The following is a 51,995-nucleotide window of genomic DNA, read 5'->3' on the forward strand; positions in this document are numbered from 1 at the left end:
GTCCTCTGTCCTCTGGGACAGCGTGTCTCAACTACGGGTCCCCAGCCCAGTAGATGGCAATGTGGAGAGTGTTTTGGCAGCTACAATTGGATCCGTTCAGAAAATTACAGCACAGTACAGCATTTTGAGGGAAAATACATTTATGGAAAGATACATTTCAGTAAGGACACATTCAGAAATACAGATACATTCACGGAAAAATACATTTCAGTAAAGATACATTCATGGAAAAATACGTTTCAGTGAGGATACATTCAGAAATGCAATTTTAAAGTCACCGAGAAAGGCACAGCAAAACGACACATTAGATACTGCGAAACAATACATTCTCAAATGATGCACAATTTACATTCTTGTGGGGTTCTAAGGCAGAATACTATAACTTGATATTTTATTGGTAGGGTCATTTTCCTTCCCCACCCCCTCTCTGACCCTGGCTCTCTTATGACAGGCAGCGGACGCAAAGAATGGAAGGGGGCAAATTCGGGGGGGGGGGGGGGTTAATCATAATATTCAGTATTCAGCCCAGTATTCCGGGGTATAGGTTAAAGAGGGCAAGGGCAGAGCTGGGATGGGGCAAAAAGGGAAAATGCAAAAAGGGGGCATATGATGGGAACCTTTCAGGGAGGGAGGGGGCATATTCAGGGAGGGATTAAGGGGGGCTATATTTAGGGAGAGTTTCAGGGGTGGAGGGGACATATTCTGGGAGGGTATCAGGGGCAAGGGGGCATATTTTGGGAAAGTTTCAGGGGGGAAGGGGCATATTTAGGGGGCAGGGGGGCTGAAATATACTACTCAGTACATAACTGTTATGGAAATTACAGGGGGGGGGCACATCTTTAAAGTTAAATATTACAAATATTATGCCTGAATATATCATCCCAACTTGACAGCTCAGGGAAGTCACCTAGCTTTAAAAATAATATAAAATCATCTCCTTTCCCAGTTCTCCCCATTCCAAAGCTATTTTCCCCTTGCAAAAGGACTCCAGGAACTTCTCAGAGGTGACAATTGCTGGGCTCATTGTTAGCCAAAGGAAGCCAAATCTCACCTGACTCGCCTCAGGCTCCAGACATGCAAAGGAACTTCGATTGTACTTTTGGGTGGTGGGTACTTAAGACATATTTGTCTATGCTCATCGTATACCTGAGTCTTGCCCTGCCATGTCTGCTTATGTTAATCTTGTACCAAGGACTTGTCTGGACATGTTTGCCAAGGCTAACCCCTCCCCTTCGAACTGTATTCTGGGATGTGGTGGGAAAGTTTTAAAAGTCTTTGTCACCCTGAAATATACTCAGAGTCGCAAAGTGATTTCATGCTCTTTATTCAGCTCATAGTGGTGAGGAGGAATAAATGAAAGTCCCCTCAAAGTATCTGCTTTTTATACATTATTTACACAATGGGCTGCACATGATTGGCTAATTCCGGAATTCTACTGTAAGCCAATCAGGTTGTGGATTCACTTATATCTGGAGCATGATTGGATGGTTCCTGCCAACCAATCATACTGCTGCATTGTTCTAGGACCAATCAGACTGCTGCATTCTGAATCCTATTGTTCTAGGACCAATCAGACTGCTGCAATTTGGATCCTATTGTTCTAGGACCAATCAGACTGCTGCAGTTTGGATCCTATTCAACTCAGTACATAACACACCCCATCCTCGGGGTTCAAAATTTGCTCTTTGAACCTAATGCGCAATAAACTTTGGTCTACAGCTATTTGCTCTGGTTAGCTGGACTCCTTCCTTTATTCTGCAGGGACCCACGGGCTCTGCCCCACGAGCTGGGTGACTGAGCAGCCTCGCACCTAGATTTTCCCTTAACATAACAGGGGCATATTCCAGAGTGGGCTGAAGGGAGAGGGAGCATAAGAATGGAACAATTTCTGAGGGGGACTCGTGGGGGAGGGGGATATTTTTGGGGGAGAGCAGAAGGGAGGCGGATACAGTGTGGATCGAGGGAGAGGGGGACAAGGAGGAAGAAGGCAGGTTTTAGGGTGGGGTCAGAAGGGTAATGGTGGGTTTAAGTGGGAGAGAGGGCTTAATTATGAGGGATGGTCGTCGGGGGGGGGGCAGGGGGGTTCTTGAGAAGTGCGGAGGGTGGGAACTTGTGGGGTATGAATTATGGGTTTTTGCCGGGTGGGAAGGAATATTTTTGGGACGTGGGGGACAGGAACCCAAGAGATGGGGCGGGCAGGTGGTTTGGGGGATCATGGAGGGATGTTTTGGGTTGGGGGGATAGGGATAAGCGGAGGCTGGAGAAAGAGGGTGCTGACAGGTCCCGGCCATGCACTTTGCTCCTTGGTTCAATTTCCTGTGAAGAGCAGAAGGAACAAAGAAAAAAACACACACCTTTTGAGTACCATTTCTGTGGCTACAATCTCTGGAGCTAGAAGCATGCTTGGATCCTAACTTTGCCTGTGTCCGCTTCCTGCTTCCCAAATCCACTCCTGACAATCTCCTGGCATTTTATTGTTATTATCTGTACCCTGCCCATCTGGCTGGGTTTCCCCAGCCTCCTTTCTGCCTTGGCTGCTGGTGGGGCAGCAAGAGCAGCAGAACCTCCTGCTGCCTCTCAAGAGAGGATTCCCCACTTCTTCAGACATCCCTCTCTGTGGCTTGCAGGTGTGTCTACACCCAGGAAGAACAAGGATATAGTTTGAGTTCCTCACTTGCAGTGTTATAAATCATTTAATGTGTCAACACACAAATAGACCTTATTAATATTGCAGTTGTTGTATAAGGGGTTATTATTATGACCGGAATGTAATTGAAACGAATAAGATTTTGGAGTGCGGAAATTTGGAGTGCGGAAACATTAGGAAGAACTTCCTGACAGTAAGAGCTGTTCGACAGTGGAATTTGCTGCCAAGGAGTGTGGTGGAGTCTCCTTCTTTGGAGGTCTTTAAGCAGAGGCTTGACAACCATATGTCAGGAGTGCTCTGATGGTGTTTCCTGCTTGGCAGGGGGTTGGACTCGATGGCCCTTGTGGTCTCTTCCAACTCTATGATTCTATGATTCTATGAAATAAAGAAAACCATCAAAATATCAAATCTAGCGCACAGGGCCCCACTTTATCTAAATTATATAATTGGATATTTGAATGATTGGTATTAATAATTGTATTATATATTGGTATTGTCATCATGAGACTGTTATTGATCTGCAAATGAAAACTACCGGTAATAAAAAAAATTATTATTATTTTTTAAATCTCCAATGAAAATACGGACATCCTACCATACCCTCCAACATTTCTCCAGTACAAATAGGGACATCCTAGGGGGGAAATAGGACATTCAGAGATCAAATAAGAAACTGGGACGGCTTCTCTAAATCAGGGATGTCCTTATGATTTACTGTATATTTTGTTGTACAGCACCTTGATTTTTTTGTATGAGAGGAGTCTAAAACCATTTTTAATAAATAAATAGCAGCTACTAATTAAAGTGCAATGAGGCTATTCTCTCACCAGAGGAGCCTGGGGGGGGGGGTGTTGTCTTCGGTGCCCGCTGGCCAAACACTCTCGCCTGCAAAGGACCACAAAGAAGGAAGGTGTAGGTAGCAGGAGAAAAAGTGATAAACTTGCCATGGAAGCAGGATCTAGAGCCAAAGGATGCTAGAAAAGAGCTAAGTCCTTCCTTAGCGTTGGGGGGGATAATAATCATTTATTATTTATACCCCGCCCATCTGGCTGGGCTTCCCCAGCCACTCTGGGCAGCTTCCAACAGAACCCTAAAATACAATAACCTATTAAACAATAAAAGCTTCCCTACACAGATGTCTTCTAAAAGTTTGGTAGTTATTTTTCTCTAAAAATAATTGATTATTAATACTGTATGCTCTGTGGGGCAGGGACCTGCCTCTCTCTGCCCATCCCATTTTCTGCTAAACTCCCTTGGCTATAGCCAGCGCTCCATAAACCAGTAGTTCCAAGAAGATGACTAACAGGGGAGCACAAGGCAGCTTGTGAGATATAATGGGGTTGCCATATGCCATACATTGATTATTGATACGATCCGGATTTTCCCAGACACATCCAGCATCCCAGTGACAGAATTAGCATCCATGGGGAATTTTGAGAAAGCAGTAAAATGTCTGGGGTTTTCTTTGAAACTTTCCCCAGAAAAGCGCAACAACTTTTGTGTCCTGATTTTTACTTATTGAAGTATGGCGACCCTAGATGATATACCCGCTGGGATGTCACTGACAAAAAGGACTATGGGCTTCCTAGCCCTGCTGGCGTAACCAATGGGACACGGGTCCCATGGGACACCGTGGGACATGGGTGGCGCTGTGGGTTAAAGCCTCAGCGCCTAGGACTTGCCAATCAAAAGGTTGGCGGTTCGAATCCCCGCGGCGGGGTGCGCTCCCGTTGTTCGGTCCCAGCGCCTGCCAAGCTAGCAGTTCGAAAGCAGCCCTGGGTGCAAGTAGATAAATAGGGACCGCTTACTAGCGGGAAGGTAAACGGCGTTCCATGTGCGGCTCTGGCTCGCCAGATGCAGCTTGTCACGCTGGCCACGTGACCCGGAAGTGTCTGTGGACAGCGCTGGCACCCGGCCTATAGAGTGAGATGAGCGCACAACCCTAGAGTCTGTCAAGACTGGCCCGTACGGGCAGGGGTACCTTTACCTTTACCTTTTAGCCCTGCTGGCGTAACCAATTTCTCAGCACAGTGTGGAACGTTAAAACGATGGCTCCAAACTCCCCAACACTCCAGGACTGAGGGGAAAGATAACGGCACAGCAGTGGGGACTTGTTGCAAGTGGGGACCCGACTAGCTGCCTAAGGATCCTATGTGCTACCAGGTTTGTGAGCTTGTGGAGATGAAGGCTCAGAAGGGACCTGAGGAGAAGGATCAGGAGATAAACAGATAAAGGCAGGAAGAGATGGGCTATCCCTTTCTCAAATGCTAATTCTGGGGTGATGTATTTATGAGGCATACCATCGTCCTAGGGACGCGGGTGGTGCTGTGGGTTAAACCACAGAGCCTAGGACTTGCCGATCAGAAGGTTGGTGGTTCGAATCCCTGCGACGGGGTGAGCTCCCATTGCTGGGTCCCTGCTCCTGCCAACCTAGCAGTTCGAAAGCACACCAGTGCAAGTAGATAAATAGGTACCGCTCTGGCGGGAAAGTAAATGGCGTTTCCGTGTGCTGCTCTGGTTCGCCAGAAGCGGCTTAGTCATGCTGGCCACATGAGCCGGAAGCTGTACGCCGGCTCCCTCGGCCAATAAAGCGAGATGAGCGCCGCAACCCCAGAGTTGGTCACGACTGGACCTAATGGTCAGGGGTCCCTTTACTTTACCTTACCATCGTCCTAGTTCTCCTGAAGCTGCTTCTGAAGCTACTTTGGCTGAAGCTGCTTCAACTGAACCTGTTTCGTCTCAACTGCCATAACTGCTTTGCTTCTGAGGCATCGCATTTGAATTCTCTGGCGTCTCCAGGGATACCGGAACCCAGGTGTTGGGACACAAACGGCTGCAAATCCCAGGCAACCGAAAGGGGATCCTCCAATTTGTGGGTCAAAGTAAACCTCCCCAGTGGTCTGCTTAACTTTGGCCATTATCCCACTCACCTGGTCCATGGGAGATGATGAATCACTGTGTGCTTTTTCCAACTCCACCGATTCCCTCATAGATTTGGGGGCAGCACTCCACTGGTTTCTCTTCCTCGGCCTTCATTGGTTCATTGGCGGAAATGTCCATTTGCTCAGAGTCCCCCACTCTACCCCCTTTTAAATCCTTTCCCCCTTGGATACGAAAGGACAGTAAGGATGGGGCTATCTCAGCAAGAAGCAAAACAACCACCCCAATTTCAAGGCTTTCTGTGCCTACTGGGGGAACCAAAGCCTTTTGCCTTCCACCCCTGGCAATCCCCCAGAATAATAATAATAATAATAATAATAATAATAATAATAATAATAATTTATTCTTTATACCCTGCCCATCTGGCTGGGCTTCCCCAGCCACTCTGGGCGGCTTCCAACCAAATACAGTGGTACCTCAGGTTAAGTACTTAATTCGTTCTGGAGGTCCGTACTTAACCTGAAACTGTTCTTAACCCGAAGCACCACTTTAGCTAATGGGGCCTCCTGCTGCCGCCGTGCCACCAGAGCACGATTTTGTCCATTAAACTTTAATTAGTTTAATGTTAAGTAAATGTCCAGTGCGCTTCCAACGCCATAAATCTTATCTCAGCAGAGAATTTCGTGCAGCGGTAGAAGGGAGGCAGGAGAGTCAGTACCTTTCAATTAAGAATCCTGGAGCAAGCACTTTGGAACTCAGAAAAAAACTTTATTTACAAAAGAAAAAACCCTGGCGATAAAGCACACATGCTTTTATCTCCAGCATAAAGAAAATTTTACTCTAAACTTAACTCATATCAGCGAACACGCCCATGGCTACAAACTGAGTCTGCGAGTCAGGTCAAAAAGAGGGCGGCGGGGAAACACACAGGTGAACTCACTAGTTATACAAACTAACTCACATTCCTGGATGCTTAATGACTTCCAGCTGCTCAGTGATTAGAGCGACTTGTTACCTCTTAACCCTTTAGTACCAACAGATTTCTGTTCTCATCCTGAAGCAAAGTTCTTAACCTGAAGCACTATTTCTGGGTTAGCGGAGTCTGTAACCTGAAGCGTATGTAATCCGAGGTACCACTGCATGCATCAGTAATGCATCAAACATTCAAAGTAATGCATCAAATATTCGAAGCTTCCCTAAACAGGGCTGCCTTCAGATGTCTTCTAAAAGTCTGGTAGTTGTTGTTCTCTTTGACATCTGGTGGGAGGGCATTCCACACAGCGGGCGCCACCACTGAGAAGGCCCTCTGCCTGGTTCCCTGTAACTTGGCTTCTCGCAGCGAGGGAACCGCCAGAAGGCCCTTGGTGCTGGATCTCAGTGTCCGGGCAGAACAATGGGGGTGGAGATGCTCCTTCAGATATACTGGACCGAGGCCATGGCTCCGTTAAGCCCTCACTGCAAGCAGGGCAGCCAGAGCAAGAGGCCCTCTACCTTCAAGAGATGGTCTCCATAGCAGGTTCACTCTTTGCAGGTGAATGTCCCTCTCCTGATAGGCTGGAGGAACCAGATGCTACCTATTTTAAGGCCCGCCCTATTCTTCCGACTGTAAATTGTTCTAACTTATTTCAAGGTTGCATTTTTATATTGTTGTAACCTCCCTTCGGACCGCGTGGTGAAGGAAATCAATTTCACAAAGCTTGCCAAAATAGACAAGTCAAAATCCAATCTTTGTTGGAAATGTAAGGAGGTGGAGGGCACTGTGATGCACTCATGGTGGGGCTGCCGAAGAGTTAAAAATGCAGTGGGGGGGGGGTTTGCATTCATGGGGAATTTTAAAAGATGCTCAAAATGGATGCAATGCAGCTGCAAACTGCTAGCTTGAAAACATCACACATGACACAGTCATTGAGAGGAAATCTCACACAATAGCTAGACCTTCACAAGTGAAGGATGAACCACTGTTTACTATTGGAACTGGTTCTCCAAAGAGTTCTGAGACTGAACCAGTGAGCAGAGAGGATCAGCACCTCATACGCAGGTCTGAGAGGGTTACAAAGGACGTACCACCCAAGAGGTATTCTAAAGAGTTTGCTAACTCAGCTGTTGCCTGTGTTACTATTGTTGACAACTCAAGACAGGTTAAAGGTGTGTCCAAGTCAGAGACAAAGACACAACAAGGAGTTGCTAAGTGTAACACAACATTCCCTAGCCAAGGTAATGCAGATGCACTCATTCCTTGGAAGACAGACAACCAGAGAGGTACACTGGGGAAACCAGTAGCGGGTAGTTCCAAGGGTGGAACTGAAACAACAGGGGATTGTTATATGTATAACAACTGTTTGTTTTCTTCTCTGGATCAAGCTTTGTTCGCAGCTCACATTGATTCATATGGGGGAGTATGTTACGATATGGATGCAATGCAGCTGCAAACTGCTAGCTTGAAAACATCACATGTACAGGAAGTCTTTGTCACTTGTTTGCCGGAGTCTGAAGTGAGCAGACACGTTTTATGTGATGCTGAAGAGTCAGAACTAAAAGCCATGTAAAAACGTTTCTGACTATCTCTTTCCCCTGCCGGGGGAGCAGGAAAGAGTGGGTGTGCCCTTCCCACGCTGGGAAGGGTCGCCTATAGAGACCTAGCCTGAGTTTGCTGGGGAATGCAGCCAGGGAGGTCATCGGAACTCAAGCCGGGTGCCTGGCAGGATTGCCAGCTTTTCCCGAGAGAGGCTTGAATTCCAACAGAAACCTCTATAGGAAAAAACCCAGAGGCTTATGTATTGAGTATACAGTGGTGCCCCGCAAGACGAATGCCTCGCAAGACGGAAAACACGCTAGACGACAGGGTTTTCCGTTTTGGAGGTGCTTTGCAAAACGAATTTGCTATGGGCTTGCTTCGCAAGACGAAAATGTCTTGCGATTCCTGGGTTTTTTCCCCCCTCCCCCCCTTTTTCCCAAGCCCCTAAGCCGCTTAACAGCTGTTCGCTAAGCCGCTTAACAGCTGATCTAAGCCGCTAATAGCCTTTTAGCAGCTAATCCGCTAATCCCTTAAGCCTTTAATAGCCGCTAATAGCCTTTTAGCAGCTAATCCGCTAATCCCTTAAGCCTTTAATAGCCGCTAAGAGCCTTTTAGCAGCTAATCCGCTAATCCCTTAAGCCTTTAATAGCCGCTAAGAGCCGCTAAACCGCTAATAGCTATAATCCGCTAATGGGCTTGCTTCGCAAGACGAAAAAAACCGCAAGACGAAGAGACTCGCGGAACGGATTCTTTTCGTCTTGCGAGGCACCACTGTACTGGGCAAGGATATACCACAAGACAGGAAAACACTATTTTTATACGCTACTGCCGCAGCAAGGCTCCTACTGGAAAGGAAATCACATCCTCACAAAAGAAGATTGGCTAAACAAATTAACAGAATTCGTTGAGATGACAAAACTAACCGCAGCCATAATATATCATCAAACAAACCAGAATTTAAGGCAACAATGGAAATGGTTTGAACACTATATGAGCAAACACTGCACCAAAAACAACACGTTGATCTGTTTAGATTAAGTTTGTAAAGTTGATCTAGAAAAAACAAGAGTAAAACAAGAGGTTTAAGGATCAGAGATAAAAATTGCAATGTGAATAACAAAATTACAGCCTAAGGGAAGACACATGGGTCTAGGTAATTTTTGTATGTTTAAGTAGGTTGTTCAATGTCTCTATTATTCTTTTCTTGGTATGTAGCGTTTGTGTGTTTTTGTTTGTTTGTATGTAAATAAATGTTTAAACAGCAACAACAACAACTATGGGTCCCCAGTCCTTGTTTGACTACAACTCCCATCACCCCTGACCACTGATCCTGCTTGCTAGGGATGATGGGAGTTGTAGTCCAACAACAGCTGGGGACAAAAGTTTGAGAGTCCCTGATTTAGGCCCTCTCCCAACCTGCCCCACTGAGCTTCAGAGGGAGAAGGAACCCTCCTCTGCTGATCTTAACACACCAGAGCACGCCTGTGGGCAAAGGAGGCCATCTTCCAGATATTTGGGGCCCAAGTTGATTGGGGTTTTAAGAATGAAAGTTTTGGGAAGGAAAAAACTGAGGCTGTACCCAACCTGGCAGGTCTTTCAATAGTTACTTTATTTTAACATCTTTTGTTTAATTACAGACAGTAAAATAGCTCAAATAGGTAGGAGGGCGAGTGGAGAGGAAATCCTGGATGTATAAAAACCCTCCATGGTCAGCATGGAAATAAGAACATCCAAAGTGCTTCTGGAATATTCGCTGGTTTCTTTTCGGCCACGATAGGGGAAGAAAGCAGCCTCGTTTCAGTTTGGAAAAGCCGAAATGACGGTGCCTTGCCGGAGCGGGAGCAAGAAGGGGAGGTCCCAAGAAGGTGTGAGTGTTTTTGGGGGGGTGGGGAGTAGGAGCAACAAAAAACAAACAAACCACCAAATTTTTCCATTCCCCAGTTCTTCAGCCCTTTGGCAAAGCTGGTCCCCTCAGGCCTGATTCCCCCACCCCCATGCAGTTTTATCCTCCGGCGGCGAAAACTTAAAACGCTCAAGCTAGGGGAAGGAACTAAAACCATCCAGAAGGAACCAGGAACCACAAGGCAGATTCTGCTCATCTCCAATGAGATTGAGGTCTTTGTCTCTCTCTCTCAAGCTTGTGCGATATCAGAATTGGAAGGTCCCACCTAGAGAGAGGACCCTGAACTTCCCGAGATCCCACCAGCAGCGTATCCTGGACTAAAAGAGTGATCCCTCCAAATCAGTCACAGGGGAAAGGTTGAGAAAGATCTCGAGAGGATCAAAGCCCCAGAAGCGGTGTTAGGTCTCCCCCCACCCCCTGGACAAACGGGATCCCCGAAGCCTGCAGATCTCAAGACGGGAGGGTCGTCAAAATGCCCTGGCGAATTTCCCCCTCCCCGGAACGCGTAACAATCCCTGCGAGGCTGGAATGAAGGGGGCCCGAAAGCCAGGGGTCAGCCCTACACAATTCCCGAATCCCCTTCCCCGTTCCCCTTCCTGCCTCCACCCCATAATTACCAGAAGCCCCCCTCCCCTGCTCCGTACTGAGCTGGGGACGGTGGCCAGTAATAGACCAGAAGAGGCTAATCCACAGCTGGCATCAGGATGGAAGAATTCACACACACAAACATGCAAACAGGCTACACATTCCTCTGGGGTTTTCGGCTTAGGCTAGCTGGGAACGTGATGATAGGACCAGCAAAGTACCCAGGAAGAGTTTGGAGCTGGCGGGCAGCTAGGCTGAGAAGCCATCCTCGCCCAGAGATGGAAGACCCCTTGTCGCTACGACAAGGCGTCGCAAGAAAGAGGCAGAGGTAACGGAACAGCTCTTCCCCTTGAGCTTTGAGCGCCTGGGCAAACCAAACCGTTTCTCTGCGGCGGCGCAGAACCCACGGGAAAGGTGGAAGGGGCTGGGTGTGTTTGCACACGCCTAACGGAATCAAGCTCTGATCTTCCGGGACAACGGCCATCAGCTGGAGGAGGCGAAGAGGGGAGAGGCTGGCAAAGGCAGCCCTCAACCTCCGCCCCACTCCTCTAGGCTGGTGGGTTGCAGAATCGTGAGTGCTTTCAAGCTGGGAAAAGATGAAGGAGAGCCTAGGGGGCGGGCAGGAGGGAAAAAATCAGACTAGGTAAGGAATAAATACAGTCTTCCAATATATTAAAAAAAAAATGTTATCTAACGTTCTGGCTGCAGTTTTCTCGTGTTGCCTGTGCGCATTATACAACGCTAGCAAAGGAGAGGGTGGCCCCGGGACAGTATCTGCCTTCTGGGGGTGGGTGGGGGGCATTACAGACGCAGTCCTCAGCACACACACACCCTGCAGGAGATGCTCAGGCTTAACCACCACCCCACCTGCCAAAATATCCCTTGCTTTGTAGTGAAGGCTGATGTCGGAAGGAAATGTAACCGAAAAAAAAGGAAGGAAGGAAGGAAGGAAGGAAGGGGGATTTGTTGTTTGCCTAGCGCAGGGGTCTCCTGGCAAGAAGGTGTGTGGGGGGGGTGCGAGCTGGCAGAGCTGGAGGGCAGCTTACATCATCCCCATTTGCAGCAGCGAATTGGCATACATCATTGGCTTGACGTTCGGATGAGGCTGGGGAAGGAGGAAGAGAGGTTTGGTTAGCAAAGGTGCACCCCCTTCTAGAGCAGGGGTCCTCAAATCAGGTCCCCGTCCCCTTGGTTCCATAAACTCCCCGGTGCCCCCGTCCCATCAAAAACACCACTCAGAATTGTAGCAAATTGTTCCAATTGAAGCTTTTTGGTTTAACTGATTCAGCAAAACCGACGCACTTGATCCAGTGACACCTAAGTGAAACATATTTTTACACTTCTTACAAGAAGAATCATAGAATCATAGAGTTGGAAGAGACCAGAAGGGCCATCGAGTCCAACCCCCTGCAAAGCAGGAAACACCATCAGAGCACTCCTGACATATGGTTGTCAAGCCTCTGCTTAAAGACCTCCAAAGAAGGAGACTCCACCACACTCCTTGGCAGCAAATTCCACTGTCGAACGGCTCTAACTGTCAGGAAGTTCTTCCTAAGGTTTAGGTGGAATCTTCTTTCTTGTAGTTTGGATCCATTGCTCCGTGTCCGCTTCTCTGGAGCAGCAGAAAACAACCTTTCTCCCTCCTCTATATGACATCCTTTTATATATTTGAACATGGCTATCATATCACCCCTTAACCTCCTCTTCTCCAGGCTAAACATGCCCAGCTCCCTTAGCCGTTCCTCATAAGGCATCGTTTCCAGGCCTTTGACCATTTTGGTTGTCCTCCTCTGGACCCGTTCCAGTTTGTCAGTGTCCTTCTTGAACTGTGGTGCCCAGAACTGGACACAGTACTCCAGGTGAGGTCTGACCAGAGCAGAATACAGTGGCACTATTACTTCCCTTGATCTAGATGCTATACTCCTATTGATGCAGCCCAGAATTGCATTGGCTTTTTTAGCTGCCACGTCACACTGTTGGCTCATGTCAAGGGAGAAGGAAATTGATAGCATAAAATGTTTTTACATGACGGCTTCCTGAACATACACACATCTTCACCTACCACAGGTGTTCAGTAAGTACCATATTTTTCGCTCCGTAAGACGCACTTTTTCCCTCCTAAAAAGGGGAAATGTGTGTGCGTCTTATGGAGCGAATGCAGGGGGGAGGCAGGCAGGAAAAGCCCCCAAGAGCCGCACACAAGCTCCGCGCGGCTCTTGCGGGCTTTTCCCCAGGAGGGAGAAGGGACTGACGCGGCCAGTCAGTCCCTTCTCCCTCCTCGTAGAAAAGCCCGCAGGAGCCGCGCACTCCTTAAAGGGTGTGCGGCTCCTGTGGGCTTTTGCAGGAGGTGGGGGAATTGCCGGAGAGGCTGTGCAAGGCTAAAGAAGCCAAGATGGATCCCGCTCGCTGTTTTGGCTTCTTTGCTCTTTGGGGCTGGGGGGGAGGGGAACCCGGGCTTCCCCTGGCAGCCCCAAGAAGCTCTCTTTGGGGCTGGGGGGGGGGGGTTGAAAATAATATATTTTTTCTTGATTTCCCCCTCTAAAAACTAGGTGCACTTTATGGTCCGGTGCCCCTTATGGAGCAAAAAATACAGTAATTCATAGGAAAATCAACAGCTCTTGCCAATACGGCTGGCTACCTTGTGACTTCTGCCAACTCAGGATTGTGAATACAAACAGACTTGGCCAAATGCAACATCCAGGGTCATCCAGTCAAAACTTTCTGCAGTGCAGAAATCTTTTGCCCAATGTGGGACTTGAACCCACAGCCCTGAGATTAAAGGCCTCTTTGCGTGGCCAGATCCCAGGAAGGGGGCCGAGTGGGAGTTGGGGCATCGGTGGAGGCGCACTTGAGAGCTGCGTGCGACCGCTAAGCGCATCGTTCCAGTGCTGTGACTCACCACTGCTGTGAACTGGTGGAATTCCGGCCGCAAGTCTGAGCCTTGCAAGTGGATGTAGGAACCCTTATTGCCCATCTGGTCACTGGGAAGGAGAAGGTGGGGGGGGGATAGAAGAGGGTTAGGGCAGCAATTTCTCAGGGTTTTCAGAATCCTCCCCCCCCCCGTCCCCCAGAAAAGGCGGGGAGCGCCATCAAGGGAGGGCATGAACAGTTTTTGCACATTATGGGGGCTAACAGGCTGATAAAAGGCACAGCAGGAAGCAGAGCACCACCACGGCAGCGTGCCCCCTCGCACACTCACCAGTAGTTGGGGGCAGAGAAGACAGTGACGCACTTGCCATCGTGAGCCATCTCATACCCTTCCGGCTTGACTTCGTGGCTGCGGATGATGTAATCTAGGTGGTTGCGCTCAAGGAAGCTTTTGGTGACGTCGGGCCCGAACTGGCAGCTCACGCCACGCTTGCTGATGGACCGGCCATTCTGGGGGAAGGAGAGACAGACACCCTTGGGTGCAACGGCAGCCTTATAAACATGAGATTGTGGGGGGTTCGGGTGCCCAGTATGCAGGCGACACCAAGAAATCCACTGGCATCCATCTGTCTCGGGAGACAGAACCGGGCAAAAAGGAGAAGAGCTCTTGATATATACTCTACAGCAGAATTCCCCAAGCTTGGGTCTCCTGCTGTTGTTGAACTACAAGTCCCATCATCCCTAGCTAACAGGACCAGTGGTCAGGGATGATGGGAACTGTAGTCCAAAAGCAGCTGGACCCAAGTTTGGAGAACCCTGCTCTATAAGGCAGGAGGAGGAGGAGGAGGAGGAGGAGGAGGAGGAGAAGGAGAAGGAGAAGAAGAAGAAGAAGAAGAAGAGTTTGGATTTGATATCCCGCCTTTCACTCCCCTTCAGGAGTCTCAAAGCGGCTAACATTCTCCTTTCCCTTCCTCCCCCACAACAAACACTCAGTGAGGTGAGTGGGGCTGAGAGACTTCAGAGAAGTGTGACTGGCCCAAGGTCACCCAGCAGCTGCATGTGGAGGAGCGGAGACGCGAACCCGGTTCCCCAGATTACGAGTCCACCGCTCTTAAGCACTACACAACGCTGGCTCTCTATCTCACTGGATAGAGAAGGCCGTACTGGAGGTGGTGCCGCTATGTATATCGAAGACAGCACTCAGCCCAGCAAGGGACAGACTCCTCCACAGAATCATTGTGGGAGGGGATACCAGGTCCCAAGAGTAATTTAGTCCTGGAGAAATGCAACTGTCCCTCCCCACCCGGTCAAAATGCCCATGGAGATCTCGAGATGAAGAATGAAATCAAGGAAGCATCCGAAAGACGAGACGTTGTAGTCATGGAGCAATGGGCACACAGCTCATGAGTCTCACCAAAGCAAGACCTACCTGGGGTTGAGGGTCTGACCAGAGCAAGTCGCACATGGGACCTGCAAATGAAAAGGAGGCGAGTTCAATAAATGAGCGGGGAGGAACGCAGACACAGGAAGTGAGGCGTGTGGCTGGTAGGCACCAATGATGGCTGCCAGCTGACTGCCGATCAACCACCTCGGACTCTGCGATTGCCAGGTGAGGCCTTGCTGGTGGTGCCACCACTGGGGGATGCCTGGCTGGCACTGAGTCATAACAGGGCCTTTCCTGTGGCGGCCCCCCAGTTGTGGAACGACCTCCCTAGTGAGGTGCGCCAGACTCTCCATCACTGTTAACTTTCAGGAGGTATTTGAAAACATTCCTGTTTGCACCCAGGCACGTGGTGGCTGAAGACTACTGTTCTGGGCAACCCTAAGGTCACTGGGCGGAAGAATGGCTCTTAATTGTAACTGCTTTTAGTTGCAGTCGTTTTGAGAACGCTTTCACTGGTTTTCAAATGTCTGCTTTTGTTTTAAATGGTGCTTTTGCTTGCTATCCAGGGCTCTTTGGGGAGTTGAGGGCAGGATATAAAGTCAATCAATCCATTAATCACAGAATTAAACCTGCCTTTGCCAACCAACCTGGTGCCCTCTAGCGATGTTGGACTGGACTCTCCTTTATTGAAGGTTTTTAAGTACAGGTTGGGTGTCCGTCTGCCATGGATGCTTTAGTTGAGATTAGTGCATAGCAGGGGGTTGGACTAGATGACCCCGGGACCCCTTCCAACTCTACAATTCTATGAATCAACTCTCAGGCCTTCTGCCCTACCCCTAATCTGCTCAGATCTAGGGTTTACACCTCTTTTTTCTTCTCCTCCTCCAAGCATGGCTTCTCTTTCTTAACAGCAGCAGACTGGCAGCAGTCTTCCCCATCACTTTTGTCTCTGTGCCAGGGAAGCTTCAGCTGCCAAATTTCTGCTCCTCAAAAACAGGGGAAGCAGTGGCTCCCTGTCTGTGGAATGCTCTCCCCAGGGAAGTTTGCCTGGTGCCTTCACTATACATCTTTAGGCACCAGACAAAAATGTTCCTTTTTAACCAGGCCTTTGCCTGACTTGATCTACATCAAGGGTCAGCAAACTTTTTCAGCAGGGGGCCGCTCCACTGTCCCTCAGACCATGTGGGGGGCCGGACTATATTTTGTGGGGGGGTTAAATGAATTCCTATGCCCCACAAATAACCCAGAGATGCATTTTAAATAAAAGCACACATTCTACTCATGTAAAAACACGCCGATTCCCGGGCTGTCCATGGGCCAGATTAAGAAGGCGATTGGGCCGGCTCTGTCCCCCGGGCCTTACTTTGCCTAGCCATGATTCTACATCTTATACCCTTTTAAAAATTCTGGCTCTTTTTTTGGGTGGGGGGTTATTGGGTTGTTGTTTTTGTTTTGATTTTATGTATTTGATATTTTATGTGAAGCGCCCTGAAACCTTTGGGTATAGGGCGGTATAGAAATTAAATAAAGAAGAACAGCAGGACAGTAGGTGGGTGGGGAAAACAGAAAGACGGCTAAGCCTAAAACTTTTAGATGACTACATCGGTCAGATTCGCCAGTCAATCCCAAAAGGTTCAAGCTGACAAAAAGATGCCCCTAGTGAATTCAGGCAGGAAATTTGTATTTTCCCTCTCTAAGAAGGGCAACCACAACCTGCTAGGCAGGGAGGAAGTGAAGGGAGGCTAGGGCTGTCCTCCCACACGGGGCGGTAAGCGTGCCCTAATTTTCAGAAAGCACAGGTATGAAATTCACGGCATGTAATGCCCTAAGAGAGAATATTATGAAAATGATATACAGGTGGTACATGACACCAGTCAAGCTAGCAAAAATCTATCATTTGCCCGATAATAAATGTTGGAAATGTAAATAAATGGAAGGCACATTCTTTCACCTTTGGTGGACGTGCCCAAGGATTAAGACCTTCTGGGAAATGATCTATACTGAAATGAAAAAGGTGTTTAAATATACCTTTCCGAAGAAACCAGAGGCCTTTCTCCTGGGTATGGTCGGCCAATCAGTGTTAAAGAAGGATAGAACTTTCTTTATGTATGCTACAACAGCAGCAAGAATACTCATCGCAAAGTATTGGAAGACACAAGAACTACCCACTCTGGAAGAATGGCAGATGAAGGTGATGGACTATATGGAACTGGCAAAAATGACCAGCAGAATCAGAGACCAGGGAGAAGAGACGGTGGAGGAAGATTGGAAGAAATTTAAAGATTATTTACAGAAATATTATAAGATTAATGAATGTTAGAATGATGTTGGATGGAGGTTAAAGGGTTATTAGTAATAATGTGGTGAAGGAGTACGGAAAATTCGAAGGCTAAAAGGATGAAGAATTAAAGGTATAATACACTAAGATAAAGATAAAGATAAAGATAAGACAGAGGGAAGGGATGTGCTGATTAAATATTTGAATTGGAATACAGAGAGGGGAGGTGTGGGGAAATCTGGGAAACAAGCAAATGTAAGAAATACTATGAAAATGGAATTGTTTTTACTTGTTTTTCTTTTTATTTTTGTATTTTTCTTTTTCTTTTTTTATGTGAAAGTCTTAATAAAATATTATATTGAAAATAATAATAATAATAATTTTCAGAAAGTATCCCACTGGAGTTTGTGGGAGAGACAACCCATCCAAGATCCCCTTCTTCACGGCAGGGAAAAGCCACCCTCGTTCCCTCCCAATAATTAGCCATAAATTAAGCGCAAGGGGCAAGTGCCATCTTAAAAGAGGTGCTCTTGGAAGAGAAGGGGACGTCTCTTCTCAGATGGAGCATCCTCAAAAAAGAAAGAGCTGCTTTCGTTGCAGCTCAGAACAGTCCCCCCCCCCTTTAGATCTGCCAAAAAAGCTGAAAAACATCATCATGTATGCGACAACGGCCGCGAGAGTTTTAATAGCACAAGGATGGAAGACTGAAGAAACCCCAACTAAAGAATCATGGCAAGAAAAATTGACGGACTATGCAGAACTGGCAAAACTGACATACAAGCTATGGGACAAGGATAACTGTGACTTTAAAGGTGAATGGGAACCCTTTACAAAGTATTTGAAGATGCAGCAAAGCGAGCTGGACTCCTTGGCTGGGTTTGACTAAACATTCACAGACTTTTTATTGACAATAATCAGCTAAATAGTTTGAGGATCTATACAGCTGTGTAACATGCAGAAAACAGCCTTCTTAGAGAAATCAAAGACTGGAACTGAGGGAAGTCAGGGGGTGGGTGGATTTTGTGTGTGAGGGTGTGTGAGGAAAAATGGGGGGGGGAAATAAGGATGATATATTTCTGGATAATATATTTTGTTTTAATTTTGAATTTAAAAGTTTTGTTTTTTTAAAAAAAGAACAGTTTCCGCCCTCTTGTGCAAATTTATGCCTGTTTAAATCACTTAGTCCAGAGTTTCCTAAACGTGGGTCTCCGGCTGTTTTCCAGAATACAGTGGTGCCTCGTAAGACGAAAAGAATCCGTTCCGAGAGTCTCTTCGTCTAGCGGTTTTTTCGTCTTGCGAAGCAACCCTATTAGCGGATTAGCGCTATTAGTGGTTTAGCGGCTATTAGCGGCTATTAAAGGCTTAAGGGATTAGCGGATTAGCTGCTAAAAGGCTATTAGCAGCTTAGTGCCTTAGAAAAAGGGGGTGGGGAGCAAAAAAAAATTGCAAGAATCGCAAGACATTTTCGTTTTGCGAAGCAAGCCCATAGAGAAATTCGTCCTGCGAAGTGCATTGAAAAACGGAAAACCCTTTCGTCTAGCGGGTTTTCCGTCTTGCGAGGCATTCGTCTTGCGGGGCACCACTGTACAATTCCCATCACCCCTGACCACAGGTCCTGCTAGCTAGGGATGATGGGAGTTGTAGTCCCAAAACAGCTGGAGACCCAAGTTTGGGAAACCCTGGCTTGGTCGACCCAAACCTGATGCAATGAATCAACAAATATTTCCTTTCGTGACTATTCCCTTGCTCATAGCATTGATAGCCATACCGTCTGGGGCAGAGCACCAGGAAGGTCCCGGGTTCAGCATCTCCAGGTAGGAGAGCAGCTGCTGCCAGTCAGTGCAAACAATATGGAGCTATATGGACCGATCGTCTGGCTCATTGTAAGGCAACTTGCTTTGCTCCTACGGGTACACAAGGCTACCCAATCCCCCACCAGACAAATCATTCCACCCCAGTCCCCGCCACCGCTCACCCGAATCTGGAGGTTGCCGGTTCCTCTCGATCTTCCTGATATCGTCTAACGTTATGCCGTCTTCACTGAAGAGGCCGCCGTGCATTATCTACCCAGGGGGAGAAGAAGAAGAAGAAGAGTTTGGATTTGATATCCCGCCTTTCACTCCCTTTAAGGAGTCTCAAAGCGGCTAACATTCTCCTTTCCCTTCCTCCCCCACAACAAACACTCTGTGAGGTGAGTGGGGCTGAGAGACTTCAAAGAAGTGTGACTGGCCCAAGGTCACCCAGCAGCTGCATGTGGAGGAGCGGAGACGCGAACCCGGTTCACCAGATTACGTGACTACCGCTCTTAACCACTACAGAAAGAATAGCAAGGGTCACCAAGAGTGCTCAGCTAAGCTGCAGCCCCCCCCCCCCAAGCGGACGGCTGCTCACCAAGACTTTGCCGTTGATGCACTGCGCCAGAGGTAGCCACTCAAAGACCTCGCTGAAGAGCTCAAACATCTGGGCTGTGTATTTGGCTTTGACCTCTCCTTCAAACCCATAGATCTGGTTCATATTGTCCGTTTCGTGGTTCCCTAGAGAGGAGGAGGAGGAGTTAAAAGGCCAAAATGAAGGGGGATTTTGGTTCGAGTTTGCAGGAAAGGGCTTCTCCCTCCCACCCATCCCTAAACTTCCAGGGCTGGTGACATTACAGTCGTACATCGGAAGGCAAACGGAATCCGTTCCAGAAGTCCGTTTGAATTCCAAAACGTTCGAAAAATAAAGCACGGCTTCTGATTGGATACAGGAAGCTCCTGCAGCCAATCGGCAGCCGCGGAAGCCCCGTCGGACGTTTGGCTTCCAAAAATAGTTTGCAAACCAGAACAGTCACTTTCGGGTTTGCGGCATTTGGAGCCAAAACGTTCGAGAACTAAGCTGTTCGAAAACCAAGGTACGACTGTATCATCATCATCATCATCATGCCACTCATCGGACGGGGTTGCACCAGCCAACTCTGAGTAGCTTCCAACAAAATATTAGGGGGGGAAATTAAGGATGCTGAGAGTTGTTTGTGTTGTGATACTGCCGGGGAGACAGGGGCATCAGGCAATCCCCCAGCTGGCTCCAGCCACTGGCCGGCAGCCGGGCGATCACCAGTCTCACTTGGAACAGCATCAAACAGCGACACGAGCCTCAGATACGTTTAGAGACTCGGCACGCTCTATCAGCAGAGTAAATAAATCTTCTCACAACAGAAGTGGCAGACCGAGAAATGTGTAAGCATATTTACAGCATTTATTCAGCATAGTTCAGGAACAAAGGAAAAAACATGCCTGCTTCCCTTCGTGTCCGGCAAACAGCAACACTAGCAAAAGCAATATATAAAAGGGAAGTTCCCAGCAGACTGTGCTGGAAGTAAACAGGCATGTGACACACAACAGTCATGCCTATTTCCTTTTAAGGTGGAACGGAACCACCATATTTTTCACTCTATAAGACGTACCATATTTGTCGCTCCATAAGGCGCACCCGACCATAAGACGCACCTAGTTTTTAGAGGAGGAAAACAAGAAACAAGAAAGCAACGCAAAGCCTCTTGAGCAAAGAGGCAGGAGCGCTCCTGCTGCGCTCAAGAGGCTTTGCGTGGCTATCCCCGAAGCTAGAAGAGCAAGAGGGATCGGTGCGCACCAATCATGCTCTTCTGGCTTCTGGGATAGCTGCGCAGCCTCTTAAGGGCAGCGGGATGAAGGCTCCCCACTGCCCTGAAGAGGCTGTGTGTGGCTAAGCCAGAAGCTAGAACAGCAAGAGGGAGCACAGCGCAGCGATCCCTCTCGCTGTTCTGGCTTCTGGGATAGCTGCGCAGCCTGCATTAGCTACATAAGATGCACACACATTCCCCCTTACTTTTTAGGAGAGAAAAGGTGTGTCTTGTAGAGTATTCCCTGTCCTGTGTGACTAAGAATGTGGCCTTCCTGTATTCTCTTCCTGTGCTGCTTCCCTGTTGAATTCTTGGGAGTCCTGCGTAGGCGCTGTTCCGGCACATTGCCTCCTGAACAACCCTGACACGGAAAGCTCCAAGTCTCTAAGTGATGTCATGACCCTGCTATCTAACTATACACATCCCCCATTTATCACCACAGACTAGAGGAATGTTAAGTGCACTCTATATAATCTCTGCGTACCACCCTATCAATCATAGATTACCATGTTCCTGTACTCTCTCTATCTAGTGATGCATATGTCTGCATGTAAACCCCTCATATGTGTATGTAATAATGTAACGCTTCTACGTACCCCACGTGTAACCAATCAGCACCAAGCGCATATGCAGCAATGGGGGTAATATACAATAAAAGGGACTCTCTGAGACCTGGTCTCGGAGATGCCTTCCACATGAACACCCACGACTCGTCTGCCGGTTATTTCAACCCAACAGCGTCTTATAGAGTGAAAAATACCGTATATCCTAGCAGTTTGGAGACGCCCTGATTCCCCTCCAAGAACTAACATTCCCAGACTGGTTAACCGTCAATCCCTCTTCACAGGGAACTCTGGGAACTGTAGCTCTGGGAGGGGGGTCTCCTAACAACTCTCAGCACCCACAACAATTGACAGCTCCCAGGGGTTTTGGGGGAAGCCACAGCTGTCTAGAGCGCCAGGGAGCAAAGATGGTTGGTACAAAGTGACTCCTCTGCAACATCTCAGAAAATGGAGCCCGGTGCTTTTTGGGAATGTGTATGCTGCAGCAAACCGAAGACCCACCTGCTCTCACATTCTGCTTTCGCAGTGGCCCTCCCGATGCATGTGGGAAGCTCGCAAGCAGGTTGAATGAGGGCCATTGTCCTCTCCACCTTACCTGTGTTTCCCACAGATGGCATTCAGGGGCACGCTGCCTTCAAGAGGGAGCACAGCCACTGAGGCCCCCCAAGAACGAAACAAAGCTGGGAAGCTAGAGCCACCCCCTTGCCCCGGAGAGACACACAACCTCAAGAGGAAAGCGTCAGGGATGCACTCAGCAAGCAGCTCAGGAATGCGGGCTCGTTACACTAAAAGCTCGTCACGGAAAGCCGTAGGGTGGTAGGGGAGGAGTGCCAGGCTTTTAAAGTCATATACGTGGGGCAGGGCGAGTGGCAAGAGGTTTCTAATAGCATTTGATAAAGTCAAGGCAGGAGGAGGATTCAAATCACAAGAAACGAGATTCTGACTTCTGAATACCAGATGCCGGAAACCACAGCAGAGGAGAAGAGGAAGAGGAGTTTGGATTTGATATCCCGCTTTATCACTACCCGAAGGAGACTCAAAGCGGCTAGCATTCTCCTTTCCCTTCCTCCCCCACAACAAACACTCTGTGAGGTGAGTGGGGCTGAGAGACTTCAGAGAAGTGTGACTGGCCCAAGGTCACCCAGCAGCTGCATGTAGAGGAGCAGGGAAGCGAACCCGGTTCCCCAGATTACGAGACTACCACTCTTAACCACTACACCACACTGGCTCAAATCCTACTTGTGGCCGTCCGACAGGTATCTGGCTGGGCAGATGTTGGACTAGATGGGCCAAGGGCCTGATCCGGCAGGGCTCTTTTGATGTTCTTACCTCGAAGTAGGTGGAAATGATCTGGATATAGCAGCTTAAAACCGAAGAGCGTCAGGATCACCTCCACGGAGAAGGAGCCACGATCAACAAAGTCCCCATTGAATATCTGTAGTGGGGAAGCAGCTGTGCTCAAGGGAAAAAACCGTAAAATGCAGCCTTTCCATGGCGGGTCCATGTGGATTCCACGCCCAAGCCCCCCAATTCCTTCTTGTCATCTGATGCATCTCTTCCCCCCAAAAATGCCAGGCCTTGGCTAGAGCTCTTGGGAGGGCAAGAAAGGCAGGTAAACACAAACTCAAGGATAGATGGCTGTGATGGGGTAGAGGGTGACAATGAAAGCAGGTGCCAAACGTGGCTTCGGAAGAGCTCAGGGAGCAATGACAGAAGTAGGCAAACGTTGCTATGCAAGGATCCTGCCCTCAGAGCAAAAAGGCAAAATGAAAGGGAGGGAGGACAGAGGTTCACCTGGATGAACCTCCAGAACATTCCACCTCCCGTGGTTCTAGGGAGGTTCTGAAAACAAGCCACGAAAGCGTGACCCTAGGCATCTTTACACGGAAGTTAGTCCCATGATGGGACGCAGGTGGCGCTGTGGGTTAAACCACAGAGCCTAGGGCTTGCTGATCAGAAGGTCGGCGGTTCGAATCCCCGTGATGGGGTGAGCTCCCGTTGCTCTGCCCTGCTCCTGCCCACCTAGCACTTCGAAAGCACATCATAGTGCAAGAGGATAAATAGGTACTGCTCCGGCGGGAAGGTAAATGGCGTTTCTGTGCGCTGCTCTGGTTCGCCAGAAGCGGCTTAGTCATGCTGGCCACATGACCCGGAAGCTGTACGCCGGCTCCCTCGGCCAGTAAAGCGAGATGAGCGCCGCAACCCCAGAGTCGGCCATGACTGGACCTAATGGTCAGGGGTCCCTTTACCTTTACTAAAAGTGGCTTAAAGCAAGTAACAGCCACTGGAATCGGGTGGGCCCTGCAGAAACACATCTCAGGAGTCAGAGGTGTGTCTTCAGCATCTGCCCAAAGCTGTTTAGTGAAGATGCCAGACGCACTTCCCGGGTGTTTGTGTGGGTGGAAGTTCCACAACCTAGGGGCTGCCACAGAGAAGGCCCTCACTTGGGCCACTACACACACACACCCCTTGAAATTTTGGAGGTTTCTGAAAGTTACCAAGATGGCTCCCTCTGCTGATCTTAGCACCCAAGAAAAGGTCTGCAAGGAAGGTGGCAGCCTCCAAGATCTTTTCCCCAGGTAAATTCAGGTGCACACAGAAGTTCTACAAACCGGCCTACAATTTTCCTGGGTGGAAGGAAGCGCTTGCCCCCAGCAGGCCTGTCCTCTCACATCTGGGTGTGCGAAGGGGGAATTGCGGGAAGTCCTTGCTCCCCATGTCTCCTGCCGTTTCTCCCTTTCCGAAGTCCGTCTCTCTGCCCCCTGCCAGGAACCCACCAGCGCAGTTCCCTTTCTACCCAAGGAGGGGGAGAAACAGATGAACAAGGCCTACAGCGGCCCTAGAGGAGCGGCAAGAAAGGATACATATGGATTCGTTTCCGACGGCAGCCCGTTCAATTCAAATATATTCAGGAGGTCGTAATACTGTCCGTGGGTGTCTCCGCAGACAGTTATTTTCTCTGTCTGGAACAAAAAATAAGCGGGGGACGGGGGCGGGGAAGGCAGAATAAGACAACAGAGGGAAGAGGCGTGAATTCAGCCAGATAATGCTTATTTATAACCAGCCATTTTTGGATGCTTCTCCTCCTCCCACTCTTTGGATTTTCCCACACAAGACATCATGGTCTATCCCGCAAGAAGGAATCTACGCAGGGCACTATAGGGCTGGCATGGTGAACCTGCGCACAGGTGCCCTGCTCCAGAGGTTGCTGGACTCTGACCATTGGCCATGCTGGCCAGGGCTGAGGAGAGCTGGGAATCCAACAGTGCTTGGAAAGCCCAGGAGACTCCCTACCCCTGTTTTAAAGGGATGGGTTGCCCGCAGAATTTGCAGGCGGTGTACGCCAACCCAGACTCCTTTAACGGTTCTGGCCTCCTTTGCAAAACGACAGCGCTGCAAATCTGCTGGCAAACCCCCCAAAGAGCCCCAGGCTCTCATGATTATTCCCAGTATTTCCTCGGAAGGAACAGCAGAGGTGACAGCAATAAGCAGCCTGAGCCTGTGATGTGGATAAACTTTTGTGCTGCCGTGGTGGCTCATGGGGACAGCAGTCACAAAGCAAGGCATGGCTGCACTCTGCGTGTGTGTGTGTGTAGCGAGAGAGATTGAGAGATCACTTGGGGAGCCGTGATCTCTCTCAGAATCCCCCTACTCTCAAGCTAATGGAACGTTAAAAGTCCTTAAGGATGGCATGCAGCACAGACACTTTTGAAAGAATGACTGTTCAAGGAGTTCTGAAAACCCGGAGATCTATTTGCAGAATGGATCTCCCAGGCCTTGATGGAAAAATAGTAAGACTGCAGGTGATTTTCAGATTATTTTGACTGGTTTTATGTCTTATGCAATGACTGAAGAAGGCATGGTTACTGCCCTGCGCATCTACAGAGCAGTATTCTGGAGTGGAGGTTTTTTTGACAGCTCCCTGTCTTTTTGTAATCCAGGGATGCTGAGGAACTTCTTTGGAGATACAGCGGTGCCTCGCAAGACGAAATAAATTCGTTCCGCGAGTTTTTTCGTTGTGTGAGTTTTTCCGTCTTGCGAAGCACCACTGCATTTAAACACTGACAACGGCGGGGAGGGGCGGGGAGAAGCAGGACAGCTGCGGCAGCCGGTACCTCAGACTCACCCGCGTTGTGGCCACCGTGCGACGCGGCTGCTGGAGGGCAGCGGGGCTCAGGAGCGCGACTCCAGGGAGAGAGACGTGCTGGCGGCAATGGCTCTCTGAGGGGAGCGCGCGAGGGGGGTGGGCAGCGGCGTAACCGTCAGCCAGAAGGTCGGAGGGAGCCGGAGGAGCCGTCAGCCGGAAGGTGGGAGGGAGCCGGAGGAGCGGGGAAGCGAGCGTGCGTGCGTGCAGTGACCGTCGCCATGACACGAGAGGCAGGGCCGTTTCGTCTAGCAAAGCAAGCCCTTAGGAAAATCTGTCTTGCAAAGCACCTCAGAAAACAGAAAACCCTTTCGTTTTTCGTGGCATTCGTCTTGCGGGGTACCACTGTACAGTGGATGCTCGGGCTGCAAACGTGATCCGTGCGGAAGGCACATTCGCAACCCGCTCATTCTCAACCTGCAGCGCTGCGTCTGCACACGCGTGGGTTGCGATTTGGCGCTTCTGCTCATGCGCAAAGCATGATTTAGTGTTTCTGCGCATGTGCCCAAACCTGGAAGTAACCTGTTCTGGTACTTCCAGGTTCAGCGCAGTGCGCAACCTGAAAACGCGCAACCTGAAGCGTCTGTAACCCGAGGTATGACTGTATTATTCTTTGTATGTTTTTTCCTTCTGGTTTGAATTTTTTATGTTATTAAAAAATCAATAAATAACATAAACTGTCCCCCAAATGGGGAGTTCTGAGAAGAAAAAAATTGTCAAGGAGGGAGGCAACAGACCTGCAGCTTTCAATTTAAGTGTTGTGGGCGCACAGAGAGACACGCACCTCTTTTAACGTCGTTTCTACTAGGGTGGGGAGTTTTGATAGCACCTCTTTCACTTGCACCAAGATCTGCAAGGAGGAAGAGAGAAGTCAGTCAGAGAGAGAGAGAGAGAGAGAGCAAGAGAGCACATATAGGCACGGTGGCAGAGAAGAAAGATGAATGCAAATCATTATTACATTTATATACCGTATTTTTCGCTCTATAGGACGCACTTTTCCCCCTCCAAAAATGAAGGGGAAATGTGTGTGCACCCTATAGAGCGAATGCAGGCTTTTGCTGAAGCCTAGAGAGTGAGAGGGGTCGGTGCGCTCTCGCTCTCCAGGCTTCAGGCAGCTATCCGCAAGCCTTCTGAGCGCGGTGGGAGTTCCCCTGTTCTGGGGGCTGGGGTCGGAGGAAGCTCAGGTTTTCCCCGCCCCCAGCCCCGCAAGCTCCGGGAGCGGCAGCGAGGTTGCGCGCAATCTTGCCACTGCCCCTGGACCTGCTTCCCCAACCCCAGCCCCGCGGCTAAAAACGAAGCCAAGACAACGAGATTCTGCCAAAGCCGCGCGCAGCCTCTCCCGGCTGGAGAAGTTGCGCGTGGCTAAAGAGGAAGCCAAGACAGCCAGCAGGATGGATCCCGCTCGCTGTCTTGGCTTCTTTGCTTTTTGGGGCGGTGGGGGGGATTCCCCCCCCTTTATTCCCCCCCCTAAAAACTAGGTGCGCCCTATGGAGCGAAAAATATGGTACCACCTTTCTTCCAAGGAGCTCAATCATGTGGCGTACATGATTCTCCCTCTCCACGTTTTATCCAAACGACAGCCCTGTGAGGGTGGCTAGGCTGAGAGTTGACTGGGCTAGTTGAGCTGGGCAGCACTTCCAGAGACCACCTTCTGCCCAGGAACAGGTCAAAGTGCTGTGGACTCACAGCTTAGAGTTGTGAGCACCAGATTCACTCCAACAAGAAGACAGTCGTCGCACAGCAGAGTATCATAGAATGATAGAATCATAGAGTTGGAAGAGACCACAAGGGCCATCGAGTCCAACCCCCTGCCAAGCAGGAAACATCATCAGAGCACTCCTGACATATGGTTGTCAAGCCTCTGCTTAAAGACCTCCAAAGAAGTATAGCAGAGCATAAACGACTCGGAGAGCAGCTCTGTAGAATATCTTCTTTATTCTATCTACAACTATAATACACAACTATATGCAGAGCTAAATGAGGTCTAAACGAAAAATGCTGAACTGAACTGAGTGTCTGCAGCTGCTCTTAGCAGCAACCTTATCTATACAGAGATCACACACAGTCTCTCTCTATACACACGATCTCTCTCTAACATTCAGTCTCTCTCTCTCTCTCTCATGTGAGGCTGGAACGGAATACGTAGAGAGCAGAAACCGCCCCCTCCTCTCTGGAGAATCAGCAGAGAACATCAGCAGATTCTTGGATATGGGAGGGGTGAAATCTCTTCAATATACACTACCTTTCTACCAAGGAGTTCAATCATGCGGCGTACATGATACTCCCTCTCCACGTTTTATCCAAACGACAGCCCTGTGAGGGTGGCTAGGCTGAGAGGCAGCGACTGACCCAGAGTCACCCAGGGAGCTTCAGGACCAAGAGGGGATCTGAACCCTGGTCTCACAAGCAGTCTAACCCAGTGGTTCTCAAATGTTTTTCCTCTGGGCCAGAGTGGCTGGGGCAACCCAGCCAGATGGGCAGGGTACTACTACTACTACTATTACATAATAAAAGTTTGCTTGTGCCACACTTGCTTGGGGCCTAGGACCCATGTACCTACGGGACCGCCTCTCCTGGTATGCCCCGCGGAGGACCTCAAGGTCCACAAATGACAACATTTTGGAGGTCCCAGGTCGCAAGGTGGTTAGATTGGTCTCAACTAGGGCCAGGGCCTTTTTAGCACTGGCCCCGACTTGGTGGAACGCTCTGTCCCAAGAGACTAGGGCCCTGCGGGACTTGACATCTTTCCGCAGGGCCTGCAAGACGGAGCTGTTCCGCCTGGCCTTTAGTTTGGACTCTGTCTGACCCTCATGTTTCCCTCCCCTTATGGTTTTGATCTATGGGCTATTTTTAAAATGAGGCTGTATTTTAAATTGCATTTTAACCTGTATTTTAAATCAGGTTTTTTTAAATTGTAATTTTACTAGCGTTAGCCACCCTGAGCCCGGCTCTGGCCAGGGAGGGCAGGGTATAAATAGTTTTTTTTATTATTACAGTGGTACCTCGGGTTAAGTACTTAATTCATTCCAGAGGTCCGTTCTTAACCTGAAACTGTTCTTAACCTGAAGCACCACTTTAGTTAATGTGGCCTCCCGCTGCCGCCGCACCGCCGGAGCACAATTTCTGTTCTCATCCTGAAGCAAAGTTCTTAACCTGAAGCACTATTTCTGGGTTAGCGGAGTCTGTAACCTGAAGCGTATGTAACCTGAGGTACCACTGTATTATTATTATTACAATTTTAATTGATAAGAAATACATTGGAGAACAAGAAGAAACAACTCCTAGGAGTGCTTAGTTCTGAAAATACAGTGGTGCCTCGCAAGACGAAATTAATTCGTTCCGCGAGTCTCTTCGTCTAGCGAGTTTTTCGTCTTGCGAAGCAACCCTATTAGCGGCTTAGCGCTATTAGCGGTTTAGCAGCTATTAGCGGCTATTAAAGGCTTAAGGGATTAGCGGATTAGCTGCTAAAAGGCTATTAGCGGTTTAGCGGCTTAGAAAAAGGGGGTGGGGAGCGGAAAAAAATCTCAAGACTTGCAAGACATTTTCGTCTTGCGAAGCAAGCCCATAGGGAAATTCGTCCTGCGAAGCGCATCGAAAAACGGAAAACCCTTTTGTCTAGCGGGTTTTCCGTCTTGCGAGGCATTCGTCTTGCGGGGCACCACTGTATGTCTATCCATATTCTGCAAAAAAATTAAAACATTGTACTATCCTATACTACACTGAAATGTTTAAATGTTCCTTTGATTGTCCTTGAATCCTCCCACCATCCTCACCTTCCAAACCCTTTGACAACCACTATTCTAACCACGACACCAAGGGGGGACGGGACAGGGAAGGAAAGTCAAGACTTCCATTGGGTATGGCTTGGATTAGCTTAGATCAACCTTCGCCATCCCCTTGCCCGCCAGAGGTTTTGGACTACAACTCCCATCAGCCCCGGCCAGCACTGCTGAGAGCTGTTACCTGGGACAAAGCCTTCTCAGTAGCTGTTCCCCATTGGTAGGACGCCCTCTCTAGTGAGGTGTGCCTGTATCCCTCATTAATGTCATCCAGGAGGAATCGAAAAACATTCCTGTTCACTCAGGCATTTGCGGGCTGAAAGATACCGTTCCTAACCCTGAAATTATTAGCTGGGAGTATATGTGCGACTGTTTTTAAATGCCCTTAATGATTTGAAAAGCCTGTTCTGCTGTCTGCCGTCCTGGCCTCCTTTGGAAGAGGAGGAGGCATTTAAATAAAGACGTAGTTGGCGGAAACGTCATGTGACTGTGGCCCACAAGTGCCAATGGCCTGGCCTGCTGGGGTATGTACTGTGCATGAGATATGCCTTCAATTACAGGCAGGTTGCAATGATCCCCTTAGGGCAGGCATGTCCAACTCCCAAGAGATCTATAGTGGTACCTCAGGTTAAGTACTTAATTCGTTCCGGAGGTCTGTTCTTAACCTGAAACTGTTCTTAACCTGACGCACCACTTTAGCTAATGGGGCCTCCTGCTGCCTCTGCGCCGCCGGAGCGCGGTTTCTGTTCTTATCCCGAAGCAAAGTTCTTAACCTGAAGCACTATTTCTGGGTTAGCGGAGTCTGTAACCTGAAGCGTATGTAACCCGAGGTACCACTGTACCAGGATCAGCTGGGGATCTACCGCTAGATCGCGATCTACTGGTTGGACATCCCTGCCTTAGAGCAACCCTTTAAACCTCTTAGCATAGAGAACCCAGCGTTTCTGCAGCCCTGGGGGGCGGCTCTCAAGGGAGGAAGAAGAGGAGGAGGTGGAGTTACCTGATAGGCACATTTCCTGTGGAGCTTCTTTTGATCCTTGTACCACTGCATTAATTCCTTCATGAATGCAAGCGTCACTTTCCCGTTGTCCAGCTTCGGGCCGCTGTACTCGTCCTCAATGGCTGGGGAAACAGGAAGCAGGAAGTGGGTAGAGGGGCAGCACCCAAACACACAGCCAGCCTAGCATCACAATCACGGGGGGGGGGGGGAGTCCGCCTGCCCCTTGGCACCCCAAGTGACCACCCAGGTAACACCCACTGCGCTACAGGTAAGCAACTGCAGGTTCAATACCCCCCCCCCGCCGCCTTTCACTAATGGCTCCATCCCAAACTGCCCTGGGAGCCTTTATCCTTCTGGCAGAAGAGTTGTTGTTGTTGCTTTAATTTTTTGTTAAAGATTTTCTTGTTTTACAGAAGTAAGTGTAATGTCTCTCATATTTTTTCCGTGTAACATTTTTACAAATCCGTTTCATTTGTTGAGACATTAGGGGGAGAAAGAAAAAAAAGAAGGGGTGGAGGGAGGGAAGATGGGTGGGGGTGGGGTCGGGTGGCGATGGTTCTGTTATGCTTAATGTATGTAGGGTTTGGTGTCAGCATTGCTTGTGCTGTTCACTTGTGTTCCTTTGGTGGTGAGAGAGGTTGAGATTGGCCTAGGGTGTGGTTGTTTGTTTGTGGTTGGCTGTGGTGATCTTTGTTTCTGTGTGTGAGTGGGGTGGGTGGGTGTTTTGGATCAGGTTAGCCATATTGATATGTATGCTGTTGGTGGATTTTTGTCGTTGTCTTGTTGGGCTGTGTATGTGATAAAGGGGAGCCATACCGGGGTGAAGGCATCTTCTTCTATTTGTCCCCGTGTCAGTTTCAGTTTATTGGTTAATTTTTCTAGTAGGGCTGTTTCCCATCCTATTTGGTACCACTGGTCCATGCTTACTCCTGACAGGTCTCTCCAGTGTCTGGTTATGGTGTTTCTGGCTGCTGAGAGTAGGTGGGTTATGAGTTCTTTGTGGTGTAAATGGGCATTGTCGTCTTGGAAGATGTTTAGTAGTGGCAGAAGAGTTTTTAAAAGTTCCAAGTAGACAAAGCTAGGAACCTCATCGCCCTCCCTCATTGCTTTACCAGTTTTCCACAGAAACAACCACAGAAATGTAGAGTTGGAGGGGCCTGTGAGGATCATCTGGGATCTTTTGTCCAATGCAGGGATCTTTTGTCCGAAGTGGGGCTCGAACCCACAACCCTGAGATTAAGAGCTCATGCTCTACCAACTGTTTGCCCGAGGTGGAGGTGGCCAAGTGTCTGCGTGTTCACCTCAGAACAGTACAGTTTCTGCAAAACCAAAGCGTCTCGCCAGGGTTCCCTTCCTGTAATTGAAAAGCCTGCCACTGCCTTTCCGCTAATGGGGCTGAACTGCCAAAATCAAGGGACAGCCATTTTCCCTCCGGCTCCTCCAAATGCCAGGAGACGCGAGGAAGGCCCCTGCTTGCAGAAATAAGCTTTGAATGCAGAATCCGCAGGCGTCCAGGATGAAACCGTGCAGTGGCTTCGTCCAGACAGTGAGATTAAGGGACGCAGCTCGTGCCAGCAGCTGGCCCGCAGAGGAGAAGACCAGTCTATTTATTTTTCCTGATTAAGCCTCTCCATGCCAGGGATCTATTTATGATCAGAGATCTTGATCTATTTCGGGCGTTGGCAGAAAAACCTTGGCACAGCCTCCCGTGCGAAATGGCATTAGTCACTAGCGTGAGGATGGCAGGGCTCCCTCGGAAAGGAGGGATGCTGGGATGAGGAGGTGGTGCTGCCCGGCGATGGCAGCGGCCCCCAATCCAGACCATAACAAGCAGGGCTCCAAACAAGATAAAAAGGGGTTCCATCCAACAGAAGCTTGAAGTGGCTGCAAGCAGCAACCTTAGCCTTGTGCCAACTTCCTGACAGTAAGAGCTGTTTGACAGTGGAATTTGCTGCCAAGGAGTGTGGTGGAGTCTCCTTCTTTGGAGGTCTTTAAGCATAGGCTTGACAACCATATGTCAGGAGTGCTCTGATGGTGTTTCCTGCTTGGCAGGGGGTTGGACTCGATGGCCCTTGTGGTCTCTTCCAACTCTATGATTCTATGATTCTAAGTCAGAGACCTCCTCATTGCTTTGCTTTTTTGACTTCTAACAAGCCCGATCTCTTTCCTTCTGGTCCTTATCTCAAGCCTCTCTGGAAACCTCTTTCAGACAGAGTTCTAGAGAATCCCCAGGATTTCCTAGTGAAAAGATCAGTAATGGCAGATACTTTGGGCAGTACCTTTCCGAGCACAATTCAAAGTGTTGGTGCTGACCTTTAAAGCCCTAAACGGACTCGGTCCTGTATACCTGAAGGTGCGTCTCCACCTCCATCGTTCTGCCCGGACACTGAGGTCCAGCTCCAAGGGCCTTCTGGCGGTTCCCTCGCTGCGAGAACCCAAGTTACAGGGAAGCAGGCAGAGGGCCTTCTCGGTAGTGGCACCCTCCCTGTGGAACGCCCTCCCACCAGATGTCAAAGAGAAAAATAACTACCAAACGTTTAGAAGACATCTGAAGGCAGCCCTGTTTAGGGAAGCTTTTAATGTTTAACAGGTTATTGTATTTTAGTGTTCTGTTGGAAGCCGCCCAGAGTGGCTGGGGAAATCCAGCCAGATGGGCGGGGTATAAATAATAAATTATTATTATTATTATTATTATTATTATTATTATTATTATTATTATTATTATATTTGGCCTGCCATAACCTATTTTTTCTCCTGCAGTTTCTGCCAGGGATGAAGGCAGTGGGCCTCTTCTCGAGCACATCCACTATTCACTCGAGGTGTCAGGGACTGAGTGAACGAGGAGGAGCAGGGGAGGCACCAGCAGGAAAACACCCAAGGGAAGTCCCAGAGAAGGATGGCTCAGAGCCTTGGGATACTGAAGAAACAACAGGGTTTAGTGAGCAGGAGGAACCCGTGACAGGGAGCAGTTCAGACTCTGAGGCTGAAGCAGAGGAGAGGGGGTCAAGAGGCTGCTGGAGAATTCAGGGAGTCTCCCCCTCCTGCTGCGACAAGAATGCACAGAATAATGAAGAGGGCAGAACAGAGACCAGAGGAGCCTTAGAGTGGGTGGAAGGCAGGAACCTTCAGTCCTGGCAACTGCTCTATGGGGGCAAGACCTGCTGGGAAGTGTTGCTGAGTGGTACACCATTTCCTTGAATAAAGAGTTGAGTTCACTGACAACCGATTCTGCGTCTTCCTGCTGACCTTCATCTGACTCCAGCCCTGACAAAAGGGCAATGCTAGAGTCCTGTGTGAGCACCTTGAAGCATGTCCCAGAATCCTCTGCAATATGCAAGAGTTCCACAGCAGATATGCAGAGACTCCCGAGCACAGGAAGTTTGAGAAGCACTGGGCTCGAGTCCAGCAGTTAAAAGATCTACTCTGGCACACAGCCTTGGGAAGAAACTGGAGACAAGCAATTAAGAGCAGTGAGCACAGGAGACGATACATAGGATCATGAGCCGTGCCCTGTGGGCCCTGTGGTACCTCTTTCAGGCCATCAGAGGGCTTGTTCCTGCCTCTTCCAGCCCTCTCTTTGCCTGCGAACATTATTATGAGGGTTTGGTGTCCGCGCAGAGCATGTTAAAACACCCGTCAGAACGGCTGATGCCTGAAACTTTAGCAATGGGGTACTGATTAGAGCCTCGCTGAAGATGTCTCATGTGGATTAGCAGGAAGCTTGGAAGTTCCCCTCTGGGTTTCAGCTGCACTTTGAGCACCTTGCCCCAGTCAGGTCGCAGTCAACCCCCCCCAGTATCCACTGTAACAGCTTCCCCCTGCCACAGCCTCCCCAAACTCACTCATGTTCTCTATGTCCAGGGAGTCGACCACAGACCGCTTGTGCTCGTCACTGGCGATGGCCCGCTCAAAAGCCTTCTGCTTCACAATCTTATTGCACTCCTGATACTTCATCTTAGCATCCTTGTCGTTTGGCTTCACCTTGACAACCTGAGGGCAGAGGAGGGAATTTATATATATTCAACAAGTTGGGAATCTCGTAAATTCACGACTCAGCCTTTGTGCGCAACACCAATTTCTCAAAATGCGCTTTTAAGCGGATAACAACTTTATTATGCTGTATTACAATTATTACTGTGTATTTACAAGATATTGTAAACCGTCCTGAAATGTGGCCTATGAAGTCAGGTTATAAACAAGCTACTTTGGCATGTTTCTCTCTTCCTTTTGCTCTCCATCACAAAAAACATACAATGTTCTCACACGCACTATTTTGGCACACGGAGCTGTATCCATTTCTTGCCGAAACCTTTCCAACCAACAAAACGCAGCTCCCCTTGTCCACAGGCCTCGTCTGCCACACACTATTAAAAACTTCTGAGCAAATAGAATGCTTATGAACATTCCTGAGCCGCTGAGCTACTGGATAAAGGTAAAGGGACCCCTGACCATTAGGGCCAGTCGTGACCGACTCTGGGGTTGCGACGCTCATCTCTCTTTACTGGCCGAGGGAGCTGGCGTACAGCTTCCGGGTCATGTGGCCAGCATGACTAAGCCGCTTCTGGCGAACCAGAGCAGTGCACGGAAACGCCGTTTACCTTCCTGCTGGAGTGGTACCTATTTATCTACTTGAACTTTGACGTGCTTTCGAACTGCTAGGTTGGCAGGAGCAGGGACCGAGCAACGTGAGCTCACCCCGTTGTGGGGATTTGAACTGCTGACCCTCTGATCGGCAAGTCCTAGGCTCTGTGGTTTAACCCACAGCGCCACCCGCGTCCCCCGAGCTACTGGATAGGGTGGGCTTATATCACTCTGCTGAAACTGGAGGTCATCTACATTTACCTCAGGGTTTTGCCCCTCCCCACTCTTAGCACCTCTGAGGGGATAAAATGACAGAACATTCCCCACCCCCAAACCCCTCATATTCTGTCCTGAACTTGATACTCTTTTCATCTCTGGCCATTGTCAAGGCTGGGGACGCGGGTGGTGCCGTGGTCTAAACCACTGAGCCTCTTGGACTTGCCGATCAGAAGGTCGGTGGTTCGAATCCCCACGATGGGATGAGCTCCCATTGCTCTGCCCCAGCTCCTGCCAACCTAGCAGTTCGAAAGCACACCAGTGCAAGTGGATAAATAGGTACCGCTGCAGCGGGAAGGTAAACGGCGTTTCCGTGCACTCTGGTTTCCATCACGGTGTTCTGTTGCACCAGAAGCGGTTTAGTCATGCTGGCTACATGACCTGGAAAGCTATTTGTGGACAAACGCTGGCTCCTTCAGCCTGAAAGTGAGATGAGCGCCGCAACCACATAGTCGCCTTTGACTGGACTTACCTGTCCAGGGGTCTTTTACCTTCTATTGTCAGGGCTCCACAAAGCCAATTGCTGGGTGGCCAATCACAATGACCCTTCCCCATCTTGCCCAGAGCAATAATGCTATCCGCGCAATTCTTAGTGAAATGAAGGGTTTGTGTGTGTGTGTGTGTGTGTGTGTGTGTGTGTTTGGACATGTGTCTTCTCTCACTCTGTCCTGGAGCTTGGAGAACATGGAACATCAGGAATAGGCTACGTTGCTCAAAAGAGGTTCCTTTGCTGCCTCCTACCTTTGCCACACTCTTGTGCGAATGAGAGAAGGCCACACTCCTCCCACAAGTCTTCTGCCTGAGTAGCAGGACTGGGGAGAGGAAGAGGGTCGTGGTGGTGGTGGTCTGGCATTGTCCACAAATAATGGCTGACTAGAAAGCCGAGCCAAGATTTGTGGACCTCTGAGGAATTATTCAAAGCTGACACTGGCTTCGCAAGCTTAGCCCCATGTGAAGCAACACCCACCCACCCACCCCCGCCGTTGCGCCAACCCTAGATGCTCAAGGAGAAAGCTGCCCCCCTGCTTACCGTCTCATAGTCCCGCAAGGCTGCCTTGAACTTGCCCAGGGCCATGTTGCTGGTGGCCCTCCTGTAATAGCCTTTGATGTACTTCTTGTCCAGCTCGATGGACTTGGTGGCGTCGGCCAGGGCGTAGCCGTAGCATTCCGTCCGCAGGTAGGCCAGGCTCCGGTTGCCATAGTAGATGGCGTTGGTGGGGTTCAGTTCAATGGCCTGGGTGTAATACTTCACGGCGTTCTCATAGTCCTTTGCTGGGAGAAGAGGGGAGGACAGGCAGGAAACGGAGGTTATCAGGGAGCCAATGCATGCTGCCAGAAGCACCCCTTTGGCTACGGAGCCCGGAGGTGCAACTAAACAGATGCCAAGCTTTTATTATTTCATTAAATTTCTAATACTGCCCTTCCTCCGAAGGTGACAGGGCGGTTTAAAATATAAAAGCACAATAATGCACAGCAAAGCGACAAACAAAACTGTCATTCACACAAGGAAGAGAAGGAAGGCGAGGTGCGAGAAGCTAATCCGTGGAAGGCTCACCTGTGCCATTTACACACAGGAGTGGGCTATGCACAGAATTAGAGAGCTGAAAGGGACCTTGAGGGCCCAGCCCCCTGCAATGCAGGGATCTCAACCGTACCGGACCCTGCTTAGCTTTGCAGGAATATGTCTAAACTGCTTCTAAAGTCATCAGAGTTGGCAAGAAGAAGACAAAGAGTCTGGGGAAAAGCAGGTTGGGATATCCCAGAATTGTCCTCTCTTCTGTCAAGAGGAAGCAACATTCCTCCATGACAGGAAGAGGCACCCTGGGAAGGGGGACCTAACTCTGGTGCAATTCACCTAAATGTTCAAGCAGAAAGGCACCCAGTGCATATAGCTCAGTTGGTGGAGCCCGAGGCTCTCAGGGCCGTGGGTTCGAGCCCCACATTGGGCAAAAGATCCTTGCATTGCAGGGGGTTGGACTAGATGATCCTCACGGTCCCTTCAAATTCTATGATTCTTCTATAAAGAAGAATCCGCATTTTAGCTCCCTTCTTGTGTTACCTCCTTGGCCAGTGAAAGACATTGACCCCGGCCTGAACGTGACCCAAGGTCACCTCTAGGCAATACGTTAATAGTTTAGACCAGCTTCCCCCTCCATATGGGAGTATCAGGTTGGTGGAAGCTGGTTTAGACCAAGATGATTGCTGTATGGTAAGCAGACACATGTCTGTGCAGCCGCTTCCTTTGCTACCCAAGCCCCGAGGCATCTGTGAACAACAACAACCCTGTTCCTTGTTGCCAAAGAATCAGAAACACAAATGCAAATCCACAGGTGCTCCATTCATCGTGTGTTTCCGCTGTTCCCATTATGTCCACACCGCAGACTTTCCCTCCCCACACTGCAATGCTGCTAAGTTGGGACTGTTGGCTACTCCCAAAGTGCAGAGGTGGGTGGGTCTTTTGGGGGAGCATTCCCCCATTCAGCTTCACTATAAACCTCCACAGCTGCAGCCCCTCTCTCTTGCATGAATGTAACCTCAGTTTCTTTGCCCTCGCCCCCAGACATGGTTTTAGGGTTCCCGCAATCCGATTAGAGATGGACAAGAAAGGCACAGCTACATGTTATCAGCACACTGGTGAAATGGAAGCCCAAACCTCTGGATGACTCCCCTCTGTGGTTTCATGCAGATGTTAGAGCGCGGGGGACAATACAGACCCCCTGGAACCCCGTAAGCTAAGGGGCAAAAAGCAAGAGCTCTCCTTCACCATGGGTATGCCCATCCAGGAAGGAGCAAAACCACCAAAGAGCCTCCGAAGTCTAGCCCCAACAGACAATCCAGGCGGAGACCAGCAGCAGTGGTATCAAAAGGAGCTGAGCTTCAGGAAAACTAACAGAGCAGCACTCCTCGCTCCATCCTCCTGGCCCACTCTCAGGTGTAAAGTCGTCCGCTGGCAAAGTAAGCCTTCTTCTGTCTCATAACTGGGCCTGAAGCCAGACTGCAATGGATCCAGCTCATCAGCGCCCTCTAAGGCTGAAGAACCGTCCTCAGGCCCCCTCCAGACAGAAAGGCGGATGAGACTGATCCACCACCTCTAAGCCACAAACCTGGTGAGCTGTAAAACGCCAATGGATGCAGAGCTTTGGACAGCACAGCAAGCGGCGTACCAACTTCCTGCGCCCAAAATACGCGAGTTAAAAGCAGCTCCTTGCTCGGCCTTTCTGCTTACGGCCTGGAAAGGTCTTCAGCTGGGAACTCCATACAGAGGGGCGCTGGTTCCCCTTCCTCAAACAGGTCTCAATGTAGGGTGGGATAGCATTTCCTATTGCTCTCTCCACAGCAAAGGCAACCAGGACCCAATCCTGTCCCCAGAGCTTATCATTTTTAACCATGCACACGCATACCTAGGAGCAAGTCCCAATGGGCGCATGCATAGGAAAGAGCTGTTAAACAGACCTTGGAGGCCCAGTGAAATTATGGAAGGAAATGACTCCTATCTCTTGGGGCAGCTAGGAGGGGACATTCTCATTGACAAACATAAAGGTAAAGGTAAAGGTACCCCTGCCCGTACGGGCCAGTCTTGACAGACTCTAGGGTTGTGCGCCCATCTCACTCAAGAGGCCAGGGGCCAGCGCTGTCCGGAGACACTTCCGGGTCACGTGGCCAGCGTGACATCGCTGCCCTGGCAAGCCAGAGCCGCACACGGAAACGCTGTTTACCTTCCCGCTAGTAAGCGGTCCCTATTTATCTACTTGCACCCGGAGGTGCTTTCGAACTGCTAGGTTGGCAGGTGCTGGGACCGAACAACGGGCGCGCACCCCGCTGCGGGGATTCGAACCGTCGACCTTTCAATCGGCAAGCCCTAGGCGCTGAGGCTTTTACCCACAGCGCCACCCGACAAACATACTCCTCTTTAAATAAGCTCTTTTGCTTACTTGCTTAAGGAAGCTGGAGAGACCAGCCAGATGGTGACATCAGTAGCCAAGATGCCGTCCAGAAATCTCCATGTAGTCACAAATAGACCCATGCAAGCCACAAAATGCACCTAGAGCCCAGCTAATTTCTAACACTGCCAATGGAGCTTACTTCTGAGTAGACAGGACTGTGCCATTAAACAACTTTCTGTACCCAGAATCAGGGTGATAAAGAGTGACAAAATGGAAGGGTTCCTGTAAACCTTTAACAGATATTTCAGCAAGAAGCAAAGATTCTGATTTGCCTTACGGATTTAAAGTTAGAACTAGGGTGGAAATAACGCTAGATTGACGACACAATCAAATTTCCCCCAACAAATTACAAGTTATGTGTTTTATGTATGCACTGCCAGCGAGGACTGAAACCAAGAGTACATTGCGGCTGAACTGAAATAACCAAACATGTGAATGTGGGGCAAGTTCCCGCAGCTTATTTGACAAAATATAAAGAGACAGAATTACTCCAGAAAATAGAGAGAAATGTGCACATTTCCATATATGTGAAGCTGCCCTCACTTGTCTCCATGGATCCGTAGACGCCAGAATTACGAGGCTATAAAAACATCTTGTTTCAGGGCATGAGCCAACATCACAGGGGATTAAAGGAGAACCATATTCTGAAAGTTGGCAGAGGTTCTACCAAATGCAACAGAGTCCAAGAGGCCTGGATTGTTTAATTACAGAGTTGGTCATCATGTGACCCGAGGGCACAACGAAAGGTTAAGCATCATGGCTGCGGCAAGGCAGAAAAGCCTCCCAAATCCATCTTTAAGAGCCAGGTCTCAAGGAAGGCGTTGGAGGCTTAAGAACAAGAGCTGATAGAGGCCTACTTGAAGGAAACCCCATTCTGCCATATCCCAAAATAGGAAGATGGACCAAGTCACCTTCTACATGCCAAGCAGATGTTCTACAGCTGAGCTATCACACTTCCTCTAATAATCTGAGTCACTCCTTTACACTCTCCTAAACAACACACCTCCACCACTTACTCAGCCAGGATTTCCCCATTCATCTTAAGATTCAACCCTCCTAAGAAAGTTATTGGGGAGAAAACCTCTTCCACAAGGTCATCTACTTCCTCACTGGGTGCTGTGGATCCAGCCTGCCGTTCAGCAACGCCTGCAAAACTCTGCAAATCTGCTGCCACCTCCAGAGATTAGGATCCCTTTGAATGCTAATCCTGCAAATTGATCACAATGCTTCCCACCCCTGAATAGATCATTCTAGTGGACAGACCGTGTGTCATGGGATGGAAAGTAGAAAGTCTACTTGCTTGCAATTAACAGGTTTAATGTAACAGGAAGGAAGGAAGACCATTAACCTGCAATTTGCCTGGCGTTTTTCCTACCTAGGGGACATCAAGAACCCAAGTATGGCTAATTTCACACATTCAAGTCACAGAGAGTTATTTGTTACGGGAAGCAAGGGAAGTGGTGGCTGCCCGGCTGCCCAACACATCTCACCTTTAACTCCCCATGTGAAGCACATACCGTATTTTTTGCTCTATAAGACTCACTTTTTCCCTCCTAAAAAGTAAGGGGAAATGTGTGTGCGTCTTATGGAGCGAATGCAGGCTGCGCAGCTATCCCAGAAGCCAGAACAGCAAGAGGGATCGCTGCTTTCACTGCGCAGCGATCCCTCTTGCTGTTCTGGCTTCTGAGATTCAGAATATTTTTTCCTTGTTTTCCTCCTCCGAAAACTAGGTGCGTCTTGTGGTCTGGTGCGTCTTATAGAGCGAAAAATACGGTACCTCTTCACATGTTTCTCCAAGATGACATGGTCCCTTTAACTACCCTCCTTCTCCCCCATGGAACCACAGATAACCCACCAACATCCCTAAAAAAAACCTTCCAAGGAAGCCACTCTAGGCAGACCTGTGTTCCCATAAGTTGCTCTGTCCCAAGAGGACTCTTCTTCTTTCCAAGCCAAAATTGAGTCCTTTGCTTTGCTGCAAAATCCAATGGGTTCCAATTACAAACATGGTTGACTCCAATTGAAGACTGGAAAGAGCCATTTGACAGCAGGAGCTTATTCCACAGCAGAATAATGCACTTCAGAAGGTGATAGACTCCCTTTTACTGCAAGTTTCTAAGGCAGGAGCTGTCTGGCTTCCTATCAGGGGGATGCTGTTGCAGCTGAATTCGCAGCTCAGCCAAAGGGGTTGAACTGGATGACCTTTGGGATCCTTTCCAATAGTATGATTCTATGCCCTCTACCCCATGAGCTCCCTCTCGCAGACAACCAGCCCAGGACACGTTTCATACTTCCTCCCTCACTGACTGAGCCCCCCTCCTCACACACATCTCAAGGGAGCATCTTCCTCAAATCCTCCTCCTCCTCCATCAAATGGAGCCAGTGACAGGGTTGCTATATGTCCTCTTTTTCCAGGACATGACTTCTTTTTACAGGTGTGGAAAATAAAGAGTCATCACAGCGTCCCACGGTTAAAAGCAGAAGTCGGCAGATGTGTCCTCTTTTTTGATCTTCAACATTTAATAATAATAATAATAATAAAATTATACCCCACCCATCTGGCTGGGCTTCCCCAGCCACTCTGGGGGGCTTCCAACAATATATTAAAATACTGTAATATATCAAACATTTAAAGCTTCCCTAAACAGGGCTGCCTTCAGATGTCTTCTAAATGTCTGGTAGTGCTCTTTGACATCTGGTGGGAGTGTGTTCCACAGGGCGGGTGCCACCACCAAGAAGGTCCTCTGCCTGGTTCCCTGTAACTTGGCTTCTCGCAGAGAGGGAACCGCCAGTAGGCCCTCGGCGCTGGACCTCAGTGTCCAGGCAGAACGATGGGGGTGGAGACGCTCCTTCAGAGCGGAGGCACTCGGATTATGAGCTCTGGACTAGGACCAGGGTTCAAATCCCCATTCGGTCAGGAAGCTGACCTCGGGGGCCAGCGGCAGCCTGTCAGCCTAACCTACCTCACAGGGTTGTTGTTGTAGTGGTGGGGGTTCGATGGGAAGCATGGGAGGGTGAAGGGGAGGAGCCATGCAGATTACTTTGAGCTCTTTGGAGAAGGCAGGAAATTAATGCAATAAATAAATAAATTTATTATAATTATTAATGCTCCCCCTCATTAGTCCTCTCTCACACAACAACCCCCCATGGGTGGCACAGGAGGCCCCTCCCTCCCTCCACCCCCCCATCTCTTTCCCCACATTGGGACCCCCTAACTCTAATCAAAAAGCCCCCTCCCCACAAGTAGCCCAGCCCTCCCACTGGCCACCTCTTCACTCAGATGCCCCTCATTGGCTCCTCCCCTCTGGCAAACCCCGCCCCTTTCCCACGGCTCCTCCCCTCCTGACTCCGCCCCATTCCCTCCCGGCTCCTCCCCCTCCTCCCTCAAGGTGCCCCGCCCCCTTCCCCTCACGGCTCCTCCTCCCTGCCGGCCGCTACCTTTGAAGAAGTCGTTGGCCTGCGTCTTGAGGGCCTCGGCCCGCTCCAGCGCCCCCGGCTCGCCCTCCTGAGGCGGCCGCCCGGAGCTCCCGCCGCCGCCGCCGTTCTCCGCCCGCTCTCCCTCCGCCATCGCCGCCGGGCCGTAAAGCGAGCTGCCCTGACAACCAGCGAGCAAAGGGAGGAGGGGGAGAGAGCCCACCAGCCGTCAAGCGCGGCGGTCGCAAACAGGCACCTAGCGGGAAAAGAGCGCGGAGCGGGGGGCGGAGCCGGGGAGAACGTCATTTGACTGACGTACGGAGGGAAAAGGAGGGGCCGCTTGGCGCACATGCGCAGAATCGAAGCTGGGCGGAATCCTGGTGGTTTCCCTTCTCTCGCGCCGAGGAGGCGGGGCCTGAGCGACGCGCCCGACCACAGAGAGGGGAGCGGAGGGGATTCCTGCCTCAGACACCGGCCTAGAGCGTCCTCCAGGGCGAATGGAGGCGGAGCCAGCTCCGTGATAGGCCGGCGGCCTAAGAAGGAGGCGTTACGCGATTGGCTGCGGTGGTACCCGGAGAGCCACGATTGGTTGCTTTGTTAGGAAAGGCCGGCTTCGAGAGCGAGGTGGAATGTCATTGGCCCGGGCCTATTTGCAGCTGGCAGGGGACGGCCTGTCGTCCTCTGAGCGCGTCACTTGCGTTGGAAAACAGCGGAGGGGGAGGATCAGTGCAAAGAGGGAGATCCTGCGCAGCGATGCTGATGCATGCGAGGGAATCTAAATCATGAATCGGACGCTTTTTTTATTGAAGAAAACCTTCGTCCTAAAGGAATCCAGAGCAGCGTAGAAAATATGTATTGTGTTGCTTTATTGTTATAGCAATATATTCAGATCATTTTTAATACTATATTTTAATATTTATTAGGCATATATCAATTAATATATTCGATATCAATATCTATATATTATATAGATATCTATATAATATATAGATATTTTTCTCAGTAGTGATGTATGGAAGTGAGAGCTGGACCATAAAGAAGGCTGATCGCCGAAGAATGGATGCTTTTGAATTCTGGTGCTGGAGGAGACCCTTGAGAGTCCCATGGACTGCAAGAAGATCAAACCTCTCCATTCTGAAGGAAAACAGCCCTGAGTGCTCACTGGAAGGACAGATCCTAAAGCTGAGGCTCCAGTACTTTGGCCACCTCATGAGAAGAGAAGACTCCCTGGAAAAGACCCTGATGTTGGGAAAGATGGAGGGCACAAGGAGAAGGGGACGACAGAGGACGAGATGGTGGGACAGTGTTCTCGAAGCTACCAGCATGAGTTTGACCAAACTGCAGGAGGCAGTGGAAGGCATGTTCAGGTCCATGGGGTCATGAAGAGTTGGACACGACTAAACAACAACAACAACAATTTGGTTAAATTTGTAATAATTTGGAAAATAAGTAAAAATTATTTTTTTGGGGGGGGAGAGAATGACTGGTTCCCATTTTGTACAACGTAAAGCTTGGCTGTATTCCTGTTAGTCCATACCATATAAAATCCATTTTCCTTCCCTTGCAAATTTCACATATGGTCAACTTGCAACTTTAATTTGCGTAATCACAGCTTTACATGCTTGCCGGCTGCAATCACACAAATTAAACACACGCGAGGCAGAAAGCTTAAAAGGTCTTTCTGCATGGGATCCTCCCAGAGCTTAAAAAAGATCCCTGCGTGGAGGGGGGGAAGGTTAGCTCAGTGCGCCAGCTTCAGAAATAAACGGATGGCTGTGCAGGGGTGGTTCTGGGGTTGTTTTTTACTATACACAATTTTGGCTTTACACACAATCCCCGGAACATAACCACTACATACGGTACATATGAACCATCTGTGCCAATACAGTTAACTGCAGTGAATGTTATATGTGAGCCTGCCTTTGAAAATGATTTGGAAGCTTCAGTTGGTCCAAAATGCAGCAAGATAATCCACTGGGAACGAGTGATAGAACCATGTTATGTGGGTGCTCTGTCATCAGCACTGGCTGCCAGCCCAGTTCAAAGCACTGTACTGGGCAAAGCGTAAAAAAAGGGACATGGGTGGCACTGTGGGTTAAACCACAGAGCCTAGGGCTTGCTGATCAGAAGGTCGGCGGTTCGAATCCCTGCGACGGGGTGAGCTCCCGTTGCTTGGTCTCTGCTCCTGCCAACCTAGCAGTTCGAAAGCACAAAGTGCAAGTAGGTAAATAGGTACCGCTCCGGCGGGAAGGTAAATGGCGTTTCCGTGCGCTGCTCCAGTTCACCAGAAGCGGCTTAGTCCTGCTGGCCACATGACCCGGAAGCTGTACGCTGGCTCCCTCGGCCAATAAAGCGAGATGAGCACCACAACCCCAGAGCTGTCCGTGACTGGACCTAATGGTCAGGGGTCCCTTGTTAAAGCGTAAAAAAAAATGGGCATGGCCAAAAAGGTCATTTTTTGAGGTGCAGGGCAAAGGAAAGCCTTTTAGTTCAGCATAACAGCAGAGTTTGACCAAACTGCGGGAGGCAGTGGAAGACAGGAGTGCCTGGCGTGCTCTGGTCCAGGGGGTCACGAAGAGTCGGATATGATTAAACAACAACAACAGCAGGGAACCTGTGGAAGCAGTCTGTTTTTTATATGTATTGTTACATGCCATCCCACTCTCCAAGCGGTGCGAGATTTCATGGGTCTAGGCACTTACGTGGGGTTCATGTTTCCTTTGGAAAGGAGGCAAAGCGGAGATTGTGGTGTCTTTATTATATATGGTTTAGGGTGGCATCCATCTGCTGGGAGTCAATGAAACAGTGTGCATTGGAGGAGGGGTGAAGTCAAACCATCAGAGAGTTACAGCACGTGCTCTAGCTACAAAAAGGAATGCAGGAGAGACATGTTTTGTTGCAGTTGGGGCAGATAAAGGGATCTGGTTGTGCTGATGTAGGTGTATCATGGCGTAACTGCTTTCTGTGTTCCTCCCAGTGGTCATATGGTTTATTTACACATATATACAACCTCAGCCTATGATGGAGGGGCTCAAAACATTACACTCCAAGAGGCTCCTGCTTCTCCCTGACAAACTGGAACGTGTCCAGAGGAGGGCAACCAAAATGGTCAAAGGCCTGGAAACGATGCCTTATGAGGAACGGCTAAGGGAGCTGGGCATGTTTAGCCTGGAGAAGAGGAGGTTAAGGGGTGATATGATAGCCATGTTCAAATATATAAAAGGATGTCACATAGAGGAGGGAGAAAGGTTGTTTTCTGCTGCTCCAGAGAAGCGGACACGGAGCAATGGATCCAAACGACAAGAAAGAAGATTCCACCTAAACATTAGGAAGAACTTCCTGACAGTAAGAGCTGTTTGACAGTGGAATTTGCTGCCAAGGAGTGTGGTGGAGTCTCCTTCTTTGGAGGTCTTTAAGCAGAGGCTTGACAACCATATGTCAGGAGTGCTCTGATGGTGTTTCCTGCTTGGCAGGGGGTTGGACTCGATGGCCCTTGTGGTCTCTTCCAACTCTATGATTCTAGGATTCTCCCATGGCCAGAGTTTTGGATGCCGGCAGAAATCAGTCATGGATGCTCTGTCTCTCTGCTTCAGCTTGCTGCGTTGAACAGGCTGCCAGCATTTTCTCCTGGAACATGCCACAGCTGACTGACATCCTAAAAACTCCAAATGCTTCTGTCTCTGCCCACCAGCTCAGAGCTCAGGGCGGGGCTCCACCCATCTGCCACAAGGTTCCAACTTAATGCTTGATTGAATTCTAACACTTTCCAGGAATTGAGGGGGACCTGGCACCCCCGGCTCACACACAAGAATGTGAAATGTCACCACACTCTGCAGTCGGACAGCTAAACCAACTGAACTGTGAGAAATGCCAGCCCAGGCAACTTGTTTAACAGAATGGGGGCAGCTGAAATGCACCCACAGTGAAGTTTAATGGAAGGGTGAGGAGACCCTGGCCTTGCAAGTTGCTCAGGTGGGTGGGGGTTTGGCAAAAGGGAGTAGGTGGGGTTGGCGGGCAGAGAGGGAGCAAGGGCAGAGTCCCTAGTATTCTAGATGATACACAGTGGTACTTGGTTCTCAAACGCCTTGGTTCTCAAACGCCTTGGTACTCAAACAACTTGGAACCCAAACATTGCAAACCCGGAAGTGTTCCAGTTTGCAAACTTTTTTGGGAAGCTGAACGTGCTCCGTTTTGAGTGTTACGCTTCCGATTTGAGTGCCCCACTTCCGTTTTGAGTGTTGCGCTGAGGTCTGTCTGTTTTCGCTATTTATTTTGCGTTTTTGTTTTTGCGGCTCTTTTTGTTTTGTTTTTGTGGCTGTGCAGAACCCAGTTCAGCTACTGATTGACTGATTGATTGTGTGACTGCAGTACATTGTTCTGCCAGGACACTGAGGTCCAGCGCCAAGGGTTCCCTTGCTGCGAGAAGCCAAGTTACAGGGAACCAGGCAGAGGGCCTTCTCAGTAGTGGCACCCGCCCAGTGGAACGCCCTCCCACCAGATGTCAAAGAGAACAACAACTACCAAACTTTTAGAAGACATCTGAAGGCAGCCTTGTTTAGGGAAGCTTTTAATGTTTAATAGGTTATTGTATTTTAGTGTTCTGTTGGAAGCCGCCCAGAGTGGCTGGGGAAACCCAGCCAGATGGGCGGGGAATAAATAATAAATAATAATAATAATAATTACATTGTTTATTGCTTTCATTTTATGGATCGATGGTCTTGTTAGATAGTAAAACTCATGTTAAAATATGGCTGTTTTAGGGGTTGTTTATAAAAGTCTGGAACGGATGAATTAGTTTTGCATTACTTACTATGGGAAAGTGCAGCTTGGTTTTGGACTTCTGGAATGGATTGAGTTTGAGAACCAAGGTACCACTGCATAGCTGTCACATAGATGAGGGAACGAGCTTGTCTCCTCCTCCTCTGGAGGGTAGGACTCGAACCCATGGCTTCAAGTTACTAGAAAGGAGATTCCGACTCAACACCAGTGTCAGGGAACTGCCATCGGAGCTGGAGGCGGAGAGGAGGCTCTAGAGGGATGCCGGAGAGGGTCCCAGTAGGGAGAGAGGCAGCCCATCCGCTGGGGAAGGAAATCAGCGTAACACCAGTGGAGAAGGGGGGCAGATGGGGGAATCGGAGAGGTGGCTCCAGGACTCCTCGCCGGAGACCAGCGGAGAGAGTACGGGTACTTCGCTGCCCACACCCTCCCTGCGCAGAAGAGAGTAGGAGAAGACTGGGTGTCAAACAGCTTTTATGCTGGAAAAGGTTCAAGAAACACCCACTGATGGATTCTGCCAGCGACTCAGGCAGCCACGAAACTTGAGGCTGTCCAGACAGAAAGGGTTCAACCAGGTAACCTAGCCAGGAGTGGCGGCAACTTACGCACGAGCAACCCCTAGAACCATTACAACCAGGAAGAACATTCTGACCGTAAGAGCTGTTTGACAGTGGAATAGTCTCCGTCGGGAAGGTTGTGGACTGTCCTTCCTTGGAGATTTTTGAGCAGAGGTTGGGTGGCCATCTGTCATGGATGCTTTAGCTGAGATTCCGGCATTGCAGGGGGTTGGACTAGATGACCCTTAGGGTCCCTTCCAACTCTACGATTCTATGATTCCTTAGAAGAACCTGTTTCAAACCTGTTGTATGCTGCAGCCAGACACTCTCAAGGGCAGGATCAACCCCCCAACCCCCACTGCATTCCATGACAGTTGCTCTGGCTCAGTCTCCAATGACCCAGTGACTCATTTCCCTTGCGCTGACTTCCCAGAGCAGGATTTAGATCTCAGCCAGACACGAGCCGTGCAGTTACTGAATGTCAAAGCAGACTTCCACAGAGTCCCGCACGCCAGCCCCGCCTCAAAGGGCTGGCGACGGCTCCTGCATCTGTTTATGGTAACGCCATACTTGGAAAATTATGCATCATCCTGCTAGCATGTGCTGTGTTTTGAAAACTGTGGTGGAATATGGGATAGACGGTGAGAATGCCATATGTTTAACCACAAATCCTACCCCTGCCCCGTGTTTAGCTATCCATGCTAATGCTTATCTATTTTGTGAATTTAAATCAGAGCTTGGCAACCAGGGAGAAGAGTCGGTGGAAGAAGATTGGAAAAAATTCAAAGTATATTTACAGTAATATTGCAAAATTAATGAATGTTAGAAGGATGCTGGAATGAAGTTATATGGTTTTAGCAGAATTAAGTAAAAACTGATTGTTAATGGGCCAAAGTGGAAAATTTAAGGTTAGATTGTGTTAAGATAAATTGTTAATGGGCTAAAGTAGAAAATTTAAAGTTAGATTGTGTTAAGATAAATTATAGAACAAAAAATTGAGAAAGATGGAAAGGATTTGCTGAAATAGCTAATTGAACTAGAATACAAAAAAGGGAGGTGTGAGGAGGTCGATGAGACAAGTAAATGAAAGGTAAAGATACGGAAATATTGGATGTGTTTTTAAATGTTTTTGTTTTTCTTGTTGTTTTGTTGTACTGTTTTTTGTTTTTGTTTTTATTTTTGATGTATTGTAAGGTATTGTTTTGTTCTGTTAAACTTTTTACTGTTTCTTTTTTCCCCTGTAACTATTAAACTTCTAATAAATATTATTTTAAAAAAATAAAAAATCAGAGGTTGGCAAACTGGCTCCTGTAAAAGGCTTTCACTGGTGCCCAAGTAAAAGCTATCTATCTGTCTGTCTGTCTGTCTGTCTATCCACACACACACCTATATGTACAGTGGAAGCTTGGGTTGTGAACGAGATCCGTGGGGGAAGCACGTTCACAACCCGCAGCGCAGTGTCTGCGCAGGTGCGGGTTGCGATTTAGCGCTTCTGCACATGCGCGAAACCCGGAAATAACCCGTTCTGGTACTTCCGGGTTCGGCGTGGTGCGCAACCCGAAATCGTGCAACCAAAGTGTCTGTAATCCGAGGTATGACTGTACAGTACAATCAAACTTTGGGCTGAAGTCACTTCAAGTTAAGCCCTTTCGGGTTGCGCTCCATGGTGACCCAGAAGTAATGGAGAGTGTTACTTCCAGGTTTTGCCACTCACGCATGTGCAGACGCTCAAAATGACGTCACACGCATGCGCGGAAGCGGCAAATCGCGACCCACGCAGACGTGGGTTGCGTTCGCTTCAGGATGCGAACGGGGCTCTGGAACGGATCCCGTTCGCATCCAGAGGTACCACTGTATGTATGTAAGTACCCAGTCCTCCTAGAAAGTTATGGAGCAAAATGTGCTGGCAGCTATTTAGTTTAATTGGCAAGCGTCTTTTTGGTACTCTTTCTTGTATTTTTGGTACTCTTTCTTTTATTATTATTATTATTATTATTATTATTAAAGATTTTCTTGATTTACAAAAATGTTTGCAATGTCTCTCTCGTATTTCTTTTTCCCATGTAACATTTTTACAAATCATGTTTCATTTGTTGAGACATTGGGAAGAAAAGGGGGAAAGAGGTGGAGGGGGGGAAAGATGGCTGGGGGTAGGGTCGGGTGACAATGTTTCTATTTTACTTACTATATGGAGGGTTTGGTGTCAGCGTTGCTTGTGCAGATTCTTTGTTGTTCGCTTGTGTTCCTTTTTGGTACTCTTTCTGTACAGAGGAATGTTTCCTGTTGCTACTAGACGGCAACACTTTTAATGTGTGCACATAAAACCAATACAGCGGTACCTCAGGTTACATACGCTTCAGGATATAGACTCCACTAACCCAGAAATAGTGCTTCAGGTTAAGAACTTTGCTTCAGGATGAGAACAGAAATTGGGCTCCGGCGGCACGGCAGCAGCAGGAGGCCCCATTAGCTAAAGTGGTGCTTCAGGTTAATAACAGTTTCAGGTTAAGAACGGACCTCCAGAACGAATCAAGTACTGTATTTTTCGCCCTATAGGACGCACTTTTCCCCCTCCAAAAATGAAGGGGAAATGTGTGCGCATCCTATGGGGCGAATGCAGGTTTTCCCGGGCTTCCTGCAGCTCTGCGCCACCCTCCGGATCCCGGCGCGAAGCCACGCGGGGCTCCGGAGGGTAGCGCAGAGCTGCCTGCATTCCGAAGCCTGGTGCGCGCCCAGGCTTCGCGCACCTCTCCGCAAGCCTGGGGAGACCGGCGCGGCTCCCTAGGCTTGCGGATAGCAGGCTGTTCTGGGGGCTGGGGTCGGGGGAAGCTCGGGCTTCCCCCGCGCCTGCCTTGTGCCTGGGGGGGGGGGGAATATTTTTTTTCTCTTTATCCCCCCCCCCCCCCAAAATTAGGTGCGTCCTATGGGGCGAAAAATACGGTACTTAACCCGAGGTACCACTGTATTGTGTGATCCCAGGTTCCACACAGTCGGGATCAGGAGGGCACAGTTGACTTCTCGCAGTAAGTGTAAGGTTGCCAGGGATGGTTCTGTCTTAATTTTGTGTTATGCTCACATACGCAACCAGCAGGCACAGTGTGTTATGCCTCATCCCCAATGCAGCAATTTTGTGACTGGCACCCCAGAACCCTCAAAATGTGCCCAAAGGTTGGTGGACTTCCATTTCTACGATCCGGCCTTTCGATCAAACGATCTCTAAGGTACTTGCAACAGATTTTATGCAGTACTAAACAACCAACTTGTATCTTGCTTGCCATCAGTGCAGAATTTGAGAAAAAGCAAGCAAATGAATTCTTTAGTTTTACGCTGTTAAAATGTTGAAAAAGTTAAAGCGATTTTATTCTTCTTTCACTTTTTTTGACTCAATGCACACAGTGACTTGCGATCTCGATCACACGCAGTCTGTAGTCCGCTGGCGGTAGGAGTACAATATGGGCATGTCTTTCTTACATTAAAAACCTGACAGTACCAAACTATCGAAGGCTTTTCACCAAAGCCAGACTAAAATCTTTCCTTCTGCAGTGTTAGATGGCAGGCTGAGAGGAGTTCCCTACCAGGACAGACTTTGCTCGTGTGCTCAAGACATTGATTCCATAAAACATATTTTGTGGCACTGTGCAAAATATGAGCAAGCCAGGGCTGAACTGATACTACCCTTGCTGGTACCTTTCCCGGGAAAATCAGAGGCTCACTATGTCAGGTTCCTATTGGAAGACCGGACAAATGCTAGAACATTAGCAGTGGCAAAGTTTTTATCGGTGGTTGCAAGAACCAATGATCCCTATATTCTGAACAAAATGCTTGTTTAACCTGTAGGTAGGCTGTATGAATTGTGTATTGCTTTGTAACGATTTGTTGGGTCTCTGGACCGTAATAAAGATTGTTGTTGTTGTTTTATGATTCATATTACTTACGATGGGTCTTCTTCCAAGCTATTAAAAACTGCCAGACTGACACTCTGATCGTTTGTTTTCACAGCACATGTACCTGTTCAGAAATGCTGAATTTAGCCACGAGACAGAGCGTCCTTAGCCGGCAACAACTTGAAATCACGAATGTGAACTGCTCAATTGTAATTCATGAAAACTAAGGGTAAACGCTATCAATTGCAGATTGAACCAGGATAACGGATTCTTATCACACGCCCATGGCATAATTGGCTTGCCAATGCTAAGATGGCTGTGTCATCAAAGATTCTGCAAATGATCACTATCTAAATGTACTTTCTGCATTTCATTTCACT

The 51,995-nt window shown here is 49.1% G+C and overlaps 1 protein-coding gene across 1 annotated transcript; it reads right to left on the minus strand.

Moving 5' to 3' along the window:
* Nucleotides 1-9,629: 9,629 nt before the first annotated feature.
* Nucleotides 9,630-42,583, minus strand: PPP5C (protein phosphatase 5 catalytic subunit). The gene is made up of 13 exons (XM_083455408.1): nt 42,423-42,583; nt 36,071-36,312; nt 34,026-34,173; nt 30,184-30,305; nt 26,189-26,254; nt 24,125-24,223; nt 22,590-22,695; nt 19,452-19,594; nt 19,036-19,123; nt 14,828-14,868; nt 13,730-13,908; nt 13,430-13,511; nt 9,630-11,635 (listed from the first exon to the last, which is right to left on the minus strand). Exons 1-13 carry the CDS (start codon nt 42,550-42,552, stop codon nt 11,573-11,575), a joined length of 1,509 nt encoding a protein of 502 aa, XP_083311534.1. The 5' UTR covers nt 42,553-42,583; the 3' UTR covers nt 9,630-11,572.
* Between the last annotated feature and the right edge of the window lie 9,412 nt (nt 42,584-51,995).

This window comes from Podarcis tiliguerta (assembly GCF_965153285.1).
Source record: "Podarcis tiliguerta genome assembly, chromosome: 8".
NCBI classification, from domain to species: Eukaryota; Metazoa; Chordata; class Lepidosauria; order Squamata; family Lacertidae; genus Podarcis; species Podarcis tiliguerta.

What these genes read in the sequence shown, in the direction of transcription:
- PPP5C (XM_083455408.1), bottom strand. Translation starts at nt 42,552, where the DNA reads ATGGCGGAGGGAGAGCGGGCGGAGAACGGCGGCGGCGGCGGGAGCTCC. An exon ending in GGCCAACGACTTCTTCAAAG is followed by an intron (nt 36,313 to 42,422) that starts GTAGCGGCCGGC and finishes CTCTTCTCCCAG; the next exon opens with CAAAGGACTATGAGAACGCC. An exon ending in ACAGGAAATGTGCCTATCAG is followed by an intron (nt 26,255 to 30,183) that starts GTAACTCCACCT and finishes TCCTCCTTGCAG; the next exon opens with ATCTTGGTGCAAGTGAAAGA.